Source organism: Scardinius erythrophthalmus (assembly GCF_964197995.2).
Source record: "Scardinius erythrophthalmus genome assembly, chromosome: 19".
Lineage (NCBI taxonomy): Eukaryota > Metazoa > Chordata > Actinopteri > Cypriniformes > Leuciscidae > Scardinius > Scardinius erythrophthalmus.
Genome location: NC_138239.1, coordinates 23,971,143 through 24,034,549, shown reverse-complemented (window position 1 = coordinate 24,034,549; position 63,407 = coordinate 23,971,143). Strand labels below are relative to the sequence as shown.

Here is a 63,407-nt window from a genome sequence, read left to right as displayed (position 1 = left end):
TTATCATGTGATGTGTCCTACCAGCATCAGTTACGTCGCTTCACTGCCATTCATAAATCCTCTCCCGTGGCCTCATGGGATAGTAAAGTGTCCATCGTATGCACATTTCAGAATCTCACCGGAAGTAGCAGGTCAACCGAGTGTTTTTTGCCTACTCTTTTATGAGTCCTGCGAATTCAGACATACTTCTTTTGTCACATACTGTTTTTCGCCTACTATATAATAGGAAAGTATGCGATTTCAGATGCAGCCACTGTATAGACTGGGTGGCTCAAAATAAACAGGACAATTTTTATAGCGACACAGTGGTAAAAAAGTTACATTCTTCAGCTTTAAATATAAACAGGCCTATAAGTAAAAATAAATTTCATGACTATTTCAATGTACATGAATTTAAGATCTGTTATGCATTATATACTCTAATAATGTTTATGATTTACTTATAAGTCATTATAAAGTGTCGCTGTGTTTTTTAACACTTTTGCTACCACCAACCTATATTTGAAACCAAACTCTCCAATTATAACTGAATCATTGTAATGAATCAGCAGATATAGTGTGTAGACTAGTGTATGTGTGTGTGAAGTGCCAAGATGAAAAGTCCCTCTTGAGCCTAATGCAAATGCTATACAACACTGTGAAAGAACCGAATGCCGAATGGTTACAGAAATCTCTCATAGCCTAAAACCAAATCTTCATCATCTGCTCTGAGGTGTTAATGCTGACCTGGAAAATTAAAGGGGCTATATGTAGAATTCAGAAACTCTTGTTATTAGTGACAACGGTGGCCATTAAGTGAACTGCAGCCAGAATCTTAACTGCTCGTCCTCGCTCTCGTGCACACGTATCGGTACAAGAGACATGAAGTCCCGATATACGCTTAAATGAATATATAAATATGTGCTGCAAAAGTAATGACAGTTAACCCTTTCGCACGTACGATCACACCGGTGTGATCAGTCTAGGCTGGTCCCTGGAGCGTACGATCACACCGGTGTGATTAGAACGGTCAGCGCATCACGTGACCAACTGCTAAATTCAAATGTGCTTTCACGCGTTGGCTGGCGCTGAGCCAGAGACAGGCGTGCTCAGAGCTGTCATATATCACAACTTTTCAGTGTTTTCAACCACATAATGCTTATTTTAGGTTTCAGACATATACATTTACATAAGTACTAAAAAAACAATACATTTAGAGTTTGTAAAATACACACTGATGTCTATGGAAGAGGCAACAACAATCCTTTCCATTATAACGTTTTATTCATATCAGATACACATTGTGTAAGTAACTTTAAAGTTTACTCTATTCTTCTCCCAGTTCACCAGCCACTTACTTTTATGTATTTCAGGAGAAGTGGATGAATTCACGTGTTGTAAATAAATCCAACAGATCCGATTCTCTGAACTGCGTCTGCGGCACAAACTAACATGGCGGCGCCCATCGCGCATACAGCTCAACTAACGCGATCGTTATAAAGGTGTTTAAACAACAAAACACTTCCACTTGCATTTGACAATCGGAATATCAGATATTTCATGCCATAGCTAGCAAATTTGTGAATATTTTGAATTAAAAAGGAAAACTGACATAAAAGCAGATCATCATTCATTCAGCGCTGTTGTTGCTGCGGTATGTCACTTGAGAAGCAATGACGCGTCACCATGGAAACCATAAAGTGACACGTTCTAAATAACGGACGCCTTGAAAAACTCACGCTGGGGGGTCAGCCAGAATATTTTAAATTTACGTGTGAAAGGGTTAAGAAAGCATCCGATCGTAGCAATGTGGATATGTTTGCACAAGCTCTCGACAGATGAGGTAATTAAAATGACACTGTTATGGATGGTACTTTGATTATAAATTATGGAGACAATTCAGATCTGGCGATGTAAGACCATAGTCTGAATAAATCCATTTTCTTTGCATGACACACACGCTTTTTCTGCATTTTTAACGTCATCACGCCGTTAGTTAAACAGTTAAACTCAGTCCGATTTTACAGCCTCATTATGCTTATAATTGTGCTCTTATAAACTATTGTCTAAAACTTTCTGGAGTATTGTTTTTTAGATAAAAACTGAAAGAGTTGTGGAAGGTTAAAGCTACACTGTGTAGGATTTACTCCCATCTAGAGGTGAAATTGTATATGACTACCAACTGAATATTACTTTCTAGCCCCTCCCATTCCGAGGGCGTTTTAACTCCTACGATGGCCGTATTATTTCAAATCTGTCGGCAGTCTCGAGTAATCTCCCCCTCGCATTCGTCACGGTGCCACTGAGTGTAAAAACGCGAAAGACGTAGCTTGAATTTCCATATGTCCCTCTTTGTCTAATATATTTTCAAGATGGATGCGCAACATGGCTTCCGCCATTCGAGCGACTCGCTCGTATGTAATCTAAATGGCAGATTATACACTTACGAGAATGCTTAATTAGTTGGTTGAAGTGATTACACATTAATGAGAACGTATAATTTTGAAAGAACTAAGTGTGGACAAAACGTGCAAGTATCATACACTTTTGTTGATCACAGAGATCTTTTTTAGCGATAATCCAAAAGCCTATGGGAAGGGTTTTTGTGGAGGGAACCAGCTAACGGCAGTATGTAGTGTAGTGTGTCGGTCACGTGAAACGTCACATTCTCTTGATTTACCGGTAAAATTGTCCTGAGTCATTCACGTAAAAATCAGCCCACACAGGCTTTCATAGACAATCTAGGAAGTAGGAGAACGTCTCGTTTTTTACATTTCATGTCGTTATAAGCTGTTCACACATTGGCAATAAAAAAGCGATTAACACGTGAAAATTCTTATATAGCCCCTTCAACAGCCAAACTTAAAAGAGTTGAGAGTTTTGTAACTAAGTAACCGATCAGTCATATTGACATGGTCTTTAAGAAATAGGGCTAGGCTATAACATTTTCATTTCATCATCGTGAAATTTATTTCTTTGCTTGTTTATACACACCTTTTTTACACATACATTTCCAAAACATGCTGTGACATCCAGAACCATGACTGAACCTCATATAATGTAGTAAACATATCTCCAAATCACACTGCAATTTCCTTTAAATAATCTGTAACAAAAAAAAGCATATTATATTATATTACTGTCAAAAATTCAGCATTTTTTGACAGAAAAAAGTAGATTAAATCTTCTCTGAAGTATGCCATTTTGGAAGATCAACATCAAACCTGTATAAATAACAAACTGCCTTAAATGTTGAATGTAGCATGGTTTACAGAACACAGAATGCATTAATATCAGTTTTTAAATATTTGAAACAATTTCAGTTGTTTCAGACTGTCACGTTGGAGCATGAGTTTATCAAATTATGAATTTTATAAATGTATTATATATGACTATAGCATCAGACTGCCATTTATTAGTTTGATGTGAGGGGTTAAACCAGCATTCATGTTTCTATATATCAGTGCTTCTAAATCTTTTTTTGTTTTATCTTCAAACATTTATCAGGATTTATGTCAATGTAAGACCCGTCTTAGAGATTTAGAGAGGTATATTGTGTTAATCTTACAAAAGCACTGCAGGGTCTTTTATATGTGAAACCTTCCTTGAAATGGATGTATTTTTGAGATGGTATTAGCAGTCATAAATGATCATATTAATTTTTTTTTTTTTTACCATTTAAACAAGCTTACCTTGTTGTTTTCAATAACAGCAAAGAGATGCATTATCATTTTAAATACTCAAATTATTCATTTTTTAAATATCAGACACTTTAGCTATTAAACTTTGCCATATATCTTTGAAAGCAGTCTGCCTGAAATAAAGTTTGAATTAGTTTTATCCATTCTTTCTTCCTTTAAGTAATGACTGTGTTTGATTGCTCTTCATAGATCACTCTTTGACGCTTATTTATTTAATTCATTTTCACTTAAATCTTGTTGCAGTTCAAGAATGAATTCAGATTGCAAATCAACAGTCGCACACCGATGGAATGACCCTCAGGGTTTTGTTTATTGATTACATATCTTACATCCAAATGGATTCTATAAATAAAGAAAATGAAACAATCCTGCCAACAAAGGAAACTATTACAAAGTATTACAAAGAAATATTAGTGAAAAAGATTTAATGGCATCTGATCAACAGGAAAAATTATTAGCACAAAATTGTGTCAAGGACTAAGAAAAAGCCTTGGTCAGAAGAGTTAACAATGGGTATATGTACATATATACAACCTTAAACACAAACAGAAATTACAAGAATATACATGCATGGCAGACAGTTTGGTTTGCTTAAGATGCAGGTTTTGCATCCACAGCTCTTTTAAATGAATGTTCTTTTTGGTAACCGCAAAAAAAAAAAAAAAAGTATATTGTGCATGTCGTTTTCTCTATACAATATATTTGCAATCAAAGTTTGACCTCAGCATATTTCCACTATAATTCCTGTCAGTACATGAAATACATGGCATCGGTAGATTATAATAAACACTTTTAATTTCAGTGAAATTTTATACAAGAGGTCGTTTTCTCTAAAGTTGTGCATTGTGCTTTAACAGGTCTGGAATGGACAGTTTTTAGTTTTTTTTTACCAAACAATCACTTGTGCTTGAGTTACAAGTGTAACAAAATTACAAACAGGCCAATCACATCATACAAGTATCACTGGTTTTATCATTCAAATCCCTTGATTTGCCAAAAATCACTTTTAGTGTTTACCACACCACTTATTGCAAAACAAGGCCTGTTTTTTGATAGTCCTGGTTGAACGCTCCCAAAAAATTCAACAAAAACATATGCAGTATCTGAGCTGACAGAAATAAACAGGGTTTCTGGTTGTCAGGGAATCAAAACTATGAAAATGGGTGTACTTTTTTTTTTATGTGATGGTTCATAAAGCATGTAGCCCTTTCTGTTTGTTCTTTCCCTGGGGAGAACTATGGTGCACAGCTCCAGTCATCTTCAATACAAACACTGTCAACCGATTTACATGTTTAGAAAAGCCTCTATAAATCTTCCAGAAGTATTTTGGCAGTCGGCACGAATGGGGCCTGGATAATAAACAGTGGTAGAGCATTGTGCACACAAGTGTAATGTCTCATCTCTACCAGCAGGAGGCAGCGCTCCTCAGAAGTTGAGTTTGGTGATGGGCCTCTCTCTGCTGCTCTCTGCGCTCTGTTTGACGGGACGTTTACGGTTGTGCTTCATCTTCGATAGGTCTTTGTCGAACACCTCCCCGGATCGGAGTGCAGACACCAGGTCGTCGAATTCTCCATCCTCCTCGCAGTTCTCTTTGGCCTTTCTGGATTTTCTTTCCTTCTCACGCTGTTCCTTGAGCTGTTCACAGACATATTTCCATTAATCACGACGGCAAGTTTTCCTTTTGTCTTAATGTCTGTCATTGTGGAGGTGTTTAGTTTGCTTAATGGAATAGGTATACTATAGGCAGCATCCTATTTTTTAGTTAATTAGGGACATATTCTTCATAACCCCCTTCCCTCTGTCTGTCCCATGTCTTTATTTTGATTAATTCTCAGTTTGCTGGTTTTAGGATTTACATTACATGTTCTTGCGCTTTTTGATAAAAAAAAAAAAAAAGCTCTTGAGATGCATTTTATTTTTGGAGATAAACTCTTATTTCGAACCTGACACAATGACTAAAAACGACCGTCTGACACAGACAAGTATTGATTGTGGCTACAAGTGAAATCATTAGTTCCCCTAAAATCAAGTAAGCTGGTGCATCTTGACTCAAGTAAACTTCTGTTACATGTTTTTTTTTTATACTTTTGCCCTAAAGTGACAGTGAAGACATTTATAATGCATTGATAATACGAAATGTTTCTTGAGCAGCAAATCATCATATTAGAATGATTTCTGAAGGATCATGTGACACTGAAGACTGGAGTAATGATGCTGAAAATTCAGCTTTGCAACACAGAAATAAATTATATTTTAAAGTATATTCAAATAGAAAACCATTATTTTAAATTGTAACAATATTTCACAATATTACTGTATTTTATGTATTTTTAATCAAATAAAAGCAGGCTTGCTGAGCATAAGAGACTTTTTTTTAAAAAACATTAAAAATAGTAATGTTTCCAAACTTTTGAAAAGGTAGTGTGCCATTCTGAACATACTCATAATTGTTTTTGTTTGTTTTTTACTTAGAAAGGGGAAACAATTTTTTTTTGTGTGTGTATAAAATGATGTGAGTGTTAGTCTAACACTTTTAAGTGGGCCTTGCAAAGGGGATGTGTGTACATGTGTTTGAGAGGGACACGTTACCTGCGCCTCCATGCGGGCTCTGCGCTCCTCTTCCTCCTTGCGTCGTTGCATGTTCTCATTGTCCTGTTTAGCTTCACTGAAGGCCTGTAAGAACTGATCGAAGATGCCAAAGAACTCATCGGGCTGCATGCGTGTGACGTCCTCCCCGAAGTGCTTCACGGCATTCTCAAACTGTGTAGAATGAAAGACAAGGACATTTAGGAGGGTGATTCTACATGTCATATATTATTTTATGCGGGATTCTTTGGCACTTGAACTTAGCGACGTAATAAATCGATCAGGTCCAGGCCGCTAGAATGAACTAGTGATTTCCTTGATCTCCTTCCCATATACACTACTGTTTAAAAGTTTGGGGTCGGTAAGATTTTTAATATTTTTGAACAGTCTTTTATGTTCATGTTGCATTTATTTGATCAAATATACACTAAAAATTGTATTATTTTAAAATATCATTACAATATAAAATAACTTTTTGCTATTTGAATATATTTTTGAATATGATTTCTGAAGGATCATGTGACACTGAAGACTGGAGTAATGATGCTGAAAATACTAGCCTGACTACGTCAGACTTCGTACTTCCGCTCAATTTCATTTCGCTTCTGTACTCAGTCTGAGACAGTGTCATAGCTTTCCGTTTTCCTCCGGCCTGAAAACAGCCGGGCCAATCAACGAACAGAGGGCGGGCTGAGAGCCATGACGTAGACGCTGATTGTACCGTGGATGCGTAGATTTACTTCACATAATCTGCAAAAGTTGTTCACAGCCATGTTCACTCCGGTATTTCGCTCAATGGTTTTGTTTTCGCATCATACATGTGTTTACAGAGGAAGTTAGATGCGGCTGAGCATGCGCATAACACACGCCTTAACCAAACGTCATGTGATTGGCTTACGGGTAACCGATTTTAAACTTCAGACAAGCGCCCCCCCCACGAGAGAGAAAACACTTCTCTATTATGCCATTCCAGACTCTGTATATGAAGCAAAGCGAAGTAGCAGAGTTTGCTATTACCAGGCTATGAAAATACAGCTTTGCATCAGAAATAAATTAAATTTTAAAGTATATTAAAATAGAAAACTATTATTTTAAATTGTAATAATATTGTACAATATTACTGTTTTTTTTCTGTATTTTTGATCAAAGCTTGAGTAGCCTTCTTTCAAAAACATGTTCAAAAGTTTGGGGTTGATAAGGTTTTTTAATGTTTTTGAACGAACGATTTATTTGTTTAAAAACAGTAATATTGTGAAATATTTGTACAATTTGAAATATGTATTTTCTATTTTAATATATTTTAAAATGTTATTTATTCCTGTGATGGCAAAGCTGAATTTTCAGCATCATTACTCCAGTCACATGATCCTTCAGAAATCATTCTGATATGATGCTCTTTTCGTTGGGAATTATGGGAAACATTTTTTGTAATTCTTTGATGATAGGAAGAAATAAAAGTCTTTATATAGTGTCTTTACCATAATTTTTGAACAATTTAATGCATCCCTTGTTGAAAAAAAAAGTATTACTTTTCGTTAAAAAAAAAAAAAAAAAAAACGTTTGAATAGTAGTGTATAAATGTAATGAAATTTGAGACAGGTATCCAGATATGGCGGAAGTAGATCCTCAACTTCTCACTGAGATCAAACCTTCATGTGTCCCTTTGCCAACCCTTTAGAAAAGCAGCTAGAGAAGTGGACAGCTGCAATAGCAACAAATCCATGTGCAGCTTCATGAGCACGATCAGACTGAACCAACCCGCCTTTGAAACTGATCTTCAGCCTATAGCAGTTAAAGATTACGGCCCATGTTTCCAGCGGTTCCAATGTCCACACAGACGGTCAGAAGCCCGATAAACTCCAACGAAAACAGTGATTTAATTATAAAAATAAAACAGTGAGTTATGCGTGTCATTTCAGACGTTTAACAGCGACTTCAAAGCTGCAGCGGGTCGACTTTATGTGAGCTTTCACATTTAAGCGGCCGGATAGAGTGACAGGCCTTGCTGTGTTCAAACCTCATAAACCTTTAACATCTATTATCTCCTTAGGTTCAGTGAACTGTGGTGTGCTTTCGATCTTACCAATTCCTTGGCATCCTGAAGAGAGTCTTCCACTTCAGAGAAACTGAAACCAGCAACAGTGATGAACTGACTCACAACAGACACAAACTTGTCACCGTGGATCTGAGGCTGACCCCTCTGGTACTCCAGCTCCTGTTGAGCAAGAGAGAGACTGCTATCAAGATGAAGGAATGGACACAAATAAGGCCATGACTTAAAGAATAGAAAAAGTGCATTAAATTTAGAGCAAAATGCCAATTCATCCCAAATACACAGCCATTAGTGATCACTCAAAACACCTTAGCAATCTAGCAAGGGCCTTCAAACCTTGAAAGTTCTAGTTTCAAGTGTTTAAACCATAAATAATGTTTTAGCCAATTATATCGCACGGCTGTGTATAAATAGATACATTTGCTACAGTGGATGACCTCATAAGCTCTAGAGCTTATTGTAATTGTAGACAAAACGAGAGAATGTCGCTCACCGTCTCCACGCTTTTTAAGCCAGTGCGCATATTGTTAATGTCTTTCTCCAGTTCAGTCATGCTGGGAAAAAAGGAAGAAAAATAAGTTGGAGAGGGAGATAATGAGAGATAATGTTTCACTGGACAATTTGCAGACCCTTTAATCTCATTTCGAACGGCTGAGGAATGAATCACATCAAACATTATTTTCACACAGTGACTATGGTTTTGCCAAATAGGAAATGTTCCTGGATCAACAACTTTTGTTGGTCTAACAAAGTGCTAACCCTATCCCGAACTATAATCTACCCCAAAATCAGACTGAAATGATAGGCTGATACTGTTCATGCCTTATCCCTAACATCCGGTTGGTTATTAAAGCAATATTTGGGGTTTAATACACACTACTATTCAATAAGTAGAACTAAGTCGTTTCAAGGGTTGGTAGGATTTTTTAAATGTTTTCAAAGAAGTCTTTTGTGTTCAGCAAGGCCACATTTATTTGAACAAAAATACAGTAAAAACAGAATTATTGTGAAATACTGTTATAATTTATTCCTGTGATGGCAAAGCTGAATTTTCCGCATCATTACTCCAGTCTTCAGATCACATGATCCTTCAGAAATTCTGAGATGCTGATTTGCTGTAATTATTATTATTATCAATGTTAAAATCAAATGTGATGTTGTTGTTTTTCATGATTTTCTTGACGAATAGAAAGTTCAAAAGAACAGCATTTCTTTGAAATAGAAATATTTTGTAACATTATACATGTCTTAACTGTCACTTTTGATCAATTTAATGCATTCTGGCTGAAGGAATTTTCAGGAAATTTAAAAAAAATATATATATATATATCTTACTGACCCCAAACAGTTAAAAGCATTTCTGGCATAATATTAATTACCTTAAAATGATTTCAACCCATTCCTCATTTTCTTTCAAATAAATTCAATCGATGTAACAGAGGCAATAATTTTTTAGAGGATTTAAAAGCACTTACATAAATTATTCTTTTAAAAAACGTATTATTTGAGCTTTGAAGCTGCTTAAATCATTTTAGGGTTTATGGCATTGCATTGTCACAGTAATAAATTTGATATAACTTTTCACATAAAAGGTCAGTAATTTAATTTTTCAAACTAAAATCATTTTAATATGCTGCATATTGATTATGACTTATTGCTGTACTATTGAGGCATAGAGTATTTTAACATTTACAGATTGCATTCACTTCCATTTTAAGTGTCTCACTGTAAGCCAGAATTTTGCTTTGTTTAATGAAAATAAAGGACAAGTGGAAAATCTTTTTTGTGGTAATCAACGCTATGCCACAAAGTGCTGCCGATTAAGCTAAACTTGTAATAAAGCCGGAATATCTTTTTAAAATGTTGTTCCTGGACTAACAATGGCGTTGATCCTACTTAGCCGTATCCTAAGCATCTTCCTACATTCCCATTTCATTACATACACTCTTTAAAACCACTTAAGTGGGTGCAATAGTGAGACTTGATTGTTTTAGTGCTTACTGGACTTTGGCTGCTTCTGGAACGTTGTGCAGATCCTCATGAATCAGGCTGACTTTAGGGTACTTCTGCTCAAGAATGGTAATCAGATAGTGCAGAAGACTGATGTTTCTATTGAGAAACGCACACAGCTTGTGTAAGTGCATGGATGGTTGGAGTTTAATATGCAGTACTTGCACAAACTGAAGCGCTGTCTTACTTGTCGATGCTGGACTTGGTGTCAGCGATCTTGTTGAGAGAGGACACTTTGAAGCCATAGGCATTGCCCCTCTGGCCTTTGTTCATGTAGTTCCCGAAGGCCAGCACCACCTCCAGAAGCTGTCGAAGATTCCTGCTCTGAAGAACCTCCTTAGATGCTTTATTGAGAGCTGTGGGAGGCAAATAGCATTTTTAACATTACACCTTACATAACCTACAAGGTGTTTGTATGCTTTATTTCACACAAGTCTAGTATAGAACATAACCATAGAACACATATGATTGATAAGTCTAATATAGAACATAACCATAGAACACATATGATTGATAAGTCTAATATAGAACATAACCATAGAACACATATGATTGAAAGTCTAGTATAGAACATAACCATAGAACACATATGATTAGGTCTAGTATAGAACATAACCATAGAACACATATGATTGATAAGTCTAGTATAGAACATAACTATACAACACATATGATTAGGTCTAGTATAGAACATAACCATAGAACACATATGATTGATAAGTCTAGTATAGAACATAACTATAGAACACATATGATTGATAAGTCTAGTATAGAACATAACCATAGAACACATGATTGATAAAAATATCAGAATTTACCTTCCACTTTCGGCTTGATTTCTGCTATTCTTTCTGTAAACTTCTTTTTGAAGTAAAGAGACTGCAGTCTTTGCTGGTAGTGGTTGATTCTGCAGTTTAAAAGGAGAATTGAAACAAAACAACATAAATATTTGATATCTCATTTACACTTCCAGATTTTATGCTCTTAAAAAAAATGAAGGCTTGAATGCTTGAAATTAGTTTTGGTGACAATTATAAATTGTCTACTTTTAAATGTAGACACACTTGTTTACATCTAAATTCATCAAATTTTGATTCATTGATTTAACATTGGCATTATTTCCCATTTTTTATAACTTATTTTAAATAACACGTGTCCAACGAAAACCTCTTGATGCTTATGTCAACATTAGTTAGTCTATGTTTGAATTTCTACTGCTAAACGGATAAAATATAAGTTTTGATTTGTTTAACATTTGTGTGTAACATTTGTTTAACAGTTTGGATGACTTTAATGTTATTCTAAATGTGGAAAATAGTCAAAGAATAAATGTGTACAAACTTTTTGATTGGTAGTGTATATGACATAAAAATACATGCATACTAGAATAGAATAATAGATCTTAAAAACTGACTGTAAAAAAAACGAAAAAACTTTTTTTTTTACAAGAGGTGTACCCATAATGCATTGCTACAAAACGTCTGTAACATTAACAGCCACATATTCTTCTGTGGTTTTTCATTGTTCTGTTGAAGCATGCCTGTTCGTGAGACACGGGTTCTGTTTCCCATATTAAAATAATAATAAAAAAAATGTCCAAAAAGTAACACCTGCAACTTGTTTATATTTTATTAATTGATGGAGCCGCCCATTCTTCATTGCTTTTATATTTATGTCTTTGTTGGCTGACATTCCACAGAAATTAATGACATTAAGAACCGCACAATGAAGAGATCATAAAAATGCCGACATGTTTCCAGACAATTTCGGACTGCCAAATTGAGGGAAACTGCATTTGGTAACTGAAGTCAAAGATTATTATAGCGAGAGACTAGACAGACCAAGATAAGAACGTCATCCTGTAAAAGAGTTTATTTTCCACATACTGACCTCTACATCACCTGTAGCTGTTGTGCGGCAGCACCATTTAGGAGATATTGTGTTTTGACAGCTCTGTCCAGTCTGATGAACATTATTTATTATACCCTAAACTAAGTGACCTAAATTGACCGTTACCTGCTCATCTCATAGAGGAAGCGGTCTGCCTTCGCCATCCGCTCCAACTCATGTTTGTGTTCCTCCAGAAGGTCCACGTCACTCTTTTCTGGCACAAACTTCAACAGCTGCAGGGAAGGAGGGAAAGAATTACAATGACTAAAATGGGCCAACCAATCAGGGGTCGTTTTGAAAGAGAAGTCTTAAAGATACAGTAGCAAAAAAGCCTGTTTATTCATGAAATAAAATGTAAAGATAAAGCATTAAAAAAAATTACAATTTAGTATATTATAGTTTTTAAGTGCTTTAATGCAATGTGGCCCTATCAAACACATATACATTATGTGAACATGCATTCCCGTCACACTACAATAACTGTTTGATTACTGTTCAGATTAAAACAACAGCAATCAGAGGATTTATAAAACCTGATTGCCATTATATTGCTTTTCAAGTCCATTTGGAAAATGTTACAACTATTTACTTGCTGCTCTTATTTGGTGATTTGATTTAAAGGTTAAACAGGGTTAGGTACTGTATACAAAGCTGCATTTTATTACCAAAATGGCTACATGGCTTGAACGGGTTTTAATTGAACTATAAATGTGCTTGATTTGAGCCTCCACTAGCAGGATATACACAACAGATTGAATTCAGGCATGTGGAAAGGCTTCAGTATGGTTTATATTTTTACCAACTACAACAAATTTCCCCGTCATTCGGAATGACAAAAATGCAAGGACGATATGGTGTCTTGCCAAAAAAAATTATGCAAAACAATAATTACATGCTGGCTTGGACTGCCGGGGTTATGTAATTAAACCTCCCGCCTGTGCAGACGCTGTATCAGCTAATCACAGTTCTGAAATGTTTGACGTCAATCCACTGCAGTAAAACAGGTTTGTTTTGGACAGAAGCCATGTGGAATTACGAGGTAAAGTGTGAGCTAATTGATGGACTATGTGGCGATGCATCTCACCTGCTCCAACATATCCTTAGGTAGGTCTTCCTGCTCATCCATGGTCAATATGGCTCTCTTGATCTCCTCGTTGGAGAGTTTTAACCTGCAAGAAAAAGATTTAAGTAAATCACTGGTGTGGCCTTCTCTGATAAGTAATATCAGAGTCATATTTCTATATCACAAAAAAAAAAATCTCTGAGGCCCTGTTTACACCTGCATTAAAGGCCCCCTGAAATCAAAATGTTAGTTTTTTAGCTTTTAGTATGAATATGTTAGCCTTACGGTAATTAATAAGCTGGTGTGTTCCAAAACAATGACAAAGTTTACATTTAGGAGATATAAGTATTCAAAACTTAGTCTCTCACTTCCGCTAAAATGGATCACGGATTTTTATGACATCACCGCGGACTTCAGCTTCTCATCACACATTCTGTCCAATCAAATGCTCTCTAGAATCTAAAGCGTCCCGCCCCCAATGCTATAAATATCACCTGGCCAAAGCAGCCCTTGACACGTCATGGAGCAATATGGGTGGAGATGTGTGTTAGGTTGCTCAAACACTCGAGTTTTATTTCGTTTTCCAACTGTACGTTGGTTAAGAATGAAATGGCTATAATTTATTCACACCTCTACTATTGAATCCAACGTATCATCAGCGCTCAGATTTGCTTCCATGTTACTGTCAAGTGCGACTTCTAGTCTGTGAGGTAAACTAAACGCTATTGGCTATTTGAAAAGGGGGAGGAGTCATTCAATATGTCCCACCTTAGCTTCCTGTTTCAGTGGAAGGCAAAAGGCAGAACTCTAAAGCGGACATGCAGTGTGCGGACAGTCTGTGGCGTGCACATAACAGAGACGCATGATGGCTGAGCACCAAATTCAAACGGCACCCTCTTTGTTAAAAGGTAACATATGGAAAATTGGTCATTTCATTGTGACCTATTTAGTATTTTTTTTTGTATGAGAGCTGCTTTCTGTATTGTTTAGTTTTCACATCAATATGCTGTAAACCGATCTGTTATACGTACGTTATACTGCCCTCCACAGTCACAGTAGCCTATGTATCAGTGCAATGCCAGTCACAAAAAGTAACATTTTGACTGTGTTCTCTGCAGATGTCCATTCACTTTTTTTGTATAAGCTGTTTTTGATTGTGGTATAGAGCAAACATTTCAAGTCATAAATCTTTATTATTTAGTTGTGTATAAGAGCGGCTTTGTATGTTACTAATTATTCAGAATAAGTCCACAAGCATTATGTTTGTATGAGAACTGCTGGCACATAATTCTATATTTTTGAACGAAAACTGTTTGTGATTATTGCTCATTGGAAATAACAAGAGGATGTTGGTTAGAAGTCTATTATTAAATGCTAGAGATTCAGAATATGCTGAAGTTTGTATTCATTTACTACAAGTATGCTGCCAGTACAGGCACACATTTATTTTCTTGTTGGTTCTTTGCAATTTTGGGACATATGCTAGCAAATGTAACCTTACAGTTGACTTGCCAAATCACTTCCATTTGTTTTATTAATAAAATGAATATAGGAAGTATTGGAAGTAAATTATTTGTGGGTCATCATAAATACTTTGCTTTAAAAGTACCAAGTAGTCACACAAAAAAAAAAAAAAAAAAAAAAAAAAAAACAATCGAATCATGAGGTGCCTAGAGATTCCCACCCCTAGTAAACATAATGGGAAGCGCACTAGCCAGACAGGATTTAAACTTTGTCGGCTGGAGACCCAAGTTTGGTTTGAAGATGAAAAACGTACCAAACACAATGTTCTCTCAACATTACTGATTTCCTGATTCCGTGTGTTTTTTCGTCATCTCCGGGCGCGTTCAAATGTAAATTGCGCGAGCTTATTTTGTCCATTAGATCGAAAGATCTGAAGAAACCCACACATTTACCATCAATAAACCCTCCCCTAGAAGAAATCAGGACAGAAGTGGTTGAAAGTGGACAAAAGAGAGATTAAAACACCAGGTGTAAACGGAAATGCGTCTCCCTCGGTCGATGATCCGGTCGATGAAAACGCATCTTAATACCAGGTGTAAACAGGACCTCAATAAAAAAAAGCTGATGCAGTAAATGTTTAAAATAGCTGAATTCCAGGCTTCGTTCACAGCTATATACAGTAATTAAATCAAAAACATTAAGTGAGCTTATGGGGGATATGTTTATCACCACTGCTATGGTGACTTGTGATGCTAGGATCATTCAAAATGGCTTAAGTAAACAGAGAATTGTTCGACAGTGAGTCATGCAGGAATGTTTATTACTGTGAACGAATCTTAAATGGTCAAAGATGGTGTCTATGGGTTTCTAAACTACAGACTCACTTGGTGAGAAGGATGTTGCAGTTTTGCGCACGCCGACCATCGATGACAGACAATTCTCTGACCTTTTTAGAAGTGACCGCGTCATCCTCTGTCTCTTTCTGCAGAAAGACAAATGGAGTTAAGGTCAGCATCAATATCACATTAAAATGAAGGGGGGGAAAAACTACGAGAGAGCAGGTTAAAGTTGATTTTACACTTGAGGTTTTGGTGCAAATCAGTGTTTGATTGTCCTCTAAGTTGGTGTAAAAAAAAAAAGAGACTAAAGCATTTTGCAGTGTGGTTCTGAACATCATAACATAGTTTAAAAGCAAAACCACAGTCATTAGAAACAATCAAATGCAGATTTGGATTCAAGCAAATACACCCGAATGTGAAACCGACAAGACACCTGTTGTCTTAAATTGTCTCTAAAGCAAAATCCAAACAAAGTCATTTTTCAAGATAATGACATATCCATGACCGAACACACCAGACATCCACAACAACAGAGGCTGAAAACAGTCATCTCCTCCACTTTAGTGTCAGCTGGGGAGCAGACAGCAAGAAATTGCGTGTTTAGATGATGGCACGCCAGGTTTTATTTGAGGGAGGGAGAGGGTGAAAGGAGTGGAAGGGAATCTGACCAAAAACAAGGGGGGGATATTTGTTTTTTAGTTGGTGGAAATCTGTCTCCTTCACTGTTGCATAAACTCCAGATGCATGCAAAACCAACTGCATGCCTCATATTCAACTTGGCTAATTACGAACAGAGACATCTTGAAATGCTCACTAATAAACTGAAGTAGGTCATTTGGTTCATCGCGTTTTTTAAGCAATGCTACAAAAGACAACAATTGGATGATTATCTACATAAAGAATGTGGTGAAAATTACATAAAAAGTACTATGGTGGTATCGTGGTACTGTGATAGTATCAGACGGTACTTTGATATACACCAATGTACTTATTAATTACTATTTTTTATACAGTATATGGTATCTCGTGAAAACCTTTTAAGAAAATGTCATATTTAATTCCAAAATCAAAATAAGCTATTTATAAAATAGATTTTCTGTTCTGTTCTTATAAAATAAAATTTATTTTAGGACAATTAAGATTAATAAATGTTTTTACATTACTGCTTTTCACGTTTACATTTTACATAAAACATTTTAATGCAAAAACTCTCTCATTTTTCATATTATTAACATCTTTTTCTAATTATTTCATATATTATTTAAATTTAAAGGTGTAGGGAAGGTGCTTAGTCAGGGAAGCACCATATTTAATTTTTGACAAGAATGAAAATGAGGCTGTGAGTAATAGAATACAGTCCTTTCAATAGACTGCACTTTTGTTTAACAACATTGTTCAGCTGACGAAACGTCTTTCTGAAAAATAAATCAGTAGACAACAACTCCATTAAGCAGTTTTGAAAGTTGTGAGTTGTGAAAATTACTTGATCTAAAACTTTTATACAGTAAAGACTGTACTGAAAACCTGACTAAGATCTATTTATACATCATTGTATTATTTGTTGTTCTGTTATATGCTTATTTTAATTTTAAAAATCATTTCTTTTTTTAAATTGTAATACAGTAAAGAGTACTGTATAAGAATTGTAAACTGCAAAGTGTGCTTAATTGCTCTGAAAATAATGTCACAATGCAACAAAACATTATCTTTATGCCAAATATAATTACTTTTCTGTTGATTTTCGGGGTGGAATGTAACCAGGACATTTATTTGTGAGATTTAACCATTCATATGGTACTCCAAAGTACTTCAGAGAGTACCATCAAACTATAACATGTCCACAAAAATTATAATTGTCAGTACCATTGTATTATCGCCAAACTCAAGAGACAGGACCAGAGACCACTTACCTGTCTAAAGTTATTGAACAGAAAGTCCTTTATGGCAAGCAGGGAGCAGGAAAGTGTTAGTTAGATCAGAAAATTTATAAAAGGGTAGGTGTAAACATCAGGCAGAAAAATAGAGAATACAGAGGGAGGTACAGAAATTCAAGGAGTGGGCTTAATTTTAGTTTGACACTGCAGTATTATTCATAGAATGCATTTGGAACAATGTGCACGATATTTACAATACAGGAGCAGACGGGTACAAATTCTCAAAGAATTCTTATACCTGCTGTCTCTGGTAAGCGGAGAATGTTTTTTCAATATCCTCCAAGTCCAATTGTTTGTAAACTCTGATTTCATCCAATTCCAGCCATAATGTCCCTTCCAGTTTATTCTGTTTGACAGAGATGAATAATTAATAAACTATGAATACACATCAAAGCACTTAGTTAAACAATAAATAAAAATTAAATAAATAAATGAATTATTCAAAAATGTAAAAAGAGGAATATTTCTAAAGACTAACAGTTATGTAATTGCAAACATTTATTAACTCACTTCACCAAGTTTGGTCCAGTTGAAAGACTTAAGCGGATTGGACGGCTGAGGGATGTTCTTCTTCGTCAGCGTGGAGCCCAGAAGACCTCCCAGGGGAGGAGGACCAAAGCCGGGCAGGCCTGGCGGAGGTGGTGGTCCGCCAGGAGGAGGGGGAGGAGGTGGGGGTGCTCCACCTGGAGGTGGTGGTGGAGGAGGAAAACCAGCTACACCTGGAGGTGGAGGTGGGTTGCTACCAGAGGCCAACGTGATGAGAGGGGGGCCACCTGGGATATTTGTCCTCTAAAAAAACATGATACAGTAGGAACATGAAGTAAAAGTGTTGTGAGGCTTTGAATCTGTTATAATTATGAATCAAAACATTTTGGTCTGTTCCAAACCCCAGTGAGCTGTTGACTGCATTTTTAGGCAACAAAGGCTCCAGGCTGTTGCAGTTATGCTGGCTTATACACAAACAAACAAGCACCACTGGAACTGCCATGATTATTTTAGACATGACATTACCATAGTATTCTCTGAAGTAACTTAGTTCATTTTGAAAATACCAAAGTACATGAATATGGTAATCATTCAATACCATTCTACAACTACAGTACTTTTAGTAAGGGGAACCTCATTCTGGGCAAGAAGAGAGCCAAGGGTTAGAATATTAGTATTTTATTTTCATATATATATACATATATACATACACACATCCTAAGGTGGTTTGCTGGTCTTAGTTCGTTTAAGATGGTCTAGCTGGATTATCTGGTCTCTTTTGACACCAGATCAGTCCAACTCGCAGCCAAAACAGGCCAGCAAACCATCATACTTTTTTCTTTTGGCAAGGAACTTAGAGCTTGTTCCAATTCAGTCACATATAAGGTTTCGTTTCAGTTAGGTTGTTGCCTTAAAATGTAGCTGCCAACAGAGAGAAAACTAGGTTTTGGAAGAGGTACTTTGTGCTTGTGTGCATATGTAACATACATTACTCATCTCATGTAGCCGGGCAGAAAGGTCAGCCACTTGCTGCTTAACAAGCTTATGTTCACTGCTTTCCTTCTCCAGCTTCTCTTTCATCTTATTGAGCGTTTGCATCATTTCATCCTTCTCTTGGGCTTTTGCATCACACTCTCTTTCTTTCTTTTCCAGCTTCTGCTGAAGTTCATTATGCTCTGTGATTCAAGCCAAAAAACAAAACAAAAACTGAAATCAAAATGCTTCATTATTTGACAACATCAGCAATGTCATCGCTGATTCCCATGCTGACGAAGGTACATGTAAACACCTAAAGCTAAACACTCCCTTAGCCTCATAGAGTGGTCATGTACCTTTTCTCATTTTTTCTGCTTGTTCTTTCCATTGTTTCACCTCGTTCTCGTTGACCAACCTGTAAATTTGAACAAGAGAGCAGTGTTGAGCACTTATGAATGGCTAAATGCATAGTTCACACAAAATCCTCTAATCATTTACTCACCTTAATATCATTATAAACCCATTTCATTTTGTTTCTACTACAGAACATAAAAGGAATGGAGAATGTTGTGTTCCACTCAAGAAAGAAAGTCATATAGTTTTGGAAAGACATGAGGGAGAGTAAACGATCACAATTTTCATTTTTGGGTGAACTATAGTTTTAAGTATCACCATGTGACCCTAAACCACAAAACTTGGCATTCATAATTCTTTAAAAAGCACAACAATGGCTTCCTATTAGTCGGGTAGGAAGAGCAGGAAACTAAGGAACGTTGGTGCGAAATGTTAAGAAATCAGAGAAAACCCTGTTGCCTTAAAACTAGAGTCAAATTTCAGCTCTGTAACATTTGATCAAACCACCAAATGTTTTCCATATGCATTCTGCATATTTGTTTTTATTTGACTGAAACTGTCCCAGACCGTCTCTCAGCCTCCGACTTGTTTGAACTAGAGTGAAGTTAAGTTGTGTCTCACTTCTAATTAATCCCATGCAAAAAGATGACACAAAGAAGTGTTTATTTGAACAGTTCTAAGATTATCACGTTCAGTCATATCGTGAAAAATCTATGGCCTGGCGCTTTCCTAAAATGTGATGAGATACAGGTGGATGGCTGGCTTGCAACAAATTGACTTTGAGACTGGATTACGTATTTGGGATTATAATTTTCAGAGCTAAATAATTGAAATTGCAAAATGTACCAAATTGCTGGCAGTTTTAGAGGGCATTAAAAGCTTAGGACATTAATAAATGAGAGGAATTGAGGACACAAAGGTACAACTACTTCTTTGGATACACAAATTCTTGGACTGTCCCTCACTTACATTCGCACCACGTTCTTCACGTCGAAGTTCTCAAGGGGAGCCACATCGGGGTCATGACCCTTGTCGTTCTGTAGGACAATCTGCTGGACAATTCGATCAAGAAGGAGCCAGTACTGCACAGTGTTCCCAGTTCTTTTGTCTGTGAGCAAAGAGCAGAGATGATGTCAACACTTCCAAGCAAACTACACAACGTTCACTACAGTGATCAACTGATATGTTTTTAAGGGCTGATGCCGATATGCAGACAGCAGAGTGGTCAGTGGCCAGTACAATGCAAATATATACACTACTGTTCAAAAGTTTGGAGTCTGTTAGAATTATATTATATTATATATATATACTTTTTTTTTTTTTAATGACCCCAAACTTTTAGAAGATAGTGTACATGATGAAAAAACATTGTTCATGTCCATTAATAATGGTATTAACGTAGTGGCACGTCCAAAACTATATACCATAGTATTCTTTTGTAAGTGGTATTATTTATGACGAGGTAATATTATGAGGTTTATTTGTTCACACTGTTATGGAAGGGAAGTGACATCACTCACAAGGCATATGAAGACAGTGCTGTAAGACAGACATAAAGTGCGGGAAGGCGTCCGTGTGGTTTATCCTCTTCCGGATGAGATCAAACACCTGAGTGGCACTTTTAGTGTCTATATGAACCTGAACCAAACAAAGAGACAATCTTGAAATTACTTCTGAAACAAACTGGCTATATTCAAAAACAAATTAAGACAGAGAGCGTACATTCTCAAACCGCTTAGCGAGGGCTAATTCATCATCATTTCGTAGCATCTCAAAGAAGTCCAAATGCCTGAAGAGTAATAAAAGACGACTGCACGTTAAGCTCAACAGAACTCGGCCAAGTACTTGAGGACAGCGCGTCTCAAAATACAGCACTTACCGATCTAACGTGGAGTTTTCATGGGACCGTAATTTATCAATCACTGGTTGGATTCCCAGCATTAGAAATTCATACCGCAAATGAATTCTGAACTCCAAACTGGTCTGTAAATGAAACGTTGGAAGTCAGGGAGAAACTCTTGGATGATTTGAATCTAATGAGATGCAGATGTGGAGAAAGTAGCGCTTACCTCCCCTGCTCCTTGACTGAGGACCGCGTTGATGAAGGACATGATTGCCGTCTTGAGGTTCACCTCGTCTCTGTAGCGGCCCGTACTCTTGTCCAAGTCATTTAGAAGGGTCTATGTGTAAACCGAGAAGATGGGGAGAAAGAATGAGAACAACAAAGGAGAAAGACCTCTTAATATTTCATTCATAAGTATCAACAGTCATGAAACACAAGCAGAACGAATCTCTCTGTGTTAATTGTTGCATTCGATTCAAAGGGACAATTTATGTACAACTGGTTTTTATGAATGATTTGTGTTTGAATAATGAGGCCCAATGTGGCTATGAGAGAAAAGCCTTGAATTTTCCTGCCCACCTGAAATCGCGTTCGTTCACAGGCGAACTTCTGATAGTGCAACATGGCTTCCAGGATTTTCTTGTGTCCTCCGGGCACCAAGCAAACAGCACCCATGATCTCCAGAACGGCCACTTTGGTCTTGATGTTCTCGGTGGCCAAGCTCTGCGCGATGATGTTGATGCTTTCTGAATGTGCGAGCACATGGGCACGTCCCTGAGAATTGTTCATCAGGGCTTTAATGCAGCCAATCAGTGAGGTGTGGATCTGAGATTCGGTGGTCTCGTAGTCCATCGTTTTCAGGAAGTTTAAGACGCACGTCAGTCCATCGAGGTCTATGAAGCGCGTCACAAACCTTGAGGAACAAGACAAAGGTCAGGCCAAGTGCATGAAAAGACATTTCAACTCATAGGTAGGAGAACACATGGAAAACTTAATGTCCTGAATTTTATGTGCATTTCCTGTTGTAGCTTAGGGACGGTTGCTTGGCCTTGTTTCTGGGGGATAGCAATACAAATTCCTAATAATTTTTGCATTTGCATTTAAATACTGTTTTCTGTGTCTGTTTTATTGCAGTCTTTTTGTGGATGAAACACTGAGCAATCACATGAGAGACATGATACGGACTTCTGTAAGTTGGACTGTATCTTTCAACATATTTTCTGATGTTCATTCATGTTTATTTCGTTCTGTAACGTAGTAAAAAGGAAGGAATTATCGCCTTCACTCGCGCTCCGCTTGAACTGAGGCGCTACAGTGATCTCTCGTGCCACATTAAAGAGCGTCAAAGCGGTATTTATTGTTTGAATTTTGTGATAAAATGGACAGAATTTGAAAGGTGAGACTTTGTTTCATATCAAAAGTAGCAAAGCACAAAGCTAATTGCGATTTATTGGACAAACATTAAAGATGAAGCCTGAAAAGTGACCCACAGTCTCTGTTCAACTTTCTCTTCATAAATAAATAAATGCATAATCTAGCCTATTTGATTGTCCTGTCAGAATAAAAATGAAAATGTGAACAAAAACAGTGCCTATTAAATGGCGGGGAGAGAGACAGAGAGAGGGGGGGGGGGCGGGCGGGCGCGGGCGCGGGCGCAATCGAAAAGTCACAAAGTGTTTGTGTACGTGCGTGAGGCGCGGGCGTGATCGAACAGTGGAAACGTAAAAATATACTCCGTCATTTTGTTGACATCATTCAAACTGCAAAGTGTTTAAGTTACTGTTAATTAAAATTTTAAGGAAAACAAATGTATTAATCTGAAATATAGCAAATTAAATTTCAATTCATTCAGGTACAATTACCAAACATATCTCAAGGTCTTTTTGTCTTTTTATTAATTTAATTTAATAAACTAATTATATAAAACTATTGTCAGTGCACTACAAATAAACTGGTTCTATGCCTTTACTTTATTAATAAAACTTATTTAAAAAATACAAGGCTTAAGTAATTTATTTTCCTTTGGTGGTACTGCCTGAGACATGCACAAACCTTCTGCATTTTTGTTTCGCTTTTCCCTCCATTGTACTGAACTCGTACCGAACCGTGATGTCTGTGTACCGTTCCGCCCCTAATATATATATATATATATATATATATATATATATATATATATGTATATATGTATATATTATATATAAACTAATGTTGAAGCACTTAGTAAAGGGGGAGGGAGACTCAATTGTAAGGTAATGTGCTTAATTAAGAGAAATGAAAAAGAACGATACAGTCATAAAATGACCCATAGTGAGTGTGTGCTAAAGGCAGTACCTCATGGGCTGTGTGCGGAGAGCTGTTTTCAAGCTCTCTATGGTCTTATTCCTCTCCTCCTCATCCTCCTTGTCCAGGGCCAGCAGGGACTTCCTCTGGTGGTGATATTTAACGTAAAGGCAAATAATGAATGGACTGACACAAGTTTGTCAGGTCAAAGTTTTGTTAGGTCAAAGTTTTGTTAAAGTACTTAATTGAAGAAATGTGTGAAGGAATTTATAGCTTCACCAATTATCTCAATTTTGATGAGTATGAGCACTCATTGCCCTATGAAATATTTACAGTTGTTTACCACTCTAACATCCCCAACAACTTCCTCAAGGGCAGCATATGTGAGTTTAATGACTCCCTCTCGACTAAAACATTTATGTCCTCAGGGAAAAGATGGAAATTAGCATGGTCAGGGAAATGTTTGCTGTCTAGCTTGAAAGTCATACTTACAGCAGCCATTGAATTTATCTGATCAATGTAGAATTCAGGCCAGCTGGTCGCCCCCTTAGTCTCTTCCTGTTCCTATGGAAAAACTAAAGATTAGCCTGCATACTAAAATCAAATAAAAAGACATTCGACAGACAGACAGACAGATAGAATTAGACAGACAGACAGATAGACAGACAAAAAAAAAGTTAATTCTGATTTTAAACTGCAAACATCTGACACAAAAATGTCAACGTTCTGTCCTCCACACCAACAGAGATCGTTTTGTTCCGCCACATTCTCATGTACTTCAACAGCTACGATGTGTGAGAACATGGCTTATCTAACCATTGCAATTCCCAGAAAATCGCATCCAACGATCCAAAAGTGCTTGTGAACGGAAATGTTATGTGTGTGTGTGAGTGTCCACAGCTGACACCTTGTTTGAGATGCTTCTTGTTACCTGAAAACAGACACAGACTCTGCACTTCGGCACTACTCCACTCCCAATTTTGAGTTAAACGCTCTGGCAGAGTGCTAAAAGGCGACGATTCAGTCCAAAACATGCCTTTTCCCATAGTAACTTATTCTTTAAAGCTTTCAATACAAAGCCTGGGGTTTGGAAACAATACCACAGTGTTTTGTGCTATGCTCAAGTGTCTATAATATAGCAGCTGCTTGCTCTTTCAGACTGAGATTGACTTTTGCTGGCCAGGGTAAGTTTGGAATTGGGAATTGGGGTTGTTTTGGGGGGTTTCGCGCACCACATGAGCCGATAAGCTTCCAGGAATCTTATTTAACAAGTCCACCCATTGTTTTATTACCACATTCTGCAATTATACAATTTAACTAAACTATTTTGGACCATAGGGGCTTAGAGATTAATAAAAAGATAGCTTGAAACCAAAAAGAAGGGTGAGAAAGTTCTCATTATAGTTATTATGAACACAAACACTTCATACCAGACATTCACAAGTTCCTTTGCCTCAACATCTTGACAGTAGTTTTAGCACTCATTATATTGCACGGTGTTGGTTCCACATGTTGCTCAGACCCCAAAACTCCACTGGGAGGAGATTTGATCCAGGCCTTGCAGGTGTAGTTGGCTGAAACACCGCATTCAGTGTTTTATTGAGCTGGGATTACACAGCATACACATTTTTCTAAGACAGTTTTGGTTGAAGCATTTCTGCAAATTTCTTCAAATCTGTAGTTCTAAAATAAAATTAAATATATTGTTTTACTGAATAAAAAAATGGAGTACATGAAAATAAACAATAAAAAAAAAATCTATTTATTTTCTGCCTGTATTTCCTCTGGGGAAAACAAAAGAAAATATGGGGAGGAAGACAACATTTGTGGGACCCTACTGACTTTTTCTGTATGGCCAAAAAAGATAATCCTAAAAATACTGAAAACATCATCTTTTTTGTTTTATATAAGAAAAAGTCAAACGAGTTTGGAACGACATGACGGTGAGCAATTGGCAGAATTTTCATTTTTGGATAAACTATCCCTTCAAGTTGAGAGCTGACAGGCATAAGCTATAAAAATGTCCAACTGAAATTCCATCTCTACTAGTGTATAAGTTTGCAAAGCTTTGATCCATCATAGAGAACACCAACATAAATGTTTGCTTTAATATATGAATGAGAATAAACTTCATTCCTAACACCATGATGATTGACAGTATTCTTTTTTTAAGTGTTTTTGGAGGACAATAGGTCAGCAGCTGAAGATCGATCCCCTGGTGGGTCATGACCAGGTAACTGGTCATGAACTCCAGCAGCCGTAGACAATCCCCAGGCCACCGCTGTGTGGTTTGCTCTTTAGTTCCACCGGTGTAAATGCCTCTTATAAATGAGGGTTTACAGAGTGTGTCAGGGCAGCCTGGGTTCTGTTACCTCTCACTCCTCAGACCCAAATCACACATACTGTGAAAATAAACCCTCGCACTCAACACCACTTCTCTGTCCCGAAGCCAAGCCTGTGCTAGCACCGTTTACATAACGTCCTTTTTTGGATGTACGGTAAGACTGCGATGTGTTCACACATTTAGCTGCTTAGTTTCAAACTCTACGGTCAAGTCAGATTAAATTGGTTTTAGGAAACTGCTATGGATGTTCAAAGCCAGACAAAACACTTTGACATGGGTCTTTCTAAAAAAAAATGGAAAAGGTCCTTGCCCAGTCCCATCAAGTGGCAATGTCTTACCTTCTTCTTGCTACAGTAGATTTGCCATTTCTTCTCAGCAGGAAGGCCAAACATGGCCTCTCTATGTTTCTCCGAGAGATCCAGCTCATCCTGTAGGAGAAGGAGACATGATGAGAGGTTTCAAGTGTATTCTCTAAAATTTCAAGCCCAATAAATGATGTTGAATTGGTCACATTCTCATACGGTTAAATACTTAATCAACTTTCAATATAATATAATATAATATAATATAATATAATATAATATAATATAATATAATATAATATAATATAATATAATATAATATAATATAATATAATATAATATAATATAATATAATATAATATAATATAATATAATATAATATAATACAGTGGTACTGAATATTTATAATATTTATGCAAATAAGTAAATAAATATCTTACAAGCAATGGCTGCACAATTTTTTTTATATTTTGGTAAATATATTTAAAGTTGACAATAAATAAATAAATACATAAATACCTTACAAATTACAAGGCTTGCACAAAAATATATATTATATTTAGGATATTTATATTCATGAATATTTATTGAAACTATGAAATGTAAAATGTAAACAAACTAAAATGATTGGGCAAAAGAGGAAAAAACATTGAGTACTTAATGAATGTCAAATGTACTTGGCAGTGACACAAGTCGGCCACGAGACCTGAAAAAACCAACATGACTTAAAGTCTGACGTCAGTATCTGGATATCAATGACCCTGAAGCGGGAGTTAATTTCCCACAATTCTGTGTGAGAGAGAGACCTCTTGTTTCCTCACAGCAAAGAAATTATTTAGTCATGTAAACCATCAATTAATGCCTGCACGCTCCTGTGACCTCTGTGCATTCCCATGATGCAGTTCTGGACTAAATTGATCATATTCAGTCCAGATGTTTGGGCACAAGTTAATTAACATCATGTGAGAGACACATACAACAAGCAGGTCCAGAGACCACTTTAACAGGCTGCATAAGGAAATAATGAGGATGAAAAGGATGAAAAATACAGGGAAATCGTATAATCCAACTCGTAAGTACTCATGTATATTTGAGCAGAGATTCCAGAGAGAGAACATCACATCCAGACACCACATCTATTGTAGAGGCAGGCAGGTCAATATCTGATCTTCTCCAGATCGTTCTCTCATACTATTCCCTCTTTATTTCTCTACGGAAAAGAACTGAACCTGAGAATTGTTCACTGAAAGTCATTTAGATAGAAGCAGCAACAAGTGATAACTGGATGATTTCAAGCAGTGACAGCAGTGTACTTGCGACATCTAAAAAACTCTAGCATTGCGTCTGGTTGTGACAGAGTTAAATTATGAGACCAGAGTTGCAGTGAAAGCAGACTTGACTAAAAAAAAAAAATTTCAAAGATAAAGTTCAGTATTCCTTCATGAGGAGGACAGCTTTCTCACCTCAAATCGATGCAGAATCAAAAGTCTGCGAAAAGTATTTTCCTGTTAAATCAACTTAACATGACACTGATTGACATCTCAGTTGTGTCTCTCTGTGAGAGCTCAAAGGCTCAGCAGGGGACAGGCTGCGTAAGAGATGGAAGTCTGGCGCATACAAGTCATCCATGAGCCCATCTGTGCCAAATGCCTGCTGGTCATGCGCTGGTGGGCATGAGACATACAGACGTAACTCTACTCAATGGAGTCTGCAGAGCTAATGAGGGGACGTCCATTGTCTAACATACTCTTTACTGGACCATTAGCAGGGAATGCTTGGATTCCCCATATTATGGAATCCAAGACAAGCACTGATTCACTCCACAAATGGAGGAATGGTAGAGCAAAGCAGTGCTTTAATAAAGAATAAGCTTTTTCTAACTATTCCTATGGGATTCTTTGGAATGAACCCAGTTAACAGGCTCTGTTTGTGATTTTTGGCCATGTGGGCATGCAAGCTTACAAACTTTGCATGCTCTGTCTAAGCAAAAAATGTAATGGTGAAAATTCATCATGGGATGCAAAGACAAGTTCCTTCTGTTTTAATAAGTTATCCTTTACATGCCTGTCAGAATAATATTTGACAAAACCAAAGACCAGATTTGACTTTCAAAGTGGCCTGTGTCCAAAAGATATAATAAAACATATAACAAACTAAAAAAAAACAAAAAAACATGAGTGTTCCATCTATCCATCCATCCGTTTACCCACCCATCGATCCATCAAGCATCTATTCACTCATCCTTCCATCCATCTGAAAATTCATCATGGGATACAAAGAAACGTTCCTCTCTGCTTAAATAAGTTATCCTTTACATGCCTGCCAATAAATGTTTGACAAAACCAAAGACCAGATTTGACTTTCAAAGTGGTCTGTTTTCAAAGATCTAAAGTATGAGGCCCTAAATAGAAAGTTGAATAAAACATAGCAAACTAAAAGAAAATTTGACTACAGTGTCAGTGAGTGCTCCATCTAGCCATCCATCCATCTAGCACAGTGTTTCCCCTATAAATTTTTCCAGCAGCGGTGCTGTTACATGCCGGAGGTTGTTACGAAGCTGCTCGCGGGGGGTCCGGGGGCATGCACCTCCGGAAGATTTTTTTTTTTTAATAACCCCTTAAACCATGACTTCTGGCAAGTTTTGTGGATAGAAATGGACATTTTGAGACATACATTTTGAGGCTCAAATGTAAGAAAGGGGCACTATGTAAAAAAATTAAATATATATATATATATATGTAGGCTATATGTGCGATTAATTCATTATTTTTTTAATCGATTCCCAGCCGTAATATATATATATATACAGTGCTATGCATAAGTTTAGACACCCATACTAAAAAGAGGAATAAAAAATCTTTTGGAAATTTAACTTAATGCCTTAATTTAAAAAATTGGGAAAAATCCAACCTTTAAGGACACCAATTTTCTTTGTGAATGAATAATGTATCGTAAATAAATAAATGTTCTTCCTTAAAATACAGGGTGCATAAGTTTGGACACCCCTATGTCAAATTCCCATAAAGGCAGGCAGATTAAAATAGCCCCACATCATCACATAGCCTTCACCATACCTAGAGTTTGGCATGGGGTACTTTCCATAAGATCATCTCTCAATGCAAATCAAACCAGCTATTAGGCTAACTGAAATAAAACCATGCCAATCTCTAGGTATGGTGAAGGCTATGTGATGATGTGGGGCTATTTTAATTCCGAAGGCCAAGGGAACTTTATCAGGATGCATAGTATCCTGGATCCATGAAGTAACTGGCCTTTAAAAATAAAAATCTGCCTGGCTCTATGGGAATTTAACATAGGGGTGTCCAGACTTATGCACCCTGTATTTTAAGGAAGAACATTTATTTACGATACATTATTCATTCACAAAGAAAATTGGTGTCCTTAAAGGTTGGATTTTTCCTCATTTTTTAAATTAAGGCATTAAGTTCAATTTCCAAAAGATTATTTTTTTATTCCTCTTTTTAGTCAACTAGCATGGGTGTCTAAATTTATGCATAGCACTGTATATATATATATATATATATATATATATATATATATATTACGGCTGGGAATCGATTAAAAAAATAATGAATTAATCGCACAATTTGCTGTGATTAATCGCAATTAATTGCATTTCCTCCAAACTTGTAATCATCAATATTTAAATGTAGAATCACTAATTAAATCAAACACACAAAAAAGGGGGAAAAAAGAAAAATGTCCACACAAATTGGACAGAAAATAGCCCTATATTAAAATATAAAACATCAATATATTATTCTTCATTCAGTTCTATGCAACATACTCAGATTTAACATATTTATTTTTTGACTAATTATCAAAATAAAGTATAGTCATACAAAGCTCTTATTACCAGAGTATGTGATCAGAGCAGGTAATTTTACCATGCATGGCTATACCAGCTCAGCAAACAGAAGTCTACTACTGAGAAATTTCACGTTATTTGAGCATACTTTGCTATTCCAGTGCATGATCGGTACATGATTGGAGCGTTTGGGCCGTTAACCACAGAGCAGAACGCGCATCGCAAACACGGAGTGGAACATTGAGCAGAGAGCGCAGTGCGCCGACACACACTCACACACACGGAACCGAGAGCGCGGCGCAAACACGGAGCGGAAAAGACTCGCACGTGAAGTAACTAAAACAAGCTGCGCGAGAATGAAACCTTAACGCCGAACACGGAGGGGCGGGACGGCATATTTTCCATAGACAGTAAAAAAATGGACACAGCGACCCCATAGACTTCAACGGAGAAAAGTTCGTACCGCTTTCTCCTTTGCACAAGCGCTTGCTCGCTCTCCCGTGGCGTCTGTCGTTGCTATGCCAACCATGAACAGAGGCGCGCCTGAAAACCTTTTGATCTGTCCATGCTGAAAACGTGCGCGCCGCGTCGCTTCTATTATGAGCGCGCTTGCCGCGCGCCCACATTTGAAATATCTGCATGTGAACGTGAATGTGAACGGCCCCTTTTATGGCAACGTGTGTAAGTGAATGTCGTGATATTATTGATCATGTGAAGATTTTGCAGCGGCGCTGATGCTGCTTAATACATTGTAGGGGAAACACTGTAGCATATATCCTTACATCCACCCATCTACCCACCCATCCATCCATCCACCCACTCGTCTACCCACCCATCCATTCATCCATCCATCCACCCACTCGTCTACCCACCCATCCATCCATCATGGAATACAAAGACATCTATCCATCCATCTATCCATCTATCCATCAATCTAATTGAGAGTATAGGAATTAAATAAAAATAAAATAAAATAAAATAAAAATAAAATAAAATAAAGGAAAGGAAACAAAAGAAAGAATCTGTGGTCATGGTACAGCACATACCACCAGTTCAGTGAACATGGCATCCAGTTCCTCGGTGGGGGGCATGGGCAGGGTGGGCTCCATGGTTTGCAGTGTGAAGTTGCTGTCATGGCGGAGGCGATAGGTGATCTCAGGCTGGTCCCGTCCCTTTAGACAGCAGCAGAGGAATGACAGGCCCCGTCCTCCTCGCTTACGTGAGGCCATCATGGCCAGAGGCCCAGCCAGTCAAATGTGTCTCGCTTCAGCTACGACACCCTGTCCAAGAGAAAACAAAGAGAGAAAATGAGGAGGGGGGGATATCAAAGCTGCAAAAAAAGGATACTGAGAATAATTTTTTAGTTCACTAATAATGTGCATGGCTGTGCAAGGATGCAGCTAAATGCAAAACAGAACAACAAGGTTGAAAATCATACTCTCACCCAGGGCTATTTGCAGCCATATGTTACATGAGAAGTGTGATATACTGAAACTAAAATGTATTGAGTATACACTCTTGACTAACAGGTTACATTGGACCTCCCACTGTAGACCAGTAGCAATACGGAAAATATCAGTATTGGTGGATAAAATCTTACTGCCCTGAAACAAAATCAAGGCTTTGATTATACTTCATCATATTTTGCAAAGGTACACAGATTGGAGCCAATAAGACTTTTTTTTGAAAGAAAGAAATACTTTATATGCAGCACTCATTGATTACTCATTGATCATTACATTGTTTAAAAGTGACGAATTTCTATGAAAAGTTTCATAAAAATGCTGTTGTTTTAAACTGTTTATTCATCAAAGAACTGTTTTCAACATTGATAATAATAATAAGAAATGTTTCTTGAGCAGCAAATCAGCCTATTAGAATGATTTCTGAAGGATCATGTGAAGACTGAAGAGTAATGATGCTGAAAATACAGACTTGCCATCACAGGAATAAATTATATTTTAAAATAACAGTTTTTTAATATATTTAAATTGTAATAATATTTTTGTAATATTGTTGAACAAGCAAATTAATGCAGCCTAAGTGAAGATCAGAGACTTACCGAACGGAAGTTATGTACAAAAAATGAGAAATGGGATAGACTGTTTGTGTCTGTGCAGTGATACTATAATATGCAGCACTGTATGATCTTACTTCCCATTACAACAATCACATAAGCCTCATAAACTCCAGAAACACACAGTGACATGATTCGACACGCAGATTGTCATGTAGACAGATATAATATAGCCATAAAAGCAATAAGCTCTCACATTACACTATTTGGTGTTTTTCTTCTGCAGGTCTTCTGAAGCCATATGATAGCTTTGTGTAAGGAACAAACCATAGTGTAAAATTTGATCTTCTGTGCATCAAGATAAGATTTTGGTCTGTTCTTCACACAAAGCTGTCAAATGACATCTGAAGACTTGAAATATAGTGCATAAACCAACTTTAGGGTGCTTTTATATATCCTTTTTTGGGCTTATTTGGAACGTCATGAGGGCGAGTAAATGATGACTGAAATAAAAAAATTGGATAAACTTTCTTTGAATGCCTTTAACACCAGGGGCCTGATGTATTTAAACGTTACATATGCACAAAATGGGCATTGTATATGTGACCCTGGACCACAAAATCAGTCACATGTCGCACAGGTATATTTGCGGCAATAGCAAAAAAATAAATTGTATGGGTCAAAATTTTCGATTTTTCTTTTATGCCAAAAATCATTTGAATATTAAGTAAAGATCAAATTCCATGAAGATATTTTGTAAATTTCCTACCGTAAATATCTAAAAAAATATATATTTTTGTGAGTGGATGCAGCAAAATCGCGAACATAAACAGACAACTTTAAAGGTGATTTTCTCAATGTTTCAATTTTTTTGCACCCTCAGATTCCAGATTTTCAAATAGTTGTATCTCGGGCCAAATCGTGTCCTATCCTAACAAACCATACATCAATGGAAAGCTTATTTATTCAACTCTCAGATGATGTATAAATCTCAGTTTCAGAAAATTGACCCTTGTGACTGGTTTTGTGATCCAGGGTCACATATACTATATAAACATCATAAAATATATGTTTACCTTATAGGAAAAAAATTGCAAATATATGCATAGATTTGTTTAAAGCAATTAAGAATACTTTTTGGCCAATGGAAAATATTGAGAATAACTCTTCTCTGAAAACTTTATCTGAAATGTATACAATTCTGATTTATTTATTCTAAAACAAGGCAAGGATACTGAATGATTCTTAGCAGTGTAATGCACATAGTCCGTATCTTATATTTTCCTAATGTCTTGCATCGTTAAACATGATATCACGTGGATGGGAATATGCATGATATGAGGATATGAATAGCAAAACTAGGCGTTGTAAGCTCCATTTATGGTTATTTCGTGGAGGAGACGGGTTGGAAATGCATACGCACAATCATCCGCAGACTGGGAATTATAAGGGAATTTTGCACAGGTTCTGACGTAACTTTTGTGTGTATGCAAAATATAGCTTTTGTGTGTACGCACAATTTTAGGATGAAATCTGCAGAAAGTTTTATACAAGAGACTCCCTTTGCGTCTCTTCATGATAAAAGTGTCTGCCAAATGACTACTTGCTACTTAACCACAACATCCCCTTGTTTGGTCTAGATGTCCCTAGATGTCCCCTTGTTTGATGTCCCAGATTTCATAAAACACAAAAGATACATATAGCCTATACAAAGATTTGTCTGTCTGTAGTCTATATCCCCAGACCTCACACAATGATGAAACTAGCCCTCACCTCTCAATAGACTAAACCGTGTTCATCTTCCCTTTCTCCATATAAGGAATTACAGAGAAAGTTACCATGCCCAACTTTTATCTTCATTCAGTCCTGCTTTAATGAGTACACCGGCCTGAGCTCCAGCGCTAAAGCCATCATGACCCAGAAGCCGTCAAACATAAACTTCACTTTGAATTTATGATCAGACCCAGAAGCTCAAAATGACCAGATGTTTCCCTTTAGAAGAACAGGGACATAAATGCTTAAATGGCTTCAGGATTAGACTGCAGTTTATAGTACGTGTGTTTGTGTAAAATCTGCTCAGTGTACTTGATCCTGCAGAACAGGTTTATAGTGCCATCATACCCAAACACAAACTTAAAAGGTGATGCCAAACATTATCCGCTATCCAGTTTGACCTCTGAATGTTTGTCTGCAGCTTATCTGAGAAAAGAAACTGCTGAAAATCACAGTTCTTTCAATTTTCAGACCATCAACCATCAGAATCAGAATATAAAAGCAATTTTTGGAGGCTTTTGTCATTTTTATTTAGAAGATGATGGAGAATTTACAGGAAAAAGAAGGGATGAACCAAGAAATGACCCAAGCTAGACTCAAACTCTGGGTGAACAAATAGCTAAATTATATTAAAGACAACTACTACAACTAAAAAACACAATTTATCGAACTGAATTTAAACAGTATTTAGCCTAACTGAATGCTTATTTACAAAAAAAAGTTATTTCATGTAGGGACATCTGTGTAACCCCATTGAGATTATTAAAATGAATCTGTGAATCATTTCTTTCAACTGGTTCTTTAACATGACTCTTCAGAATGATTCGCTAAAATCAATAGGACTTCCAAATGCTTCTTGAAATTGAGAACGGCTATTGTGAGTGTGTTTGATTATTGCCTATGCTTATTTGGTTATTAGGCTACATGCACAGTACAACATGGCATTAAAATGTATGTGTCATTTGTGAGCGTTTTGTTATGCTAGACACAACTTATGAAAACAGAATGATGCTGAAAAAGCTAAAGTAGAAAATATCTAAAAGACTGACATGCTACTGAAAAATGTAGTTCAATTACTACAGATGCAACTTTTAGTTTAGTTAATCCTCAACTATTATCTCAAAGAGGGAAACCCCTTGTTTGAATACTTATTGTTTCAGTGAAAAACAGGATTTCAAACCATGAATTCAAGTAAGCAGCATCTCTCATAGAATTAGGTTCAAGATACAGTATAGACAAACAAAGGAAACTCTCCTGTGTTTTCTGAGCCTTGAAACGAATGATTCAGTCTGCCATGTCAACAACCTGGATGTTCACACTAACACGGCCTTGGGTAATTTCCCAACAAGGAAGAGTATCTCGATTCTCACACTGTAACCATTTAGCAGTGATAACCCAGCAGAGCAGACACAGCTGTTCCGCTGAGCGAGGCTGGGAATTTTCTCACCACTGGGTTTACTTCATGGTGTGAAAATAGCTCCGGCCTGGCTAGCAGCAGGTCAAATGATCAGTGGGCAAAGACCACACACTTCACACTATAAAAATGGATTCCACTTTTTCAGAGCAGCTTATTCAATTTCTTAGCAACACTTCTTAGCAACATTACATTTAGAAGATGGAAATCTCACGGAACCATCAAGAACACAATTTGTATAATGAAGCCTATTTATAGGGCCATTTGTTTTGCATGATGACATTAAAAAAAAAATCACATAAGCACATTTCCCCCCAAACTCTCATTACTGTAATGCGTTTAGGGAATTTGATTTTGAGATTTATTTTGTAATTCCCATTGTCCTGATAATTCTCATTTCTCATTACTGTCACTGTGTGGGTTGCAGCAAGGGAGAGATGCAGGATCTAGTTGCAGCAGTTACATTTATTTACAAAAGAACCAAAATACATAACACGCAAGAAAAATAGGTGAACAACAAGGATAAAGCAAACCACTGTGATATCAATGAGAACGGACAAAGAACTACTAAAACGAAAGGCTATACATAGGTTAACTAAGCAGACTAGAAACAGGTGCGCAACTAAATCAGTAACCATGGAAACAAATGAAGACCAGGGGCGAATTGCAAATGGCATTTTTGTACCCTTGAAGGGCACTTCGGGAAGGGGACGCCATTTATAGGGGTGTTCCAAACGAAAGTGAAAAACTGAATCCCTTCATGAAGGGCACTTCCACAAGGGTTCCACAAGTGTCATAAATGATTTACAGTTATGCCACTGTAAATCATTCACAAGCGACAGATTTTAATCCCACATGCCACTGCTGGATGTCCTTGTTCGCAAGGTCTGATCCAAACTATGACCCACAAGCAAACACCGCAAAGCAAATATTCTCTTCTTTTGTAATTCAAACTCGATACAATGCATGAGCTTATCTGACAAAAGTCAAAATAAAACGGCTAATCCAAATCTCCACATCTTGTCCAAACAAAGCATTGGGATCGCCAGGGAGCAAAATAACCTTTACATCCTGGGAAACCCCTAAAATGTAAACATCTTAAAAAGACTATGCTGGAACAGGAAAGTTATTATTACAAAACCTACAAATGTGTGACTGTAAAAAAAAAAAAGATTGTCTGCTCCTCATCTTTCAGCTCACAGGCTTATGGGATACCGCAGTCTGCACAGAGACAGGTGACTAAAATATTTACAACTAAAATAGTAAAAGAATCAGCAGCTAGCCTAAATGAAAGCAAACATGTGCTGTGATGAACGGAGCATAACATTGTATCCCTAATAAAAAATGACATCTTTCCCAAAGCCCAAATGAAATAAGAGTCTCGTTGTGCTTGGAAAACACATAAAACAACCAGTTTATATATAAGCTTGTCTTTTCTGAATGGATGACTGTTAACTGAAAAAAGAAGCATGTTCTAAAAATTTTGGTCACAAGTCTATTTCAATTGACATGCATCATTGAAAGTCTTGTTACTGTTTACTAAACTTGTGTTTAAAAAAAAAGTGATTTAAAATAAAGTTTAAATAAAATATAAATATTAGATAAAAAAAAAAAAAAACAGAAATGTTGCCCTGGGAAATAACTGAAATAAGTTAAATACAATAAATGAATGCTACTACAAATCACAAAAGCACATAACAAAATTGCAACGTTTGTTGTATTCCTGAGCATCTGGTATATAGACCTTATTCACATCTTTGTTTTTTAACTGGAATGAAAGCTAGGCTGTGAGGGATAGACTCTCTTCACTGGGTTGTACTGTTATTTCATGTATTTTTGGATTCTTCTGCTGACGGAACACTGCAAAAATATAGGCTATTTCCAAGAAGTTTCAGTAGACAAAAAACTCCAGACAACATGAGTTTGTTTGGTATCTATTAAAGGTAAGACTCAGGTAAAAAAAAAAATTATAAATCAAGGGCTATCCAAGACAAGACTGATACGTCACAAAAAAAACATGCACACAACATTTATAAAAGTGTATGAGTATAAAAGGGAATACTGAAAACAAGCACATAAAAGAATTGGGAGGGAACACCAAGGAAGGTAAATCTCAAGTAATGTGCATGTCTGTTCAGCAACTGGCATGAAAATGCCTCCATAATATGCTTGTCTTATGAAATCTCTCTCTCTCTCTCTCTCTCTCTCTCTCTCTCTGTCATACACCAGTGGAGCTAATCCATGACAGCCCAGCCCGTGTATCTCCATGCCCCACCCTGGTGACCGCACTTCAGCAGGGTGTGTGTTAACGTTCACTCCACACGTTCACACCACCTCTCTGATCTGATTCACCAGGCCTCATTTATGTAAGCAAAGTTCTATCTTTATGAACGGCTGTATTGATCCTTCTTCCGGAAGCAATTCCCATCAATGCTGGATCAGGAATAATGTATTATGGGAATATACACCAAAATCATCAAGCATGTTTACACTTCTGCACATCATGAAGAACTGTAAATGCACTCCTTCTCAGATTAATGGTTTCAGAATGAAAGTCAAGAGCAAATATGATATAGCTAGGCCTACAGATAGCAGCTAATAGCAGCTTTATAGTAATAAACAAAACATAATCAATGATGCAAACTTCATAAAAAATTAGACAAATTTCAAATTCTGCTGCAGTCAGTTCAATGTTAATTCAATTTAGTTCACTTTATTAACTGTCGATGTTGCAAAAACCGTCAATTATGAAATAAAGTCGAATTGGCTATAAAGCAGCTCTGCAGAAAACAGTAGTGCCATTATTCAGCTCAGTTCACTTCTCATCAAATAAATAAATGTAAATGTATGCATTATATAGCATTTATTTTAAAGAGAAATAATATTTTCAAGCAAAACATTTAGCAAGAAGATTTTTGTGAAGTTATGTTAAAAAACAAAACAAAAGATAAACTATTCAAAAATAAGATAATTTGGACACATTCAAATGTCCATATTTATATTCGGCTTGTCAAATGTCCATATTTATATTGATGAATTCATACAACCACTATCATCAACGTGAGAAGTTATTAGAAAAAAAATGGCTCAGAAAAGTGATTTGTTTGTAAATGCCATTTGGTTTTCTGATGCAATGACATTTAGACATTTTAAACGTGACTTCAGTGTACAGTGATCTGTACATTTTATCTATTCTCTGAAAAGCATTTTGGCGTGTTGAGAGCATCTGTAGAGCTGCATGCTGCGCACAAACAGTCATTCAACTGAGGACATCTGTGACTAGAACTTGAACAAATGCAGTAGGTGTGGGCGTTGAGAGCTAAATCTTATATCACAATATGAGTCATTTTATTTCACGATAACTATATAATCACCAGCTAGATATTTTTGCCTTAAATAAGGTTATGATATCAACATTTTTTAGACCATTGAAATTTCATAATTCTTGTCACCAAAAACGAATTCTAGTCTAAGTATAAAAAAAACTCTCAAGCTTACTTAACCAAGTAAACAAAGTAAACAGTGATAAAATAAGAACAACAAAACTAATTACAAGCATATAGGAAAACATTATTACAAAAGAACAAAGACAAATGAAGCAGACCTACCTAAAAAATCTTCAAGCACCAGAAATAAAGTGTATCTACATTAAATCTAGATTTATTCTTAATAAAGTGATTCAGTCAAGAGCAATGGGTAGGGCTGGGTACCGGGTTCGATACTTTTTAGGTATCGACCGAATTGCCTCGATACTATCGAGTTTCGAAAAATGACATGATGTTCGGTACCAGATTTCGATACCTAAGGGATTAACTCGTCAACGTCAGTGCTCAAACAAATACATATGAAATGCACAACGACACACATAAAGTCGCTCACGCACATACACGCAAACTCTACACACACGAGACATTCATATGAGACGCGAGCACACACACACATAATACCTTAAAGATGTGGAAAAGTCGATCAAAAGTGTGGGTACATTTCTCCAGGCTCGATGCCAACTATTTCTGTTTCACAATATTACAAGTTTTACTGTATTTTTTATTTTTTTTAAATCAGCTTTGGTGAGCATGAGCTCTTTCTTTACAAAACATTTTTTGTTCCTTTGTGCTTTTTTTTGTTCCTTTGTGCACTCGCTAAGGAGCATGAGTCAAACTGAAAAAATAAAACCAACGTTTTTCAGAGGTAATGTGTTATGTATCTTGTTAAAATGGATTTCATAAAATTGGTATCGAAAAAAAGTATTGTTAGGAACCGGTATCGAAACTGAGGTATCGAAATTGGCACCGGATCGAAAGATTTTGAACAATCCCCAGCCCTAGCAATGGGAGACTTTCTCTCTTCTGTTGTTTGATTAACATTATACTACGGGCCTGTTCAATGCTTGTTCTAAGGTGTGCAAGTATTTTCAGGAAACGCACGGCTAAAGTAGTTCCAGGCAGGTCTTGACCGCATTACATGTCCATATCACTTCGCCAAATGATTTCAGTTATTTCAAAAGGTCCTTACAGACCACAACAGCAAAAGAACCAAAACCCACAATGACACTGACCAAGCAAATTAATATAGTAAACAATAGGATAAAAATAACAAATTATTTCCACGTTTTTGCAACAAAATTACATTTATTTCTGTAGGAAAAGCACATACTCTTTCTCCATCTCTCTCTTGCACTCAAACGCACACACATACAGTATAGACTCGCACAGAAACATGTTGTCAGTGCTACTATTATGATTGTATCCATAAAATAGTTTAGCAACTTACAAAGTTGCATGACATTTCTCACAAGAGGGGTAATAACGGCCAAGCAGATAAACAATTTCACTATTAGTAGAGACGCACAAATTCGCACACGCTTAATCTCTCTCTCTCTCTAATATCTGCATAGAACGGTGAGGGTATGAAGAGAGTTTACGGTCCCATCGTCCAGATGGTTTCTAACAAGTGGCTAAACGGGACTAGAGGCTGTCGAGGAGAGTAAACATCATCACACCAAAAAGGTAAACTCAGTCCGCTTTTACAGCATTGTTATAGTAAAACCTAAAATTATGTTTTGGAATTAGCAACAGAGGCATGGGATGAGATATGCAAGAAATTAGTCCTACACACAAGAGCTTCATTTTCTAATAGTTCAACGTTCTATGTTGTCAATCCTTCCTTACTTTATCACACAAAGTGACAGCAGCCTAAAAAACCTGTTGCCATCTAAGACCAAATGTACGGATCCAATATATTGATTCACGTGCGTTTTCTTACTCAACTTTTGCATTCACTTAAGACATAGGGCCTAACTGACTGTTTACGAGGATACTTGCAAAGACGGGCACATAAGTAGGCCTATGTGTATTTAACCGACTCAGTTTATTACTCGCGTGCTCTGTGAGCAGAGGCTTCATGTGTGCGCGTCTCTCAGACAACGCTCAGAAACCATCTCACAGCATGCGCATATAGCAAAATGATTTCTTTTTCGCTGCTTATTGCGCTTCAACGGTTTAGGGCACTTTCACACTTGGTTCGATTGCCTGTTCCGAACCCGAGTTCGATTGCTCCCCCTCCCCCTGCCCCCAATGGACTGTGTTCACATTATATTATTTATATCCGAACCGCGGTACGCTTGCGTCATCAGGCTGCAGCTGACGTAATGGTGTTGCTTGGTAACCGCGAATGAAAAGGCGCCCAAATGGATAGACTTGCTCGGTTGACATTTGTTCTTCTTTTTTTAACCTTTGGTTTTGTTTTCAACATAGACATACAGAAACACACTTGCGTCTGTCTGCCGCAAAAATTCTGAAAACGTTTCAAAGACAGCGGGCTGTCCGCCGAAGACGCATTATACATCATCAATAGCGGTTCACTTCCGCAGTTTGGTTTGATTGCGTTCATATCAGACCACCCAGACCACCTTTTTAATCGGACTCGAGTACGGTTCGCGGGTGCGCACCCGAGTTCGGAAGACAGCGTTCACATCATCCAAACGAACCAAACTCTGACGTCATTCGAACCCGGGTGCGCACCAAAAGTGCTAGTGTGAAAGCGCCCTTAGAATCACTTGGTTTTAAACCTCAATGCTTAAAAAATGCATGCAAATGATAAGCTTTCGTGATGTTGCAGCACAGCGATCGCATAACCACGATAAAGACTAGGCCTATAGTCCAAAATTTCTACCTGTTGACATTTCCACCAGTTAATTGTGTCTACCGCCTACCCCTAAATGCCAGGATGTTAATTATTTTTGAATATGATCTGACAGAAGGGTCTGATTTGCCTTAAAGAGGCAAAACATTCTTATTATCCTCATTCCACAGATAGATCCTAAGAGATATAAAGTGAAAGAAGCAATTATAATTCCAACCAGTATTGCTATAAACACTTGCTTAGCTTCAGATCACAGAGCGCTTTGTCTTCAGTTGTCAACAAAATGTCTGGAACCTATAGAAAATTGTATCTGTCCTGGTTGTTGGTTTTAATGCAAATGGCTGAATGTGGAGGAGACAGAATTACTATTTGCTTATCGGTCAATCGCCAATAGAATGAACAAATCTGGCATGCATAGCTTGAAAGCAAAGATAAGCATTTTAAAGATGAATAAAATATGTGCATTCTTCAAATCCATGGGAAGACAAGTGTGCCTGTTTCAGCTTTGTGTACTTAAACTAAACAGTTGTAATCAGTTTCATTAAAAGTCTGACCACATTTAGGCACAGTCTAAAGAGTTTGGGCAGTTTCATTTATAAAGGAGAGAGTTCTCAAAGAGGCACACAACTCAAGTGATGTCATAGGAAATGTACTGCTTATGTGCTATTTGCATTTTCTTTCTTTGCTGTTGCAACGGTTGTGACAGGAACAAGATATTTGGATAAGTAGTCTTAATTTTAAATCATTTGAAAAATGCAAATAATTGGAAATCCATTTTTTTTTTGTATTTTATTATATCTTATTTTACTAAGAAATATTTTAGCTTGGCTTAAAAGTGTAAAAATGTATTAAACAACAGTACCAGTTACAGTAATTCATTTTAAAATGCCAACTTTAAATATACATACACACCATCTGTCCAAGAGGCGGCTTTCTGTGTGTGCAAGTACCACATTGAGTTTTTTTTACGCTGCTTTTTTTGTTGCAATAACTGTTTTAAAGGCACAATATGTAACTTATTTGCTTTAAAAATAGCAAAAATCACTATATCTATGTTATATTTTTTTTTTTTGGTTGTGTACTTACATTGTCCCCACTGTTTCCAACAACTTTCAAACCAGGAGAAATTTGTAATTTAATTTGAGAAACGTCACGTTTCTTTATTTCCGTTTTGTCGCCGTCAATGCCGTCATATCCGCGTTGTCCCTGGTTTCCGCTCGTGCTGCCATAGCAACCAGAGCTATGAACCAGAGTCCTCTGATAGTAACTAAAGCGACAGACGCGGACAACTTTGTAGTTTGCAATGTCTATTTGCACGCTGTTGTTGTTTCGTTCAAACATTATGGACCATGGCAAGCAGACTTTGGATAAAAAAGGAGAACTAAAACGAGATTCAATATCAGCGCAATGTTTTTGAGATGCTGAGAGCTCCCATAGACAGTATATAAACGAGAGCTCCACGTCCGAGACTTCGACCGCTCCTACATGTACTTTATTAAACAGGTGAGCACATTTACATAAAACTAGCCTAATCAATGTTATAAGTTCAACAATGATAACATGTCAGAATATGATCTGTATGTTATTCTAATGTTGATCTAGTTTACTGCTAGTCTCATACAGACAAACTAACACATACATTTAAACACATTCAAATGCAGTTTAGTGTGATAGTGTAACGTTAGACCAAGTGAAACAGCGCTGTGTTACCTCACAAGTTTAATTTGTCTAATAAATTGACCTGTGAGTAGTAATTCTGCGTGTAGTTTGGTAGAATGAAATGTCCATATTCCTTTTATATCCGCGGGACTCGCGTGTGGTGCTGATAGCTGTCTCTTAGCAATCCCGAACTGCTTCATATCACAGTCTGATAAAAACATCGATGTATTCAGTCATCCATAAACATTATTAGATCGGTCGGCTTGACGTTGACGACAAGATCCATAATTCTTAGCAAATGTTGCGTCATCAATCTACGCCTTTGTTATTGTAAATAGGTTAGCAATTCTGCTATCTGAGGCTACCTAAAAAGGAGACTTTTGGTAACATTTTAACAAATTCAATAATTTCGATATATCGTGCAGCCCTATCAGCAAGTAGCCAATGCATTAAACTGACTAAGACAGTAAATAGTTTAACATTACTATAAAAAAATTAAATAAAAGTATTTTTTATTATATCAATATTATATTCATATCAATAACGCATAAATGCTGTTCTTTTAAACTTTCTATTTGTCCAAAAATCCTAAAAACAAATAAATGATCACTGTTTCCACAAAAATATCAAGCAGCACAACTGTTTACAACATTTTCAATAGTTTCTTGAGAATCAAATCAGCATATAAACATTTCTGAAGGATCATGTGACACTGAAGACTGGAGTAATGATGCTGACAATTCAGCTTTGTCATCACAGAAATAAATAACGTTTTAAAATATATTAGAATAGAAAAAGAAATTAATTGAAATAATACTTCATAAATACATTTTGAACAGTTGTGTTCTAGTGCAGGTTGATTACAAAGAGCACAGCAAAGACCTCCATAGATAGTCTTAAGATACTGTGCCTTTAAACCAAACCAACACTAATGCATACATCCCAGAGCAAACATCACTCAAGCCCTGGCGCTTCATAACAGCATAATTGCACAGCAATTGTATGAACAGATGAGGCAGGATTTTGAGGTCCCATGCTGTAGTCAGCAGTCATATCTCTTCCAGGATATGACCTAAAAAGCTTTTACCCTGGGAAAGACAACAGCACATCAACACCAGACCTCACTGAATAATCTAATGAATGTGTGGCTGTTAGTCTGTCTTTCCTTATTTGCTCTGTGACATTTTCTCTCCCTGCACCATTTATTTAGTGCCCATGTCTTCTGCATGGAAAAAAATCCATCATCATCAGTGCTCTGATATCAAATGCAGTCATGAAACTAACACTAAACCAACAGCTCCGCAGGCTTGCGACATTGTCTGTAATTTTTCTGCCTCTCTCATTAAAAACTAATCCATTACTCTAGAAGCCTTGATCAGTGGGACTGCAGAAGAGCGGATGGGTTTCCATTTTAGAGTTTACATAATGGAGGTCAGCCAGTGCAGCTCTCGGGCCAGTCTATGATCGACTAGAAAACAAACCCTGGCCTTTGGTCTCTCATCCAGCAGTCACAAGCCAATTTTCCTAATGGCAAGTTACAGTATTGATCCCTACTGAACAAACCAAAGCAATGTTAAGTCTGTTATTGGCATATGCAACCATGAGATTTATCCGCTGTTGTCGTGCGAGAAAACAAGGTGGAAAAAAAACAAAACAAATGAAAGGCTTTTGTTCAAATTATATGTACCAATGAAATGAATAATATTAAACAATATTTACACATATATATTATATATATATATTATATATATATATATATATATATATATATATATATATATATATATATATATATACATAAACTTAATTTAAAATAAGTATAAATGGCCAATGTAATAAATTCATAAATTTACTTACATTTTTTGTAAATTAATTTAAATTAAATAAATAAATAAAATAAAATAAAATAATTAAAACGTATGTAATTGTTTGTCGTGTAGTTATTTATTCAGATTTAGATAAAGTAGTTTAGCTATTTATTTTAGATAAACTCATTGCATGGACTTTGAAACAAATAGCCTAAAAAAAGATATTAAATCAATGCTAGAACTTTATACATTTTCTACATTAGGTTTAAAATTTTCTAGATTTTATTAAGGTTTTAACAGAAAAAATATTAAGACCTTATCTTATCTCTTTATGTATACATTCATGTAAGATAAATGTCCAAAAACAAGTCATGTCTAGCACGCACACATGAACATTATCTATGTCCCTGTTAAGTCAGAGATAGTAAGGTTGTTGAGTGTACCGGACATCGTATGGCCACATTTAATCTCAATGGGACTATGTGTAATCAATAACATCAGGACAGTAGCAGAGGCGTCCCACAGGGGTCATAGGCACCACCCCTCAGGGACCTGAGCACTTAGACAAAACAAGAAAGGCAACTAGAGAGGAAAGATGCAAAAATGCTGTCCATCAGGCAGACGACGAGCCAAATAGTTTTCAAAATACAGACCCCTGACCCACATTAACTTCATTCCACAGCCACATTTAAGCCTGATTCCCCAGGGTTAGACTCCTCAGAGTCCAGAGAGACAGTATTATCCGGCACACGCACACTGTCTGTTTTTGCCAGGCGTGTTTGTGATTCGACAGGCCGTATTATATGTGCTAATCCCATGGCTTCAATACTGGGGATTGCGGTCAAACGGAGTATATAATGAGTTTCCTCTAGCTCAACTATGATTGGACAAGCAAATACCAAATAGCACATGCTCCTGATACTGGTTATTCATTAATATTAGAGGGTCATCAACAAAAGCACAGTCCAAATGTCACCATGGTGAAAATCACAATGTAAAATGCTACAAGTCTTAAAAATGTAGGTTCCATTTGTTTTCACATTGGTGCCATATAAGGACCATTTCAGTGAACAGTTCTAATAAGAACTATTTCTTTCTTAGCCATTTTTATAATTCTTTAAAAAAATAATCCTCTTCCACTATAAAAGAACCTTTTTGTGCCAATAATGACCTTTTATTTTTAAGAGTGTAGTGTAGTGAAAATGTACAAACACAAACACACAGATGTCCAAATTCGAACCCTCCTCCAACAAAAACAGATCAGTACACAATGGACAAACATAAATCAAAAAGGACAGTAACATTTTAGATAAATAAATCATCAATAGGCAGGCTGTTTACGTATAGCTGATTAAGCATTATGTCACTTGGCACACCCACAGGAAAAATGCACACCAATCTCATTCCATTCAAAATAGTTCCTCAGGTGAGGTCAAAACTATACGCCTGCTTCACCTGAGTCACTTATCTATGAGCACGGGACAAAAACAACACACACCAATTCATCTGGGGCAGGTTGCACTGTGTGTAAGTTACAACTTAGCCTAAGTTTGACGAAAAATGGAAACCAAGTTACAACTTACGAACTACAAAGTATTTTTACATTAATACAGTCAATACAAACCCGTCCTAAACGGCGCGCCAATGTGTGCATCGGCCCGTGTTGTGCATGTTAAATAAAATCATGATAAATGTCATTTCTTTTTTTTGTATCAGTATTTATTTACTGATACTTATTCATTTCAAATACAGTTTCTGAATGTTATTTATGTTACATATAAAAATACAGATTATTATCATGATTAAGTAGTATCATATTTAACACCAAGTTCTGGCATGAAACTCCAGCCCGTTCTCATCCCAAGGCGTCATATACTGACGCTTTTGACATTTCGTCTACATCGAACGCACATGGCACCCTTTAGCGTCAATATGAGACGCAGATAGATATGGGCCAGAAGGCGCCTCCTAGTGGTCTAACCCTAACCCTACCCCAGACCTAAGCCTACCCATAACCGAACAAAGCTCTGTGCGTCTCATATTGACGCTAAAGGGTGCCATGTGCGTTCGATGTAGACGAAATGTCAAAAGCGTCAGTATATGACGCCGTAGGATGAGAATGCGTTGGAAACTCTAGATGGCGCAGGCTGATATATAGGTCGTTATCTGCATAGCTCAACATTCAAGTACTGGTAGTGTTGCTGTTAGCACGCTTTCAGAAACCCTCCACCTTCCCCAGCTCCACCTGTATAGATCTGCTACAGTGGTTCATTCATGTATGTTACTAATGCAGCAGCAGCAAGTCTTACAAGCTCACAGCAATGGCTGTGAAAGTACTGGCAGTAGCAAATCTATTCTGCCAAGACCAAATACATTAACATTGCCACATCCATTACCATGCCAATCTCTCTGAGAGTTGTCATGACAGAAACTTATTTTTACTGTTAGTAACGTGAGGCAGAAGAAGTTAGAATGAAGGATAAACTTCTGCTCACGTATTTAAAGGCTGCTACTGGATCATTGAAGGTTAATCTACGCATTACTTTACAAAGAGCTTACGACCTACTAGCAACGTTATGCTTTTGGTGCAACTGAATAAAGTACTGAGTAAGTTACAATCTAGCTAGTAGTTACTAAGCCTATAGTGTGGACTTTTATGTTCCAATTTAAATGAGAAATTACAAATGGATGGTGGTGCAACCCTAGCCTGGGGCCAAAGGGTAAGTATGCATAAAGCTTATCTATCTACAGTGATCCATGGATCGTCACATGGCAACCCACACAACAAACTCTAACTGAGCTACACTAGCTGAGAAATACAGAAACAAACACCCTAAAATGTCAATGTTAAAGTGACTTCACAAGTGATTTCTCTAAATCAAAGGCAGCATGCTCACCTCACAGAAAGGCACATCAAGAGAACATTGTCGCGTGAAATCCAGGCAGCGAGAGCTGTGTTGATCTCAGCCCTGAATGCTGCGGTGTGGGAAGCATGCAGACCGCAGCGGCTTATACATCTCTCACCATTAAATCAGAGAACTGGTCCTGAAATAGCTGATGAAACTCACTCTACTCCACAAGATCAACACACAAAAAAGCACTCTTCGAAACAGCACAGCCTCCACTGGATTTACAGTAAGCAGTCTGAATATTATAATATCTGACTTCAACTGTAAGCTTGAGCTCAGAGTCTGAATAAGTGCTCCGTCCACACAGTCAGACAGATGTTCCCGGTCTAACTGAGACCGCCCTCTTCCTGTAGGCTATTCCACACCTCCTTTCTGCACTGCCCAGTGGGAGAGCTGACAAGTGTAAAGTGAAAAAGAGTGAGATCTAAGATGAATACAGTGAATACAAACAAGGAGAAAAAACATGAATTATAGAGAACCAATTACTCCATTGTGTGTGCAAGGTAGTGTTCATTATTATTACCTAAAACGGTTTAAAAATTTGAAATAAAGCTGAAATTAAATACAATATAAATACTAGATGAATTTTTTTTTACTTAAAATAAACAAACGAAAAAGTTTGTTGAAGTACTAAATTTACTAAAACTAAAATAAAAATAAATTACAGATAATTAAAAAAAAAAGACAAAAGCACATAAATGAAAAAATAAAATATAAAAATAAAAGCTAATTCAATATATACATAAAAAAATACTATATATATATAATACTAAAATTACACTGTAGCTAAGGCAACTGCCACGATTACTGAACTGTTAATGGGACGGACATGAATAAGACCTCAAATCATGAGGTTTACTGGGGAGTTTTTCTGAGCAAGACTTAGGACTTTTCAATTAGCGGCCATAAAATGAGCAAAACAATACCATTAACATGAATATCTTAAAGACTAGGGGGATCTTTAAGACTCGGGCTAATAGACAACCACCTTAGAAACCACACAGCAACACACTAACATTGTGTCGGCAAGTTTTAGCGTGAACAAGCATTGCACGTTTTCTTTGGAAAACAAAAAAATTGAGAACGGTTTAAACCCTTTACAAACATATTAAACTGGTTTACACTGCCAACAATGTACTCATCCTCACAAATAAAGATGTTTTCGTTACTAGCTTTCCCTTCATGCCTACAAATAAAGCCTGCTTTTGTTAAAGTGGGTTCAGTGAAGATAGTAAACAAGTTAAAGCAGATTATGCACAGAATTGTGAATGCCTTCTGTCTATTAACTCCAGTTTACAAACCTTTAGCTTAGAAACACAACTGGAGAGGACGATTAAAAAGCCGAACATCTGTCACAGAACATCTTTACTGCAATGTTAGTGATTATTTCCATTTTTTGGTTCTGTAGCAAAGCACTACCCAGCTTTCAGGCACTTCATGCAAATCATATCTGGTGGAATACATACTTCTGGAAATACTGTTTGCATAGTTACATAGTCTATGAATAAATCTTAAAACGTTTTTGTTAGTAATAGTTTCAAAAACATGTTCAATTCAACATTGCACGGCATCTGCAACTATATGATTAAATTGTGGAAAGTAAGCGTTCAATACCAATGGAGCCAGACCTGGATGAGAATTTGCTGCTGATATTGGTTGTTGACATTGTCTAACACTGACCAGTTGGTTCACATTGCTGAAAAGGAGAGCTGTTTCAAAGACCGAACAAGTTACAACATATTTATGTTGACAAAGAGTTGTCTGACACTCAGACAGCAGACATCTGATCACATTATAAACACTGATTGATCATTCAGTTTGCATCAGACCATATCACTCAAGCGACTGATTAATCACTTATTCACGTCACTCCATTGATCTCCATCAACCAATCAGCTGTGCTCTTGTACACAGACACAGAAACACGTACACAGTGTCTGGTTGCATTACTTGAGCAATCTGCTTCAGATATGAAATGCCATTATTTTCCCAGAATACCACTTGGAAGCAATAATGAAAGCCTTGGTTTCCAAGCGCAGATCAAATTTCCTCTGTTTAAAGGACACGAACCAGAGTGCATCTGGCTCTTTCCTCTCCTGTGCTGAGCACGGGTCACAGAGGTCAGGTTAGGGTCATCGTCAGGAAGTGTGGGTACTGCTAATGGGGATGTATGTCTGTCAACAGCAATTATTGATCATGAACTTTGCTCCTTTGCATGAATAAATACATTCACTTCACCGCATCAGCACAACAACAGCTACCATCTGAGGTCCGAGATATGCCAATTTTGTTAACATGATGAACTTTTTAGAATAGAATAGAATATCTAACTGCCACATCTTGGTTATATATTGGAATATTTCTCCCAACTACAATTACATTTCCTGATGGAAACAGCTTGCTTGCAAGGCAGCTTTTAGCTTGCAAGTTCAGATATTAGCTTTGGTTGAAATTTGTGAATCAGTTGTGAATCAACACATTATTGTTTTGTGCCTTCGCAGTGTAAATGACATTCAGTATACAAATAAATGTAAGAGAGACGCATTGCAATACAGAAAGCAATATTAAATGACATCATTGTTGTGTGTAACATTTTGATTAAAAAAAAATATTCTAACAATACAGGATTTTAAAGGGATGGTTCGGAGTAAAATCAACCTAGGGTCCTTTGCACCATGACCTCGAGCCAAACACCCCCCAGAAGCCTTTTTTCCCTTGGTCGAACATTATTAAAGTTAGAGCTTATTTAGAGAAATCAGCCGGATGGCTTAGTGCAGGCGCTAATGGATCCAAGGATGTATCTCATAAATTACCCCACTAATAATGTCCGGAATGGTACCAAACTTCTACAGTATTATAAATAGGTTCTGTACTCATAAAACAAGGCATTGGAAAGTTTGTAAGTACATCAGGAGTTTATTTAAATAACACTTGCCTGACGGCTCATGCTACCGCTAAACCGGACACCGACGTCACTTCTGTGAGTTGAGAAAAGCACGTAAAAGTCCTGGCAGAAAGCGATGTACCATTCTTGGCATTATTAGTGGGGTAAGATACATCCTTGGATCCATTAGCGCCTGCACTAAGCCATCCGGCTGATTTCTCTAAATAAGCTCTAACTTTAATAATGTTCGACCAAGGGAAAAAAGCTTCTGGGGGGGGGTGTTTGGCTCGAGGTCATGGTGCAAAGGAACCTAGGTTGATTTTACTCCGAACCATCCCTTTAAGTTTAAATAAATCAGGTGGGGAAAAAAATAAGTATTAATTTTTTTAATTATTAAAAACACACAAGTCTAAATATAATAATTGTGTGCATTTTAATGATAAAAAAATCATTATCTGATTGGTTGTTGGAGATCAATGGAGTGACGTGAATTAGTGATTAATCAGTCGCTGGAGTGATATGGTCTGATGCAAACTGAATGATCAATCAGTGTTTATAATGTGATCAGATGTCTGCTGTCTGAGGGGCTGTTTACACGACACCATTTTCAACTAAAAACGTAAAACTTTTTATGGGTTTTGGCCGTTCAGTTACACGACAACGGCGTTTTGGGTGCCTGAAAACGCAAACTTTTGAAAACGGGTTTCAAAAGTGCACGTTTTTAAAAACAGCCTCCGTGTAAACAACAAAAACGCGAATCTCTGAAGACGACGACGTCACGCACATGCGTATAACATGTTCAGTCTATAGTGTTTCATCGCCATCTAATGGCCTGGCACCAGAATACAGGGTTTTCAGTCGTTTTTGCGGATCCGCGACAAAGGGGATCGTTTTGACAATGATGTCGTCTGTACGTGGAAAACTCAAAGGAAAAACTTCTCCGTTTTATGTAGATATCGTTGTCGTGTAAATGTACCCTGAGTGTCAGACAACTCTTTAAGTCAACATAAATATGCTGTAACTTGTTCAGTCTCTGAAACAACTTTCCTTTTCAGCTGGTCAATGTTAACCAACTAGTCAGTGTTAGACAATGTCAACAACCAATATCGACAGCAAATTCTCATCCAGGTCTGGCTCCATTCTGGTATTGAACGCTTAGGCTACTTTTCACAATTTAATCAATCCAGTTTAACACAAAAATGTCATTACAGATGTAAAATTAGTTGATTTTTGCAATGCAAAAATACAAAAAAACAAAAACGCTTACATGAGATTTTTAAATTGCTAGGTTTTATAAAGATGTTTACATGCTCGCCTTGCGAGTGCTGTAATTTCACTATATTTTTATTGCCATATGTGCATCAAATATTTATGCATGGCTAAATAATAAAATAAAATACAATACAATACAATACATTTAAATAAAATAAAACATTGACTGCTCCCATAAAGTGTAGAAATGCATTCTTGTTTCAAAATGATGCTAATTCCACAGAAAATCCATTACTTTTGCACTTTCAGTTACTGATGACTAAATTAAAATCACTGATGAGCAGTTATTGTGTAGATTTCACATTGGAAGAAAGATGTCAACCAAGTCTTTTTTTATCAAAGGCAAACAGCAGGGAACTTCCATCGCTTACAGCCTAGCCCATTACAGCACCAGCTTTTAATTACGCCTCAACATATCTGAACACCCGTCTGTGAAACGAGGAAACGATTTTAAAACTTTCACTTTGTTTCTTCAATCAGTACAGCACAAAATGCAAATAATTTATTCAGATACAAACGCAAGTATGGGAGAAAGAACGTGATCTGATTCTTCAGGTTGTAGGTGTGTCTCGAGTAAACAGATATATTCAGAACATACAGCCGAATCCTCTCTGAGGGATTTCTCACACCCTTAGACTGTCAGGTAAAGAGACGGGTGTGGGAAGTGGGTGTAACTGATGACAGGATGTGCATCATGTAGACCCATGGGCCTATGGGAAAGTGTTTATAGCATGACCACACACTATCTGCGGAGGGCTATTCCACCACCCAGCACTGACCTTCACCCGGATTATCCCAGAACAATCTGCTCTTTTCAAAACACCATAACAAAGTGAAGAAAATGAGACTTTCCCTTTGGCCAAAATCCTCTTACGATGGAATGGACAAAAACCTGGCACTAATAAATCAGAACTGGATGCATAGAAAAAGTATGGGGTTACAAAAGGCCAGCAGAAATCACTCATTTCATTTACACAAGAGTCGTATCAACACAGCAACACACCCACTCGTTACACAGCAAAAAAAGCCTCTTTTGTGGCCATAAAAGAGGGGAAATCCTGTTTCTTCAAGTCACTGTCCAAACAAAGCAAAATTGTAATAGTAAAATGTGCCAGAAAGATCTTGAAAACACAGCAGTCAGTCCAAATCGGGGAACAGTGTCCTCCTTTCCTCTTTATTTGATAGGAACCAAATCTAATCTACAGCAGTTCAAAACAATCTGAGCTTTCTGTTCGAATAAATCCCACCCCTTTACATTAAAAGTCTATGTCTAATGTTTAACAGAAAAAACGGTCAATGTTTTGGGTCCATGAAAGACTTTTTTTCCCCATTAAAGGTGTGTCATACACAGGCGGATGAATTCAAGGTGTGACGACTCAGAGACTCGCCCTTAAGAAACAACCTGTGATTGAATTGCACTTAACATATAGCTGCATATGACAGCCAGTGTCGACAAGCACCAATTAACCATCAAGTCTGACAGCTAGTGGTAGCTAACATGGAAATAATTAAGTCCGAGACATGACCTAGCATTCCCTAACCCGACCGCAACTATTATCGGCCTCATTAAATATAGCAGAAAGTGAATAAATAGTTCGTTTTTTCAGAAATAATTCTGGCAAGACTGGTGGCACAAACAGTCTTGCTTTTGCCCGTAGTCTAGGGGATGAAGCTGAGAGCTCTGTGGCCTTTCTTCCATGCCACAGGATAAATGTAGTCAGTTTTCCCCACCATTATTGCTCTAATGTGCGCCCGAAGGGCTTCTAGTCGTTGCCAAACCAGAAGCATACTGGTTCACCCTGGTAACAAAAAGGGCAATAAAATTCCCCCCGAGAATCACATTGCCACTGGCTACTGTTTGGAAACACCCTACCGCATGTGCCGGCAACAATTCAGAGCCAATTAGAGACCTTCAGACTTGATTGCATTTTCAGCCTCAGCGGTCTTGTTGGGAACTTGCATTTCCACTTAAGTTAAACCCACATTTGCACACATTTCATGGCCCACTGAAATGTTTAGTTAACGCTGGCAGGTCGCAGGCATTCCGTTCTGCAATGCTAGCTAGTGCCCTCAGCTCTTGAATACAATGACCTCCAAAACATCTTTGTTTCAATCCCCAAGCGTATTAATTGTCGGCCTGTCTTCCTGGTGCAAGTAGAGTTCAAGGCTACGCCATTTCTGCCGCCTCTGTAAATTATATGAGCCTCTGATGTGGATTCAATGGACAATGGCTGCTGGCCACCACCTTCTCCATCTGGTGAATCCATCATTTAAAACCCAATCCATGTAGAAGCACTGTCACGCCATGTGACACCACGTGTCACTGAGGATAGGGGGTTTCAAGCTGGAGAAAAAACTAAAAATAAAATAAATAAAAAACTCTTACTTTCGGCTTATCAAAATGGGTTACAAAAGAAAAGGAAGAGAAAAAGAAAAGCAAAATATCTTTCACTTTCAGCTGCTTCCACAGAAGATTCAAAATCCAAAATAAAATAATCAAAAAAATAACAAATAAATGGTATCAATGGGCCTTTATACATATACGTCCGTCTGAAGGGGATCATCATATTTGAGGGTTTGTGGCATCAACAAGTTTGAAAACCCACTGGCTTAGGATAAAAATCAATGTTGAATGACTAATTGGTTGCAAAGGCTAAATGCTTTGAATGTTTTCATGGCTTGGCTTGGATTGTATAAAATAATGAGATATTACATGCCTTGAAAACGCATAGGCCTACAGCATATGTTCCACACCTGTCCCGCGTAAACATTAGATCGACTCTTGCAATTTTTACCTCATTTGGAAATGGCTTTGGATTTTGTTTATCTAAACTGGCACGTTTCCACCCACTGTCAAGCGTAAAATCTAGATACTGTATCTGGGAATACTTATACAGCAAGAAGCCTTCATGAATACCAGTCAAACACAATTGCACTATCAAAGTAGAATGGTGTTAATTAAAGGTGATGATACACAGGGCAACTTTTTGAGCAGTGTTGCCGTCAACAGGCAACCAGATGAGACACAGGGACCACGACCGATCTAAATTATCCAGATAGAAATGTATTGCCCATTTTCAATGGGAAAGTGCCCAAGCAACAATCGCTCGGCAACATTGCTCAAAAAGTTGCCCTGTGTATCATCACCTTAAGAGGAGTCAAAGAAGCAAACCTTTAGCTGATCTCCCTTAAGGAATGCCACTTGGGCTCTTGCGTCAGTTATGTGTTGCAACAGGATGCCATGGGCTGTGGCAATGATGGATACTACAGAAACCTGTAGAAGGACAGATCAGCTCAATGGTAGCTCAGATCAGCTCAATGGTTTTTGTGTCCCCTGCCCATGCTAAGAGCCTCCTACATTTGGGTGGTTAGAGGTGCAGTGCTTTTTGGAGCACTGGGGTGCCAAGCAAGACCGTAATATGAATAACATGAGATCAGAGCATTGTCCGAGCTTTATCCAGGAGAGAATGGCAAATTTAAACAGCTACACTGGGCTTTTGTTCCACTACACTGGACAGAGCTGGGATAGGCCTCCCAGAACACCTCCTTTATCCGAGGCACACAAACCCTGAGGCACATCAACACACACACACACACACACACTCAAACGACTCCTTCTGCAGGCTTGTGCAGTAAAATTCAAATACAACCTGATGAAGAAGAGGCTGGCACCATTAAAGCATGCCACCATTAAAAAAAAAAAAAAAAAAAGATTAAAAGAGAAACTGAATGGTAGTACCTCTCGCTCCTTATTGAGTTTAATACAGTTCAAGGTTTTGCACCGTATGCACCTTTAGAAGCAGAAAACGGACTGCTTCTTCTTTTAATCCTATTTTTGAAAAGACCTGTATAAGATTCCACACTTACTGTTTACTGGTCAACCATATTCAATACACTTTCTAAAGTGTGTAAAGTACAACAGAAGCCATGTGCTGAATTTGCTATGTTTGAGTACCCTGGGTGATGAATCGAGTCTGACTCAAAGAACTAAACATTATTGCCTCTGCATCCTTATTGGCTAAATTTTTGGTTTTATTAGATTGGAAATCTAGAAACTCACCTAAAGCATCACATTGGCTAGGATTTGATGTTATACCTACACTTGGAAAAGATTAAATATTCAATTAGAGATTCTCGGAAATTGTCTTATGTCTGGTAAACCGTATTTCTCCGCCATAAATACGTCCTGTGGAGAAATGGGATTTACATTGTTATTGTTACTTGTTCTTTTTCACACACCTCTCTATATGCTAATCTTGTTTTGTGTGATCCTTAGGTATTACAAATGTCAAAATGTGTTTATGTTGTTCATTACAGTGAAGTGACACTGTTTTATACCTTTTGATTGTGGTATCCAACTACTCTTTGCCTTATTATCATTTTTTTACATTGTCATTATTTAACTATTGCATAATTTTTATTTTATTTTCTTGTATTATTATTACTATTATTATTTTAATTATCTTTTGTACTATAACTAACTATAATAAATTATTTGTTGTATAAAGAAAATTATACCATTGCAATTTTTCCATTGTGACATTGACAATTAAGCCCAATTTCTTTATTAATTTAATTAATAAATTAATTAAAATATTGTAATCATTGTATTGTAAAAATTGTAATTAGAAAATTGAACATCATGGATATATTCAATTATAATATACATATATATTATATTATATTTTTAAGAAAAATATTTTTTGCCAGGTTTTGCAGGTCACAGCAACAGTGGTCCTAAAAATAAGATATATTTTCTTTAAATAAAATACCTTTTTCCTTTGATTTTGAGGTGAAATATGACCCGACAGCATGTTTTCGACAGATTTATCATTCTATCTTTTAAAGTTATCTACTGTAGATGTGAACTAAGAATGTCAAATGTCAAGAATGTCATCCCTCACAGTGCTTTAAAGACATCTCTATGCATGGCCATGGATACAGCAGAAGGCTTTGAGTGTTGTCTTTAAACTTTAAAATCTTATCAAAGAAACACGAGAATGTGATTACGAGACATGAATATCCAAACCAACTTGTCCTTCTCTTACTTTCAATTCAGTATGCACACTTGCACAGAAAAAGTAAACCAGCTCCAAATCCCACAAAAGCACACATATTACACATCTTTCTATTTGCAACATATTGCATCATACATTACGTATTCAAGAGACACAGAAACTACACATAACACTTAAAACCTAAAAAAAAACTACTTAACCAGATTAGCTCAGAGGAAGAGCCCACAGGAGGGTGGAGTCTTTCGTCTGGTATCGGTTGCACTCTGAAAGAAGTCCCGGTATCGTATCTTGGCACTATTTTGACATTCTCTAGCCCTGAGATAGTGAGATGTCTCAATGTGACCCCACCTCTGTAATTAAAGACATCTCCCACACGTCTAATGTCAGCATCTCTACCAACCTCCCCAATTAGGCCAAAACAAACTCTCGTTGCTGTGCACGACCATGAACAAGCACACACACCCTTCACATAAACCATCAACCCTCTCCCAAAAAAAAAAAAGACGAAGTGCCGGGACTGCAGGCAGGAATTCTGGGCCCTGCTGGAGGGATTTGGCTTATCGCCCAGCACGTTAAGTACTAGAGATGTGACTAAACGAGAGACGCTGAACACTGCACGGTGCAACAAATTAATAAGGTCAGACGGCCCTGGATGAGCAGTCGCGGATGTAAAGGAATGTGGCAATGATTTTCGATGTGAACGAACCTGCATTACATCCATGAGCGAGCATCAATTTCGGTCGCATCAGACTCTTTGCTTTAATGCTTACATTGTCACTGCAAGTCTGTGCTTGTGAGCTTGATCACAGAAGAACGCTATAACTGCTTGCTATTGCAATAATTCAAAATGCTGAGGTGGATCGCGTGCAGACATAGGCTAATCATTCCACTTTGTGTCAAAGTAACGACAAAGGAGAAAATAATAGTCCCAGGCATTATTTTATTCATCCAAACAATCAGAAAACAGACCACACACACAGCAGCCTATCAGTCCCCAAGATCTTTTTGGTAAAGCTACTGCATGTAATGCGAAAGACCCTTGACAAGCAGTCTTTGCCAGTTTGTGAAGGACATATTGAAGGGATGTAGTAGCTACTGGCAGGTGGAATCAGGGAGAGGACAAAAAATTTGGATATGATCAATGTTTTGGAAAAGAAGTTTAGATGCATACATCTACTAAATGTTAATTTTGTCTAGCACACAAACATATTACATGACCTCAAATCTAACTGACTAAAATGCCACAAAAACTCAGTTTTCATAGATCAGATCTTATTAAAAAGAACAGCCTAATTCGTGACATTATACAAGTCACAACAACATATCAAAGCTTATACAGGAAAAACTACAACAAATGTGCTAAAAACCAATGCATAGCCTACTCTGTCCAGACCATAAATTAGCGTAGTAACAATTCTGCTGTGTTGTGAATTAACAATATCTTTCTCAAATATTATATGATCAGTAAGTTATGACAACGTTTTTACATTGCTTTAACTCGTCAAAATAAGTTAAGCAATTTACACCTTTTTTATAAGTTATGCAAGATCGTCTAATTTTTAAATCAGTTTAAAGTAACGTATAGCCTAAGTTTAAATGACTTAAACATCGAAGTTGACTGTACTTAAAAATTTAAGGCAGCAAAAAAAATTACAGTGTAAATATTTTATCTGTGGGGTTTTACTTCGTACTTCGTAAAACATTTCATTATCAAAACACAACTCGCATCAAAAGAAACTTTCTGATACCAACATTGCAGTGTATGAAAAGTAGATTTCCATTTGATTAATCATTAACTTTCCTTTGTCCTTCAAGAAAAGTAGCAAAAAACAGCTGGCAAAACAGTGACAACTACTGTCTGAATTAAACTCTCAAGTAACGTTAAATCTTGCGTGTAAAGGAGTTTTAAATGGCAACCTATATCAAACTGTCATGAGTTAGTGAGATAAACACTGTATAAAGTGCAGTTTCTAAAGTGAACTAGATCAAAGAAGTAAAATAATTACAAAAAGGTAGCGTTTGAATGCTGAAACTGGAAACAAACGCGTTTCATTTGTTTTATAAATCTGACGAGAATCACTCGTCCATTGAACCGCCGATTTCTCATGTATCTCTATGTCCCACCCTTTAAAGACAAATTACTTAAAAAGAAGTCCAAAGTCGGCTGTATTTACACTATTTGTTTTTCTGAATGTCTCATGTAGCTGTCAGTTTGACGTCTGAGATTGAGAACTTAACGTTACCTTGTAAACAGTCCCATCCTCCCCGCGAACGCTCTGAGCTCGTGCGCTGCGCTCTCATTCCCCTGTGCAACAATACAGAACGACCCGACAGGCAGGTGACGTCATCCGTTTTGGCTTTGTGATGACAATTAGTGCGCATGCGCAACCGTTACGGACGCATGTTTATGCGGGAAATGTAGTAGGCATACTTTATTTTCTTAAGTAGGCTACGTCTTAAAGGGAAAGTTCACTCAAAAATGATGAAAAAAAAAAAGTGTCATCATTTACTCACCTCGAGTTGTTACAAACCTGTATGAGTTTCTTTCTTCTGCTGAACACAAAATAAGATATTTTGAAGAATATCGGTAACCAGACAGTTGACTTCCGTAGTATGGGAAAGAAATACTATGGAAGTCAATGGGGAGCAGAAACTGTTTGGTCACCGACATTCTTCAAAATGTGTTCTTTTGTGTTCAGCAGAAGAAAGAAACTCATACAGGTTTGGAACAACTTAAGGGTGTGTAAATGATGACATTTTTATGTGAACTATCACTTTAAGAAACGAGTGTTATAGGGAAAGTGCCAAAACAGTGGACATTTAAACCACACTTGAAATTTTAAATTAATTACCCACATGCATTGCTCATAAACAGGTAAATATAGATGGTTGTAAGTCTGTAAATTATTACTGGCCTATTAATAAAAATGCAATTATGTTAATATAATTAATTAAATATTACACTAAGACAAATTTTGTATTGTAGCCTACATGAACTATAATTTGTTCATTTTACTAATACAAATTTAAAGCACTTCTCAAAGACAGTATTAGTATATCTTATTTTGCTATTTGAAATGTTAAATTAAAGATCAATGAATTTTTTTTTAGAAATGTAAGTGTAAAAAATAATAATACCAATGTGGTCACAAAGCTTTCTTTTCCATACTGTAACACTGAATCACTACAATAATTTCTGTTATAATAGATGAAAACCCTTCATTGGTGGAAGTCTTGCCAAATTTGAAGGATTGATTTGATAAACACCAAATTAGCTTACGGGATAATTAATATAAAATGGGCACTAATTAGCAAAGCAAATCTGAAATTTTAGACAAATTTGCCAGGGCTGGATAAATATCCCACTCCAATTGCATTTTATTAGCCTAGTTATTTATTTATTCATTACAGTTGAGTTCTTTTTTTATTGTACAAGACTTATTATTAGACATAGCTATTAAAAGTATTTTTACAGTAAGATGTAAAGTCAGATGCAATTATCAGAAGCATGGCAGTGCAATGAGTCAATAAAGTTCATAACACATAAAAGATGAAAAATACTTATTTTCCTTTTTTTGTGTACTAGTATGAAATACCAATTGAACATTGATGTCCCATTAACAGCCTTTCCCAAAATACTTCTGTATACAGTAAGTCATGTGATGTTTAACGTAGCACTCATTCCACTTAAAAGCAACTCAAGGAAGAGATCCATACGATTTATTAAGGCAAAATCAGGCCACAGACAGACTTACATGGGATTATGGGAATGATTGTACATGGTGGGCTGTCTGGTGGAATTACAGGCATGGCAGCAGCTGGTGATGGAGATTGGGCCATGGGGCTACACTAACCCATGATCGAATTTTAATTCCCAAAACTGCATACTGCCTGCTCTAATTTATTTCCAGAAATTAATGTTAGTCAAAAAATTAGGACTCACCAGAGTTCCTGACTCTAAACATGAGTCCGAACTTTGAATTGATCATTAATAGGCTATTATTATTATTATTATTATTATTATTATTATTATTATTATTGACCTCTGTAACTGATATAACACACAGTGTGTGCATATGTTATTATATATTATTATGTTATTTTTTTATATAATATATTTTTAGTGTTTTGTGGCAAATACTGCAATATAGGGTTTTTCACACTGAGCTTAAAGGCCCCCTGAAATAAAAAATGTAAGTTTTTTAGCTTTTATATGTATATGTTAGCCTTACGGTTATGAATAAGCTGGTGTGTTCAAAAACAATGACAAAATTCGCATTTAGGAGATATCAGTATTCAAAACTTACAGTCTCTCACTTCCGCTAAAATAGATCACAGATTTTTATGACAACAATGGTTAAGACAGAATTTTTTCACACCTCTACTATTGAATCCAACGTATCATCAGCGCTAGGATTTGCTTCCATGGTGCTGTCAAGTGCGACTTGCAGTCTGTGAGGTAAACTAAACGCTATTGGCTATTTGAAAAGGGGGAGGAGCCAAGCAATATGTCCCGCCTTATCTTCCTGTTTCAGTGGAAATTACGACAACACATCAAAGAAAGCTGCGTATTTTGTTCCAAGGCACTTCAGTGGGCCGTTAACCCCAGATTATTGTGTTTTTTAACCCCAGTTTTAAACCCAGTTATTGAGGAACTTTTCACACATGTGATTTATAGGGTTAGCACCGCTTTTTACCCAGGGCTATGAAACCTACTGCCATGACTATGACGACTTTGCCCTCTGTTATCACTCTCCTATGCACTTTCCACATCTTTTACTTATATATATATTATCAAAAAAAAAAAGTTCACTATTTCTGTCTCCACTCCCCGCTACAACTGTACATGATCACCATCTCTCCTTCGGCTATTTTGGCAACAGATCTTTAGTCCGAAAACTCACTAAGGACAACTTGGCTTTCAACGTGCCTCATTGTCTTGGCAGTCTGTAAATGTCTTTTCAGAAGCCAAAGCTGTATCCTCAGAGTCAGTATGCCAGACTAGAGCGTCATGGTTGGAAGGAAAGTCTGTTTAATGTATAGAGGGCTTCTAAGGACTGGGGCCGAGAGTTTTAGAGGTGTGTAAATATTTAAACAGGTCTGCATATTGTTATACAGGAACTAATAGGAATGAGGCTGTGCTCTCTATAAGCGGCTAAAAAAAACAGCTCTTTAAAACTGCTTAAGCCCGAAGGATTCTATCTGGATTACATGATTTATCCATAACGCCTGTTCGACCCTTAAAATAACACAGTAATTACTGATTCTGAGCATAATTCGGCTGTATATTACAACAAACTACACTGAGACATAAGTCAATGCAAATACAGCATATATGACATACACTATCGTTCAGAAATTTGGCATCAGTAATGTTTTTGGAAGATGTTCTCTTATGCTCACCAAGGCTACATTTATTTGATCGGAATACAAATGCAGTAAAACTCTAATATTGTGAAATTTGTTACAATTTAAAATAACTGTTTGATATATTAATATATTTTATTTATTATTGTGATGTAAAGCTGATTTTTCAGCATTATTACTCCAGTCTTCAGTGTCACATGATCCTTCAGAAATCATTCTATGCTGATTTGCGCAAAAAGTAAACAAAAATAACGACTTTATTCCACTATTCATTTCCTTCTCTCTGGGCCTCGAGCTATTTCACGTAGTGTTTTTGCGCAGCGCGTCTCTGTTGTACGTCACATGTAGGCTCACTATTGGCCGACACTGGTCATGTGTGATGCTTGTGACGTACAACACAGACGCGCTACGCAAAAACACGTGAACTCACTCGAGGCCCAGAGAGAAGGAAATGAATAGTGGAATAAAGTCGTTATTTTTGTTTACTTTTTGCGCACAAAAAGTATTCTCGTCGCTTGATAAACTTAAGATTGAGCCACTGATGTCACATGGACTACTTTGATGATGTCTGTACTGCCTTTCCGGACATGGACAGTATGCCGTCCATTGACTTTCAATGGAGGAACAGAAAGCTCTCGGACTAAATCTAAAATATCTTAAACTGTGTTCCGAAGATGAACGAAGGTCTTACGGGCTTGGAACGACATGAGGGTGAGTCATTAATGACATAATTTTCATTTTTGGGTGAACTAACTCTTTAATATTGTTTTTTAATGAATATGAAATTTTAAATGCAGCATTTATTTGAAATGTAAATCTTTTGTAACATTTTAAAGGTTATGACTGCCAATTTTGCTTAATTTAATGTGTCCTTGATAAATTAAAATATTAATTTCTTCTTCTTTTTTTATCTTTGCAGTCTCAATATTTTGGTATATGAAACATTTTCTAAAAGTACCTATTATAAAACTTTTCTATCAAGATACTTAAGGCAATAGTTCACTCTGACATTACTCATTTTTGAGTTGTTTCAAACCCTTGTAATATTTAGCAGAATGTTCAAGCTGTTAATTTCCATAGAATAAAAGTGAAAGGGGCTGTTGAGCTCCAAAAATGACAATAAGCACAATAAAATATTTAAATGAAATATACATTTATTGTTATATTTCATGTCTTCTGAAGCCATTCAATTGGTTTGCGTAAAACAAAA

The 63,407-nt window shown here is 36.9% G+C and overlaps 1 protein-coding gene across 2 annotated transcripts; it reads right to left on the bottom strand.

Moving 5' to 3' along the window:
• Positions 1–3,659: 3,659 nt before the first annotated feature.
• Positions 3,660–59,208, bottom strand: daam1a (dishevelled associated activator of morphogenesis 1a). Of its 2 annotated transcripts, none has more exons than XM_081394482.1 (25): positions 59,074–59,208; positions 30,979–31,212; positions 26,140–26,229; positions 23,950–24,021; positions 23,509–23,603; positions 21,757–22,090; positions 21,404–21,514; positions 21,214–21,317; positions 21,057–21,123; positions 20,855–20,972; positions 20,304–20,442; positions 19,337–19,395; positions 18,993–19,180; positions 18,030–18,308; positions 17,758–17,865; positions 15,631–15,728; positions 13,304–13,388; positions 12,346–12,452; positions 11,148–11,236; positions 10,517–10,685; positions 10,321–10,428; positions 8,813–8,873; positions 8,350–8,481; positions 6,270–6,440; positions 3,660–5,315 (listed from the first exon to the last, which is right to left on the bottom strand). In XM_081394482.1, the coding sequence occupies exons 2-25, from the start codon at positions 31,162–31,164 to the stop codon at positions 5,106–5,108; spliced, it is 3,180 nt and encodes a 1,059-aa protein (XP_081250608.1). In that variant the 5' UTR covers positions 31,165–31,212; positions 59,074–59,208; the 3' UTR covers positions 3,660–5,105. The 2 variants fall into 2 exon arrangements, with proteins under 2 accessions (XP_081250608.1, XP_081250609.1); XM_081394483.1 differs by lacking the exon at positions 59,074–59,208 and adding an exon at positions 47,645–47,984.
• Between the last annotated feature and the right edge of the window lie 4,199 nt (positions 59,209–63,407).

Coding starts and splice junctions, on each gene's coding strand:
- daam1a (XM_081394482.1), bottom strand. CDS start 31,164: ATGATGGCCTCACGTAAGCGAGGAGGACGGGGCCTGTCATTCCTCTGC. Junction 21,515..21,756: donor GTGAACGAACGCGATTTCAG/GTGGGCAGGAAA, acceptor GTTTACACATAG/ACCCTTCTAAATGACTTGGA. Junction 19,396..20,303: donor GTGAAGAACGTGGTGCGAAT/GTAAGTGAGGGA, acceptor TCAAATTTACAG/GTTGGTCAACGAGAACGAGG.